Source organism: Castor canadensis, chromosome 14, assembly GCF_047511655.1.
Source record: "Castor canadensis chromosome 14, mCasCan1.hap1v2, whole genome shotgun sequence".
Taxonomy (NCBI): Eukaryota; Metazoa; Chordata; class Mammalia; order Rodentia; family Castoridae; genus Castor; species Castor canadensis.
Genome location: NC_133399.1, coordinates 30069036 through 30141124, shown reverse-complemented (window position 1 = coordinate 30141124; position 72089 = coordinate 30069036). Strand labels below are relative to the sequence as shown.

General features: G+C 35.1%; 2 protein-coding genes and 1 pseudogene across 2 annotated transcripts; 2 read left to right on the top strand and 1 right to left on the bottom strand.

Moving 5' to 3' along the window:
• The first annotated feature begins 18074 nt into the window (after positions 1-18074).
• On the top strand, positions 18075-23134 carry LOC109677977 (olfactory receptor 7E178-like). Its single transcript, XM_020153698.2, has 2 exons — positions 18075-18232; positions 22147-23134. The coding sequence occupies exons 1-2, from the start codon at positions 18075-18077 to the stop codon at positions 23132-23134; spliced, it is 1146 nt and encodes a 381-aa protein (XP_020009287.2).
• A 16076-nt stretch (positions 23135-39210) lies between these two features.
• On the bottom strand, positions 39211-40759 carry LOC141416780 (serine/arginine-rich splicing factor 5-like; annotated as a pseudogene).
• A 6225-nt stretch (positions 40760-46984) lies between these two features.
• On the top strand, positions 46985-47941 carry LOC141416382 (olfactory receptor 7D4-like). The gene has a single exon (XM_074053426.1). It carries the CDS (start codon positions 47003-47005, stop codon positions 47939-47941), a length of 939 nt encoding a protein of 312 aa, XP_073909527.1. The 5' UTR covers positions 46985-47002.
• The last annotated feature ends 24148 nt before the right edge of the window (positions 47942-72089 follow it).

The window sequence follows — 72089 nt, the reverse complement described above, 5'->3', positions numbered from 1 at the left end:
CCTGAAGCTACTAATTTGGGTTTTTTCTCTCCTCATTTTAGTCCGGTTTGCCACGGGTCTATCGATCGTGTTTATTTTTTCAAAGAACCAACTTTTTGTTTCATTAATTCTTTGTATGGTTTTTTTGTTTCTATTTCGTTGATTTCAGCTCTTATTTTTATTATTTCTCTCCTTCTATTTGTTTTAGGATTTGCTTGTTCTTGTTTTTCTAGGAGTTTGAGATGTATCATTAGGTCATTAATTTGTGATCTTTCAGTTTTTTTAATATATGCACTCATGGCTATAAACTTTCCTCTCAGGACTGCCTTAGATGTGTCCCATAGGTTCTGGTAGGTTGTGTTTTCATTTTCATTAACTTCCAGGAACTTTTTAATTTCCTCTTTTATTTCATTGATGATCCATTCTTCATTAAGTAATGAGTTATTTAGTTTCCAGCTTTTTGCATATTTTTTCTCTTTACTTTTGTTGTTGAGTACTATTTTTACTGCATTGTCGTCAGATAGTATGCATGGTGTAATTTCTATTTTCTTATATTTGCTGAGACTTACTTTGTGCCCTAGGATATGATCTATTTTGGAGAAGGTTCCATGGGCTGCTGAGAAGAATGTATATTGTGTAGAGGTTGGATGAAATGTTCTGTAAACATCAACTAGGTCCATTTGATCTATTGCATATTTTAGATCTTGGATTTCTTTATTGATTTTTTGTTTGGATGACATATCTATTGATGATAATGAGGTGTTAAAGTCTCCCACAGGCACTGTGTTGGCGTTTATATATGCTTTTAGGTCTTTCAGGGTATGTTTGATGATATTGGGTGCGTTGACATTGGGTGCATACAGGTTGATAATTATTATTTCCTTTTGGTCTATTTCTCCCTTTATTAGTATGGAATGTCCTTCTTTATCTCATTTGATCAATGTAGGTTTGGAGTCTACTTTGTCAGAGATAACTATTGCTACTCCTGCCTGTTTTGGGGGGCCATGGGCTTGATAAATCTTCTTCCAGCCAGCCTTTCATCCTTAGCCTATGCTTATTTCTGTTGGTGAGAAGGGTCTCCTGTAAGCAACAAATTGTTGGACCTTCCTTTTTAACTCATTTCGTCAAGTGGTGCCTTTTGATGGGTGAATTAATTCCATTAACATTAAGCATTAGTACTGACAGGTATGTGGTGATTCCTGTCATTTAGTTGTCTTAGTAGTTTGAAGGTTTGATTGTGAGTACCTAAGTTGAGGTTACTCTGTATTGTCTTGCTTTTTCTTTTCCTGTAGTTTGGTGCTGCCTGTCTTTTCATGGTTATGTTGGGTTTCACATTCTGTGTGCAGAATCCCTAGAAGAATACTTTGTAGTGGTGGCTATTGTTTTAGTTTCTGCTTATCATGGAAGACTTTTATTGCTCCATCAATTTTGAATGATAGTTTTGCTGGGTAGAGTATCCTGGGGTTGAAGTTATTTTCAATCTGTGCCTGGAAGATCTCACCCCACGCTCTTCTTGCTTTTAATGTTTCTGCTGAGAAGTCTACTGTGATTTTGATGGGTTTACCTTTGTACGTTACTTGTTTTTTCTCGCTTGCAGCCTTCAATAGTCTTTCCATAGTTTCTGAACTTCTTGTTTTAATGATGATATGTCGTGGAGTAGTTCTATTTTGATCTGGTCTGTTTGGTGTCCTGGAGGCCTCTTGCATCTGTATGGTATATCTTTCTCTAGATTTGGGAAATTTTCCATTATTATTTTGTTGAATATATTACGCATTCCCTTTGCTTGCACCTCTTCTCCTTCTTTGATGCCCATGATTCTCAAGTTTGGTCTTTTGATGGAGTCGGTGAGTGCTTGCATTTTCTTTTCACAGGTCTTGAGTTGTTTAATTAATTGTTCTTCGGTTTTTCCTTTAATTACTATTTCATCTTCAAGTTCTGAGATTCTGTCTTCTGTTTGTTCTATTCTGCTGGATTGGCCTTCCGTTTTGTTTTGCAGTTCTGTTTCATTCTTTCTTCTGAGGTTTTTCATATCCTGGCTGTTTTCCTCTTTAATGTTGTCTATTTATTTCCTGAGTTCTTTTATCCATTTATTCATCGTGTTCTCTGTTTCACTTTGGTGTTTACACAGTGCTTCTATGGTTTCCTTTATTTCTTCTTTTGTTTTTGCAAATTCTCTATTTTTGTTGTCTTGGAACTTCTTGAGTGTCTCCTGTCCATTTTGGTTGACCATATCCAGTAGCATCTCTATAAAATTCTCATTGAGTACCTGTAGTATGTCTTTTTTTAAATTATTTTTGTGGGCTTCATTGGGTCCTTTGGCATAGTTTATCTTCATTTTGTTGGAGTCTGGATCTGAGTACCTGTTTTCATTCCCCTCTGATTCCTTTAGTAATTTTTTGCTGTGGGGAAACTGGGTTCCCTGTTTTTCTGTCTTCCCATCATTGTCTTTGGTGTTGTTACTGTCCCTGTACTGTGTGCAATTAACTATTTTCTAGCTTGTAATCATAACAATTGTAATATTTAGAATGGAAGGGTGAGCTGAGATGGAAAGCAAGAAATTAAAGAAATGGGAAAAACAAATACACAGACTGGAGGGAGAAAACAGAACAAGGTATCAAATAAGAAGATTTCAAAGGTATAAACAGGGAGCATTAGTGTACTAATCAACAGTAAGCTGAACAGACATTAGAGCAACAGAGAGAGGATTGAAAATCAAACATAAAAAAAGGTAAGAATAAAAATAAAAAAGAAGTAAATGAAAGTAAAATCTATTTAAAAAATGTATTAAAATAAAATGAAAAATAGAAAATTTATAAAACCAAAAAATCAAAAAAACCAAAAAATGAAAAAACCTCCAAGTTCAAATGCAATGAAGTCTCAGTCTCCAATCCTGGAGATGGTGCCTCAGATGTTGTCCTGTAGTTGTCTCATCAAAGGGGACACATAAAGTAGAACAAAACTACACACACCCACACAAAAAAAGACCCCACCAAGTGTCCCAAGTTCAAATGCAATACAGTTTCAGTAAGTTTTTCAGCTTACAGGTGTAATTCGGTTGTTCTCTCATCAAAGGTACAGAGAAAAAGAAAAAAAAACAGTCTGGAGACAGTTCTGAGAATGGAATCTGCAGCTGTGGCTTGCCTGCCCACTGATGTCAGTCTGCTCTTGCTGGAGGTGTTATTTATGCAGATCTCTTGGGTGAGCTTAGCACTCACCTTGCCCTGCAGGCTTTGTTTGCTCAGATTTCTCCTATGCGGGAGCCTCTGCTACAGGCTTTCCCCTTTCCAAGCACTGGGAAAGGAGACAATGCACCTGCATTCTCAGACTTGCGTGTTTATTTACAGTTCATGTGGGAAGTGGGTCTTCCCCCCTCTCCTGTGCAGTTCTCCTCCCACCTTCGCTTTCACAAGCTTTCCTGCTCCTGATTACTGGGCGTGCTGCTGCTCCTGCCAGCCACCATGTTTGTTTACAGCTCACATGGGAAGTGCTTCTTCCCTCCTCTCCTGTGGAGTTTTCCTCCCTCCACCACTCTCAAAAGCTTCCCTGCTCCTGGTTGCTGGGTGCGCATCCCCGCTCTTGCCAGAGGCTCTCTGGCCCACCAGGCTTGTTTATTTACAGTCCCAGTAAGGATTACCTTCTCTCAATCTTCAGCATTCAAGGCACCCCACCCTCTTTCTCGTGTGTCTTTATTGCTTATTGCTTATTACTCAGTTTCTCTTTTTTTCCCCAGGTGGAGGTCAGTCTGTCCAGGGGGCTATGCTGCTCTGGCCCAGGCTTGTTTGTGAGAGTACCGCAGTACCACAAAGCTCACCTGGTCCACGTCTTCCCATGTCATCTGGGTGCCGGCGAATGGCTGCCCAGGGGCCCTCATGGTTTCTCCGTTTAACATGAAGTGGAGATTCTCTGCACCAGCTGGAGGTGTGGAGGGGTCAAAGTTATGCCTTTTCTTAGTGATTATGCCTGCAAAATGTGTCTCCAGTGTCTCTCCAAGATTTCAATATAGGAGGCTTGCTTTCTGCTTCCTCCCTCTAGTGGCCATCTTGGAATCCTGTACTACTTTATTTTTGGGGGAGAATTGTTTCCATCCCTTTTTCTTCTTCCCATACTTACACTAGGTACTGTTTCTGCCCCTGAACTATGTGTAATTTAGTATTAGCTGAGTTACAATATTATTACTAATAAAACCTAGAGAGAAGGATAAAAAAGAGAAAAAAGGAGAGATAAAAAGAATAGAGAAGAAAGGAAAATTTAAAAAAAGTGGGAGAGATGGTGGGTGATCAAACAGCAGACCAGGCAGCCAAATCCTTAAAGAAGGGAGAAAAAAATCACCACTTCTGGAACAGTAGTATTGCATTCTTTTTTGTTCTTTTACTCCTTTAGCTTCCAGTCCTGTCTGTGTGTGTCTTCTTGTATTGTTGGCCGGAACGTGAGCCTGGTGGTTATCTGTAAAGCCTGTAGAGCTGGGGCCAGGCTCTGCCTGAAGGGTGGAGATCCAGGCAGTATGGAGATCCAGCATGTTCCAGGGGTGGGGGTTCCATGGAGTGTGTATCCAGTCATACCACACGGACCTGGGGCCCAGCAGGGCCTGAGGAGCAGGGGACTTGAGGGGCAGTGGATCCAGCTCAGGGTTGGATTCTGGCACAGCTGAGGAGCGGGGATCCCGGAGGTGTGTGGATCTGGTCATCCCATGTGGAGCTGGGGCCCAGTAGGGCTTGAATGGGCTTGGGGCTTGAGAGGATCTGGCCTGAGGTTGGGGCATGGCATGGTGTGGTTCAAGGAGTAGGGATCCTGGCAGGACTCAGGGATGTGGCCTGGCACAGCCCAAGGGGCGGAGTGCCTGGCCCATGGGAGCAGCAACTCTGCAGGCCTATGGGGCAGGGACTTTTATTAGATCATGGTGTGAAGCCTTCTTCGATCTAAGGGTTTAAAGTGCCATTTTTTGGGCTCTCCCTGGTGCATTACCTCAATCAAGCTTGTCTCCAGCGTTTCAGTAGGGTCTTTAGTTCAGGAGCTCATGAGGTCTGGGACTCTGTCTCAGTCACCATCTTGGATCTGAATATAAAATTTTTAAACCTGTTGAAATCACCATAAAAGAGGACTAAAGAAGAAAGAAGAAAAATAGAAAAGATAAACTAATAGCTATGGTAATATGTATGAACATGGAAATTTCACAAGGAAACTCCCTGTATAGGTATTTTAAACAAAAGAAGTGATTTGTTTTTCTTTTAAAAAATTAGATAACAGGAAGATTGAACAAGTCCTGTCTGGGGAAGTTTGCAAATGGGAAAAGGATACCTGTTAAAACTATTCTAGGAATAGGGAGAGGGGAGATAAAAGAGAATGATGGAGGCGTTTAATTCACGTATGATATATTTGACATATTGTAAGAACTTTTGTATATGCCACCATATACCCTTACCCAGCACAACAATAAAAACAAATAAGTAAAACAAATGACAGTATTCCTTTCTTTTTTTATGCCTGAGTCATTTTCTATCATGTATTTTGGCCATATATACATATGTGAATATCAGGATGGTCACTTGGGTTGATTCTTTATTTTGGGTTTTGTGACTAATTCTCCCTTAACAATGAAAGTAACACACTTTTTACAAACCAATTTCACAAACCTTGTAACACATCTAATTGTGTAATTAGTGTGTCATATGGTTGTTCTAGTTTTACATTTTGTTGAAATACTATGCTATACTCCTTTATGGCTTCCCTAATGTGTATTCCTACTACCCATGCGCTGTGATTTATTTGTCCTAATGCTTACCAACACTGTATCATTCCTCATTATGATAATAGACATGTGTACAGATGTGAGTGATGCATCTTTGTGGTATTAGTTTGAATACTCCTGTTCATGAGTGATGCTGAGCTTTTACTTTTTTATGCACATCACATACATGTTAGGAATTTGCATGTCTTCTTTGATTAATATAAATTTAGATCTAGCCATTATTCATTTCTTTTCAATTTTAAGGGGACTATGTTTATTTTAATTTTATTGGTATACATTAATAACATGAAATAATAGGCTTATTATGACATTTATATATATACTTTTTATTGTACCTTAAACATATTGAGCTTCTATCATCATATCTTGTTGCACTCATCCCTGTCATTTTTACTCCTTCTCATCCTTACAGTCCTCTACTACTTTCATGACTTTTTAAAAAATCTAGATTCATGTATGATACAAAACATGTAGTATTGGTCCCTCTGAGTCTGGATTTCTTCTCAGAACATGATCTCCATTTTTGTTCATTTGTATACAAATACTGTACTTTTGTTCTATATGAATTATTAATATATTCCATGGTTTATACAGGCTAATTCCATGTGCTGTCTATTGTGAACAATGTCACAATGAGGCAAGAGAAAGATTTTAAAAGGACAAAAATAATAAAGAAAGAAATAAAGGAATCCCCATTTTAAGATGATATGATCCTATAAAAATAACATAACATCATGACAAAACTATTTTGGTTCCAAACTTCACTTATGTTCCATATGTGTTGTGGAGGTACAGTTAGAAGTAAAGCTTCTCCATGGGTAAGTCTCACTATCACTGAACACACAGAGATTCTGAGGTCCATGCTGCACCCTGCTCCATGAACTTCCAGCCAACAGCCTGAAATGCCCATCAAACTCATGCCCCTGCACTAGCAGACTCAGGACCCTGCTGTTCCGTGGGTGCAACATACCCACAGAGACCCACTGACTGTTTTTCATATCTTGCAGCAGTCCACCCTATAATAATGTTCTGCTTAGTGCCTGGAAGCCCACTTACCCATACAAAGAGGTACAGGGCCTCTTTCCAGGAGGCACACATCCACTATTTTTGTCCCATCAGCCCCTGACAATGCACAATATTTTAATGTAAAATTTGTGTTTGTCACTGTCAAGATTGTGATGTAGATTTTAAACTCATCTGCCTGTATCTTCTTGTAATACATACTCCAACAGAAGCTTCTCATTCTTGCCACTACCATTTTTTTTCTCAAGCCATATCATCCCCCTTCCCAATCTGTGCCATCATCACAGGACAGCCCTGCATCCTGCATTTCATTCTTTAATAATAAACATTTCTTGTTTTCCACTTTTTTGTAACCCTCCCAAACTCACACTTTCCATCTAACAACAACCACATCTGCTCCCTTGTGCTTAATTTCCCGTTTTACTGTTCATCCACCCACAATCATCTTTCACTATTAATAGTATTATTGGTTAAACAAACTCCCAGATCAATTTTGCAATTTGTTTTGTCCATATATGTTTGTCTGTTTAACCATCTCTATTGTTATTTCCTCTCCCCATTTCAACATCTACTGACTTTTCATCACATCCCAGTCTTCTTAATTATCCCCTTCTAATACTTATGCTACCACCCCTTCCTGTTACACAAACTTCTAACCTCATGCAAAGCGCTAAATCGTTCAGTCTGTCTCTCTCCCATCACTATCACTACTAATTTTAGTCTTTCTGGACCTTGAAGATAAATCCTTGTGCTATTAGATAAGCATGAGACTGGAATAATAGCAATAACGAATCTTCATGAGGAATTACTGCAATTTTAAGGCTGCAGTTTAACTACTGTAGCAGTTTTAATAGGTAAGCCTCCTTGCCTTATTTGAACAAGGTATGAAATATAGCACCCCAAAAGTAAAACACAGAAGGAAACACTATCAAGTCTCTACCCCACCATCTAGAGACAAGAAAACACATCAGATCTCAATCACTGTGCAGTCCTATAAAATCCTTCATAAATCCCAAATGCAGAGGCACAAAGGATTGGAACTCTGAACCAAAACAACCACAGATATATAAATCTCAATGCAGAAATATTAAGCAAAAGACAACAGCTCTCACTGAAAGCCAACTCCACCATAGGAAAATTGAGATAATCCACTGTATTATATCAGATCATAATTGGATAAGATTAGACCTCAACATTAAAAGAAACCATATAAAATATTCAAACACATGGAGACTGAAAAACATTCTGCTGAGTATCTGGCAGGTGAGTGAAGAAATAAAGGAAGAATTCAAAAAGTTCCTAGAATTTAATAAAAATACAAACAACTAGCATCTGTTGTACAGAGAAAACGCCATGGTAAGGGGAATGTTTATAGCTGTAAGTAACTATATTTAAAAAATTCAGAGAGTAATTAACTAAACAACTGAACAATGCACCTTAAGATTCTAGATAAACAAGAAAAAAACAAAGTCCAATATAGTGGACGGAGAGAAACAATAAAGATCAGGGCCAAGATCAATAAGATCAAAACAAAAAAAACCTATATAAAGAATCAATGAAATGAGAAGTTAGTTATTTGAAACTGTTGACAAGATCAGCATACCCTTATACAACGTAGCAAAATGGAGGAGGGAAAAAACCCAAATCAATAAAATCAAAGGTGAAAAGAGGGTCATACCCCCAAATACTAATAAAATTCAGAGGATCGTTGCAGGATACATTCAAAACATATATTCAATAAAATGGAAAATCTATACAAAATAGATAAATTCTTTGATTCATACATCCAACCAAAATTGAATCAAGAAGATAATAATTACATAAATAGACCTTTAATAAACAAAGAGAATGAAGCAATAATAAAGAACCTCCCTACAAAGTAGGAACCAGGACATAATTAATTCATGGCCATATTTCAACAAAACATTAAAGAAGAGCTAATACAATGAGTCATCTATCTTTTCCAGAAAATATAACAGGAAGAAATACTACCAAACTCATTCGATGAAGCCAGCATCACACTTATTCCCAAACCCAATAAAGATGAAACAAAAAAAGAAAATCATAGACCAATATGTTTAAGGGAATATAGATGCAAAGATTCTCAACAAAACACTGGCACACAGAATTCAACAACACTCAAAAAGATCATGCACCATGAATAAGTTGGTTTCTTTCCAGGGATTCAAGGATGGAATCTTGAAAATGAAAATCTATAAATGTACCACAACATATAAACAGAAGCATGGACAAAAAAACATATGATCCTCTCAACAGATGCAGAAAAAGCATTTGACAAAATTCAACACCCTTTTACTGTAAATGCTCTGAAGACAGAAGGAATAGAAGTGATATTTCTCAATATAATAAAGGCTATATGAAAAATGTATGGCCAACATTATACTAAATGGAGAAAAACTAAAACTGCCTCTGCTAAAGTCAGGAACAAGATAAGGATGCGTGTTTCCCCATTCCTTTTCAATATAATTTTTGAATTCCTAGCCAGAGTAATAAGTAAAGAGCAAGAAATATAAAGTATTCAAAAAGGGAAGGAAAAATTCAAAAAATTCCTACTTGCAGATGCCATGATAATAGCTAAACACACTAAAAACTCTACCAAAACACTATTTAAAATCATAATCTCTTTTGATAAAGTAGCCGGACACAGAAATTAATATTCAGAAATCAGTAGTAATCACTCTTCTTATATACCAACAATGAACAGACTCAGAAGTAAATCAGGGAAACAATCCCATTTATAATAGCCTAAAAAAGCACAAAGTATCTTGGCATAAATTAATGAAGGAATCCAAAGACATTTTCAATGAAAACTCTAGAACATGAGGAAGGGAAATCAAAGAAGACATCATAAAATGAAAATATTTCCCATTCTCATGGATTGATACAATCAACAGTGTGAAAAATGGCCATTCTGCTAAAAAGAAGATACATGTTCAGTGCAATTTTTATCAAAATTCCAATGACATTCTTCACAGAGATCATAAAATCAATCCTAATATGGAAACACAGATGACCACAAGTGGCCAAAACATTTCTGAGGAAAATGTCCAATGCTGGAGGCATCACAATATCTGTCTTCAAACTATACTACAGAGCTGTAAAATAAAGACAGCATGTTATTGGTACAACAAAGAGAAGATCAATGGATTAGAATAAAGGACTCAGACCTAAACCCAAACACCTACAGCCAACTTATCTTCAACAAAGGAGCCCAGAGCACATGGTGGAGAAAAGAGAGCCTCTTTAACAAATGTTTCAGGGAAAACAGGATATTCAGATGTATAAGACAGAAACTAGACCCCTGTCTCTTATCCTGTACCAAAATCAACTCAAAGTGGATCAAGACCTTAATATAAGGCTTGAAACTTTAGAACAATGACACAGGGAATGATTGAACAAATAAGACTGCATCAAACTAAAATGCTACTTCACAGCACAAGAAACAGACACTAGAATCAAGAGACTGCCTATAGGATGGGAGAAAATTTTTGCCACCTATTCATCTGATAAGGGACTAATGGGTAATCAAAATACTCAACCCCCAAAATACCAACATCCCAGTGTAGAAATGGGTACATGAATGAAAAAGAGCATCTTCAGTGGAGGAGATACAAATGGCCAGTAAATACATGAAGAAGTTTTCAATTTTGCCAACTATTAAAGAATTGCAAATCAAAACTACACTAAGATTTCATCTCAACCCAATTAGAATGGCCATATTCAAGGGCAATAATCACAAAAAATGCTGGTAAAGATGTAGTGAACCAGGAATCCTTATTCCCTGTTGGTGAGAATGCAAATTTGTGTGATCATTACAGAAACCAGTAAAGAAATTCCTAAAAAAGCTAAAGATAGAACTTCCATATAATCTAGTGATATCACTGATTGGCATCTATCCAAAGGAATTTAAGTTGGAATACAATATCATCACCTATCTAATGTTCATTGTAGCACTATTCATAATAGCCAAGCTATGGAAATAGACCAGATGCCCAACTGATGAATTTATCAAGAAAATGTGGTATATATAACCAATAGAGTTTTTCTCATATGTGAATAATGATATGTGGTTAAAAGGTAAATGGATGCAATTGGAGGACATTGTGTTAAGTGAATTAAAATAGGCTAAGAAAGACAAAGGCCACATGGCTGATTCAAAAGATAAACATATATATGAAACAAGTATGATCATACACAAACTGATATGTGGAATATGTTTCTAATAGTGGAACTACTCCATGGAATTCAAGAAAGAAGGGAAAAGAAAAGAGAATGTTAGAGCATCAACACCACCATCAAACATAGCATTTGTGAAGATAGAAGATATAAGGATATGTATTGAAAGGTTTTGAAAAATGGTGTGGGGAGGTAAAACGGTAAGGAAGAGTAATTGAAGGTGGTGAAGTAACCAAAGTAAAGTATACTCACAGCATGGGATACATTGAGAAAACTCTTTGAACCTTGACCTAAATATTAATAATGAAGACAGGACTGTAAAATATGCACCATTTGTGTGGGAACTGTACTTGTGGGAGAGGAGGGGGTCAATGAAGGAGATTAAGGTGAGGGTATATGCTTGTGGACTTCATATACTTATATTAAACACAATGAAGAAACCTTTTGCAATTGCTTTAAGTGGGGCAGAAGGCAGTTGAGGGAGAGCGAGGATGGGGGTCATTTAACCAACGTATAATATAAGCCTATTTGGAATTGTTTCTATGAATCCCCTTTGTACAGTGAATATATCCTAATTAAGAAATACATAATTAAATGAAAAAAACTTTTTAAAAGTATTGCTGATTTGAACAGATTTGCAAGCATTCTTTAAGAAATAGCATGTTCATGACCCATGAAAAAAATGTTGTTTTCCTTATTCCTAGTCCAGTAATTATTCCCTATTTGAGCCAAATTGAAATGATTATTTCTGTATGATATAAAATTTTTGCTTATTTGTCATGATAGAATAGTTAATAGACAGAATGCAAGGATATTTAGATGGCATATATTACAAAAATGTTTGTGAATTGATAATACTGATTTTGTATGGAGCCAAATACATTAGTAAACTAAGTATGCATCAGTAGTTCAAAGTGAAATTGCCCTCTATCTAAAGAGTACATAGAAATGTAACTTGATATGGAGAGTGACCAGAATTTCGAATAGATTGTCTTAAGTGTAACTGTCAAACTGAATTATGTTATTCCCTCAGGTAATTGACTCTGTCAAATCATTTGAATTTCATACACATACTTCGCATAGAGACTTAGAAATCACAGGCCCATGTGTGGTAGCACTTTTCAGGGTAAACAGGTAATGTGAAATATATTGTTTAGATCTACTTCACATAGATTTTGCTATTTTATGAGCATATAATTGTGGCACAGGGGGAAATGTTGTGATAGTTACAAATTTGTTGGCAATATACCTTAATTAGATTCACCTCTCCATTGTTCTTACTCATTCTCTTTCCTGCCTTCTTAGTGAAATTTCAGCAGTTTCCAATATAGTATTTGCATATATCACTACAAAGTACATCCACTACATTCAATGCCATTCACAATTTCCATATGACATCGGCCATCCACTGGTACCCACTGCCTGGAAAGATCTTCTTTACCTTCCTGTCCTTTTCTTTTTAAGTTTTTATTGATAGTCCAGGGGTGTTTCCCTTTGGAATCTTAGATATGTTCATATCATGCTGCAATCAAATTAATCTCTCTATTACTTAGTCTTTCTCTACCCTGCTGCTCCCCTTTTATCAACAGCTTACAGTGCATTACATTATATCACCTTTATATATAAATGGAATGTTTCCATGGATTTTTCACTATGTAACATTTCTTTCCCTCTCTGTTCTTCCAGTGTCCTAGCAGATTGACTCGCTAATACAATCTCTCTCTTTCTCTAAATTTTATGCATATAAAATCATACATACATATATATATATATATATACATTTAACATGCATCCTACAGGGAAAACATGTGACCTTTCACATTTTAAGCCTGCGTTATTTAACTTTGCATGATATTCTCCAGTTCCATCCATTTACCTGAAAACAAGATAATTTCATTTTTCTTAATTGGCTGAATAATACACCACTGTGTATGTATAGAAACATTGTCTTCATTCTTTACTTATGGGGTCTCTGGAGTATGTCTGTACTTGGCTATTATGAATTGTGCTTCAATAAACATGGATATGCAAGCGTCTTTATCTTTTCTTGGAACTCCTTCAGGTATATGCCTAGGAGTGATTTTGCTAAATTATATGAGAGTTCTATTTCTATTTCTAAATTTTTAAGGAATCTCCATCCCATGTTGCATAGTGATTGTCCATAATGGTTGTACTGCTTTGCATAGTGGTGGGAATTTACATTCCCACCAATGATGTAGAAGTGTTCCTTCTTCCACACACTCTCCTCAGCATTTGTTGTTTGTGTTTTTGGTGGTAACCATTTTGACCGGAGTAAGGTGCCATCTGAATATTGTTTTGACTTCCATTTCCTTTATGGCCAAGAATGGTAAGGGCATTTCTTGTACTTCATTCGAGAATTATGTGTTCAGTTCATTCACCCATTTATTTAGTGGGTTGTTGATTCTTTGCAGGATTAGGGTTTTGGGCTCCCTGTGTTTTGTAATGCACACTTCTCAGGTGCATAGGATATTTTCCCATTCTGTAGACTGTGTCTTCAGTTTGTTGCCTACTCAGTATACTGTGCAGAAGTTTTTAGTTTCATACAGTCCCATTTTTAAATCTTTTCCTTTAATTGCTCATCTATTCAACTTTGCTTCATGAAGGCAGTACCTATGACTTTATGGTCCACTGTGTTCCCTATTTTTCCTGGAATAATTTCATATTTCTGATCTTATATCAATATCTTCAATGCAGTTTGAACTGGTAATAGTACAAGGTGAAAAATGTGATTTAAATTGAATCTTATTCAGGTGGAAATCCACTTTTCCCTCAACTATTCATTGAAGGTATTGTCTTTTCTCCAACTCATACTTTCAGTTCTTTTCTCTAAAATTAAATGGCTGTAACCAACTGGATCTATGTCAGGGTCTTCTACTCTATAACATTGTTCTTTGTCTCTGTTTCTGTGTTAACACTATGCTGTATTTTTACTCTGACTCTGTAATATAGTTTGAAGTCAGGCTTTGTGAGACATCCAGCACAGCTCATTTGGATCAGGATTGCTTTGGTCATTCAAGAAATTTTGTGCTGTCTGAAATTTTGGATTAACTTTTCTTTCTCAGTGAGTTATATCATTGTAGTTTTGACTGGAATTCCACTGAACTTGCTTTCAATAGTGTAGCCATTTTAACAATATTGATTATGCTGTTTCAAGAGCACAGGATGTCCTTTCATCTTCAATGTTTTCATTGACTTTTTGTTTAAGGATTTATAATTTTAATTGTATAGGTGATTCACAGCCTTTGTTAAATTAATTCCTAGGTATTTATTTTTTTAAGCTATTGTGGATGGTATTGTTTTATAGATATGTTTCTCAGAGAGTTCAATATTTGTGCATAGAAATGGTACAGATTTCTGTACCATTCTGTATCTTTCTACTTAGATGAACTTGATTTTGAGATCTAAGAATTTTTTAGTTGAGTTTGTAGGGTGTTTGAGGGGTAATGCCACATCTTCTGCAAATAGGATCTATTTGATTTCTTCCTTCCTTATTTGAATCCCCTATTTTCTTTCACAAGACTTTTTTCTTTGTCTATGAGACATGGTACTAGGTTAAATAACAGTGAGTCAGTGGACACTATTCCATTTTTCCTGATTTTAGTGGAAATGGTTTCAGTTTTTTCCCCATTTAGTCTGATGTTGGCTGTGGATCTGTCATATATAAACTTTATAATTTTGAGAAATATGCTTTCTATTCCTAGAATTTCCAAAACTTTTATCAGGAAAATATGTTGACAGATTTTTCTGAATCTTTTGAGATGTGTGTCTTTGTCCTTGATTCTGTTTATATGTTGTAATATATTTATTGATTGGTGTATGTTGCACCATCCTTTCATCCCTGTACTGAAATCTACTTGGTAACAATGTGTCATCTTTTTAATGTACTATTGGACTCTTTTACCAAGTATTTACAACTTGGCATATTTTACATAAATGAACCAAAATAAAAAATTTAGATAAATATATTCACAAATGTATTTGAGAGCACAAGTTTACACAATTTTAAAGATAATTTAAAATTTTTCCTACAAAAGTCATATTACACACAGTAAAATTATCTACATTTTAAGTATGAAACTCTTTTGTTTCCATTATTTCCTGCATTTGTTTGTTAACAACATTTTGAAATTAAGTTACAGGGTTGGTGACAGAGCAATGAGCTCTGTTCATCATTACATAGCTAAAATAATGGAATTGCAATCCATGTATCATGCAGAATTCACATGAAATCTATTAACTAGCATGAGATGGTGCCAGGCATCTAAGTTACATTTAGATTTTGTGGACTTATAACTGAAGCTAAAATATTCAAATGAAAATGAAAGATTTATGAGCAGTAAATGATATAGATTATTTGTATGCTATTATAGAGCACAGATTCAAGAATTAAAAAGCCAATAATGAGCAGTCCTTTTACTGAGAAAAAATATGGTTGGACAATAACAGAAATTACTGATGAAAATTTATTAAATTTCCAAATAGTTTCTTAACACCTCTTTATTTAATCATTTATATGTGCAATGTTATTATTACCATATATCTGGGTAGTAAGTTAGTAGTATCATATGCTTATGTGAAATTGAGTCCAATTTTAAGGCTGCACAATCCAGACATAGGAGTTATCCACTAAAAATTATTTGAAGTAAAATACAAGTTGATTAAGTATTAATAATGACAAAGGATAGTATCAGGAAACAAAATGATAACAATGAAATAACTGTCACATAATACTGTTTTCTGATTATAAATGATTAACTTTAATTTAATGCTCTAATGTGAGTTTGCATAAACATTTTAATGAGTGGAATTTTTTTTCCATTTTCCTAGAATAAAAAAGCTGTATTTGAATGGTTCCTACATTAGTTTAATGCAATAATCTTCTTTCTAAATGAAGAAAACATGTTTTCCATTCATTTAGGATACAGATAATTCTCTATTTTTTCTAGAACATGGTGCTTGTAGATGCCTTATTTATCTATTATTGTTAGTCTTCTAACTTTGTTCAGTTGAAGTCTCAAAATTAGGAATGTATAGAATGAGATGAATAATTCATAAAACAATAAATGAAAGAGTTCCAAGAAGGCTGGGTTTGTAAAAACTGAGAAACATTTTTGAAAGCTTGTGAATTTCAAGTTTGAGTATTTTATTTGTGTTTAATTTCATTTCAAATAACTAAAGAAAGCTTGGTTTCATGGAATTCATCTAAAATCAATTAGGTGGTAAGACAAGGCAGGACAACTGCTTGTGCCTACAAATAAAAGACCAGCTTGTGTCACATAAAGCAACCAGGTGTGTGTGAACCTATGTATAATATATTTATATCCATTCATATATTGATACAGAAACATATAATTCTGGGTTTCACCTTTTTTGTTATGTATTTACAACTCTTTTTGCAAAGATTTTCTAGCAATACAGCAACACAGAATATAACCCAAGTCTCAGAAATTTAACTCATAGGACTCTCAGACAATACAGGACTATTCATGTATTGTTCTGTTCACAGTGCTTGGAAACCTGTTCCTGAATATGTACCTGGTCAGAGTACTTGATCACAGAGCTTGATAACTTGGATGTCATGTCTCCTTCCCAGTTCTATACTCAAAGTACTTCTTCCTCTCCAAACTGTACTTTGATAACATCTGTCTCCTTATACCATGGTCTCAGAGATGATTATAGACATCTAATCTCATATTAGATCATTTTCTTACATATGTCTTTTTTATTGATTTTCAATGTATGGATGCTATGCTGTTGACTTTCATGGCATGTGGCTTTTGTTGTTCTATTTATAACCCTTTGCATAATAAACCTTGAACTCTTTTTTTAACAAAAATATTTTTTATTCAGTCTTATGGACTCATTGCTGAGTAATTGATTATCTTAAAACATACCTGTTTTAGGGAAAAATCTAATTTCTTCTAACACACATTATTTATATTGACTCTTCTGTTACTTCTATAAATAACAGTTATTTATGTTCTAGATGAAATATTTGGTTTTATTACAATCTCAGGTTTTATAAAGCATACTATAAAATTTCTCCTCCATTCTGAGAATCTGTTCCTCAGTTGAGTGGAGTTATATGTATCTGTATCAATATACATATGTATGTATGATTTTTTATTTTTAAGAACAGGCTTTGCAGTGTACTTTTTGAAGAAATCTTTCCCCAGGAGTAATATACATGGTGGTGACTTCTGTAAAAAATTCTTTTATCTACAGCCTGAAGATCTTCAGAAACCTTTATAGAGTCCTAAGGAAGATTCTCAGTAGAATACTGTACTCTTAGTACCCATGACATCCTTTTAGAATGTAACAAGGAAAAATCAATAAAGGGAAATAGTTACACATGTTAATTTCACGTCCTTGTTTGCAATATTTTTGTATAGTACCTTCTAATGATATTGCCTATTATGTGGCAGTTGCTAGAGTTGAATGAATGCTGAAGGAGGAGTTTTGAAATTGGGCATCAATACATAAAAATTCCATGAATGGATTATGTTGGTGGTTAAACAATGCTGCACATGTTACTTATACCTGAAAACAGTGAACACTGAAGGTGTGAAAACAGTAACTTTATTCTCCTACATATTTTACCATAAGTGATGTAAATAAAATTCAGATGGATGATTTTTACTAAAATAAGTCAAAACTTAATTGGATAATACACTAGAGAATGTTGCCACAGTGAGGAAGAGACTGCTAACCTGAAGCATCTTCATTATCTCATCTTCCTCCTTCTCCAATGTTAGGAAGTCCTTCAAGATCATGAAAATATGGACTAATTTAGCTAATTATCAACTCTGTATATTGATCCTCCTAGGTCATACAATAAATAGTCAATAATTACTGTACTGCCAGACTTGCCATTTGTTGATTTCAGTCCAATGGATTCCATGTGTGTTTTTGCTCCAAGAAACTCTTCGCTGAATCCTTTACAAATACCTGTCCTGAGAAAATGCTGGAGTAGTCATTAGTCATCTATCAGGGAGTTGCTTTGGAATGTACTCTTTTGTCATGGCACAGCAGAGAAACCCTACAACCAGTAAGTCCTGAGAGAGACAGTGGGTAGAGGAAGGCTCAGCAGAAACATTACTTCCAAATCATGAGGAATAATACGACAGTTTTGGTAGCCTGTGGAAGAGAACCAGTGGGCAAAATTGCAGTCATGAGGACTGTAACTTTATGTTGTTGGTTTAATGAGGCAATAAGAAATCTTACTCAAACGTACCTTTCCTTGCACATTGTTTCTACTTCCAATAGGTATGTCACCCATGTTAACAGGAAATACTTCCCTCCAAACTCTGTCCTAAATTTTACAAGGAGATTATGAAGGCAAAGATAAACATGTGGAGGAGGACAATAGTGAATTTAACATTGTAAAGACTTGTTGAAGGCTTCCTAAATGCTATGATCTGTGCTCTGTATTTTAAGAAGTGTAGATACTTCATTTATACATGAGGTTTATTGTTTTGGAGGAAATTAAAGAGTACAATGTATTTATGAAATTTTAACTATGATGTTAAGAAATACAAGCAAAGCAGTGTTTGAAACATGCTGAACATGGACAGAGGTCTTCATTTTGGAGTATCCTGACTGCTTCTTCACTTGACAACTCTACCAGTCATTTCAATAAGTGACAGTCAGTGAAGAGTTCTTGTTTATTATTCTCTTGCTTTTAGAATTCTTTGTAGATCACAGGGAAGTGCTTTTGCTGTTGCAACATAATCCAATACAGCATGGATATTTATGAATAACAAAAATATGACAGGAAACATGGGCACACAGCAACTTAACACAGAAATCTCTCTGAAACATTTGCAGATATTCCCACCTCCTTTTTCTTTTCCAGTGATTCTTGTCCAGTGATTCTCACAAAGACACATAAAATCTATCTTTGTTTTCACAACAAACTTGAAAGTGTTTAAAATGGACCTCATGTGTTCCCACAGTTAAGACTCTTGCAGTGTGGTTACAATTGTTTGGTAAGTTGGTGATAATGAAAAAGATTATTGTATTTCTGAGTGTGGCAAAGCACAACAGTAGTCCCAGCCATAGGGAAAGCTCACAAGTTCAAGTTCTAGGGCTGACCACAAGTTCAAAGGCATTGTACCTTACATAGCAAGAACCCTGACTGAAGAAAAAAATTACATTAGCAAATCAGTCTCTGAAGCTGACTATTTGGTTTTGAACCTATTATATCTCAGATGTTCACTTTGTATTTCTGATGCAAACTATTGTCAACTGAGTTGATTTCTTATTGACATGTTCAGGAAAAGAGGAAAGATACAAAAAGAAAAGAAAGTGTGTAGAAAAGCATTATGACTTGGGAGAAGAAACATTTCAGAATTCACATCATTCAATAATCCAGTGTAAATTGAAAACTGCATTCATCTATAAATTCAGCATTTTTATGGCAATGGATTTTTTGTAAAAAAATAATGTTCGTGAATAGTGGCACACACCAGTACTGTCAGAGAAATGACAGGTGAAAATGGGAGCACTGTCGTTACAGAGAAGCCCCTGAAAATGTTAGCATGACCCTATCTACAAAAACAAGGAAATCATGGTGGTGTAAAGCTGAATCCCAGCTGGTCGGGAAGTGGAGGTAGAAGAATTGTGGTCCCAAACTAGTTGGGGCCAATGTCAGAGACCATATCTGAGCAATAAACTAAAGCAAATTAAGAAATATCTTTTGATCTTTAAGAAGAAAAGTCACTCTAGGTTTGCATCATGGCCCAAGTTTTAGGACACTTGGAAGTGAAAACCCTGAGTTCAAATACCAGTACTACCAAAAACACCCAATAAAATGATAATTTATATATTTACATATCAATAGATATTTAAACGGGTTAAAAGATAAGTAAGTAGAAGAGATGCTAGATCAATGACAGGTAGGTGGACAAATAGATAAAAATAGATAGATGATAGATGTATATATGAATATAAGAGAGATATAGAGAGAGATGATACCTAGATGGACTAATAGATGATAGATGGATAGATAGATGATAGGTAAATAGATGATAGATAGGCACATGATAGATGAGAGAGAGAGAGAGAGAGAGAGAGAGACTACATTTTAAACAACTTTTAGATGATACAAATAGGTGGAGATCAGCATGATTTTCCCCATGCCCATTAAGCAGCTTGATTAAAGTGAGGTGTTAAGACACACAAATTCTGTAGAGAGTGGTATGGCAGTGATATGGGCATAAATATTCATTTCCTGAACTTCATACTAGGGTTCTGTCTGTTTAAATGGAGCAAAATGTTAATATTCTTTATGCATGATTAAATTATCTTTTTGTCTTATCCTAGAGGAGTATGAGAAATAATTTTAGAAATAAGTTTGATAGTTTAGCTTTAGGGCAAATGAAAAATTGGTAATTGATTTCTTATTTGAAACAAAATATTTAGGTGATTACTAGTAAAATTGGACATGTAATACATACTTATATTCAAACAACTATATCCCATTATATGGAAATGTTGTGATATGTAGTGAGGCATAAGAATATGGAAAGGAATGTCATAATAAATTGACAAATTAAATGATACCTGTTACTCAGGTATGTTGTGTATTTTGTTAAAATATTTGGAGTTCAGTGTATTTTTCTCAATCACTCAACACAAGTTGTGAATGTAACTAGTACTTGTCAGTGGAAATAGGTGTTGTGTTGCTTGTTACTTATATGATCGTAGGTACTGTGAGGTAGGCTTTAAATAACTATGAGAGAAAATTCTACCCAGCAAATTCATGACAGTTTGTCTTCAGGGGACATGTGCACAGAGAATGAATCCATGTAGTGATACCAGCAACACAAATTTCACTGGTGAATATTGACTTCAGAATAGTTACATAGTAATGATTAGCTATTATTAAATGGTTACATATTTGTATCATTCAAAGGTGTCAATAATAATACCTTATACTAATGAACCATTTTCTCAGTGTTATTGAACATTCAAAAGCAGTGGTTCTCAAGTATTTTTTATCAACTGATTAAAGAAAACAGGACATATAAGTTCTCTGACTAAATCTGGTATTTGTCTGAGGCTAGTTACCCGGCTATTTTACAATACCCACATTCAAATATGTTTATAAATGAGACTGAGATAAAATGGCACTGTATGAAATTTAGAACTATTTAAAATTTTCTTACCACAAATCTATAATGGAGGCCATTAGGATACCAATGTTAAGATGTGGAAAGTGCTAGCATGGTTATATTTTCTCCTGTACTTTTTTTATTCATATGTGCATACAATGTTTGGGTCATTTCTCCCCCCTTACCCCCTGCCCCTTCCCTTACCCCTCTAAGCCCTAGCTACCAGGTAGAAACTATTTTGCTATTATCTCTAATTTTATTGAAGAGAGAGTATAAGTAATAATAGGAAGGACCAAAGGTTTTTGCTATACAGGGAGTTGACTCACATTGCTTTCCTGTACATGTGTGTTACCTTCTAAGTTAATTCTTCTCAAACTAACCTTTTCTCTAGTTCCTGGTCCCCTTCTCCTATTGGCCTCAGTCACTTTAAAGTATTTGCATTAGTTTCTCTGCATTGAGGGCAACAAATGCTATCTAGTTTTTTGGGTGTCTTACCTATCCTCATACACCCCTTGTGTGCTCTCACTTAATCATGTGATCAAAATCCAATTCCCTTGTTGTGTTTGCCCTTGATCTAATGTCTGCATATGAGAGAGAACATACAATTTTTGGTCTTTTGGGCCAGGCTAACCTCACTCAGAACATCATCCTGTACTGTTTTTGTTCTTCATTTTTCCAAACAAAGAATAAAAATAAAAAATATTTGAAAATTGCTTGACTTACAAAGAAAATTTTCTAACAGTTCAAGGACAAACATTATTCTTGATGTTATTTTAAATGGGTAGGATACATTTTATGATGTTCTGGGAGTTGATACCTTTGTCTTGATTTTAAATTTATCTGTTGAGTATCAATAAACCAGTTGTTCATAGGAGAAGGCAGAAACAGAAAAGAAGAAAGAAGCAGTTCTAGCAAATTCTGGTTTTATCAGAAATGGGAAATATATCTCAAGTTATATGAACATTAGTATGGATACTTTACTTGGGATTTAATGCATCAAAAACTTATAAAGTGTTAAATGAATGCTTATTTGATTTTCCAACACTTTTTCTTTCATCTCAAAAGGTGTCCTGACAATACAAAGCTCCAAAATCTAACCTCTGTATCAGAATTTCATCTCAATGTACTCTCAGAGGATCCAGACCTACAGCAAATCTTTTTTGTGTTGTTCCTTCTTATTTATCTCTTAACAGTGCTTGGGAATCTGCTCATCATCCTGGCCATCAGCTATGTCTCCCACCTCCACACCCCCATGTACTTTTTCCTCTCCAATCTGTCCTTGGCTGACATCTGCTTCATCTCTACCACTGTCCCACACATGATTGTGAATATTCAACTTCACAAAAAAGTTATCTCCTATGTGAGCTGTGTGACACAGATGTCCTTCTTTGGCATTTTTGGATGTATGGATGATCTGCTGCTGACTGTGATGGCCTATGACCGGTATGTGGCCATCTGTCACCCCCTGAAATACTCCATCATCATGAACCCTCAGCGTTGTGCCTTCTTAGTTTTAGTATGTTTCTTGTTTAGCCTGCTGGACACCCAGTTGCACAATTTAATCATCTTAAATTTCCCCTATTTCAAAGATGTTGAAATTTCAAATTTCTTTTGTAACCCCCCTCAACTCCTTAGTCTTGTCTGTTCTGATATATTTACCAGTAACCTACTCATGTATTTCACTGGCACCATATTTGGGTTTCTTCCCATCTCAGGAATTCTTTGTTCTTACTGTGAAATAATTTCCTCCATTCTGAAAATACCATCAACAAGTGGAAAGTATAAAGCCTTCTCCACCTGTGGGTCTCACCTGTTAGTTGTTTGCTTATTTTATGGAACAGGCCTTGGAGTGTGCCTATTTTCAGATGTGTCATCATTCCCCAGGGAAAGTGTGATAGCTTCTGTGATGTACACAGTGGTCACCCCTATGCTGAATCCTTTCATCTACAGCCTGAGGAACAAGGACATTAAAAGTGCCATGAGAATCCTATACAACAGAATCATGCCCAAATTTTCCATTGTGAATATCAGTTGGATAATGCAAAAAAATTAAACATCTGTACTTTAATAAATCCTGCCTCCTTGGTTACATTAGTATGCAGCTGGATGTGTTTAATTCCTCATCATGTTTCATAGTTTTATTGACAGAGCTGAGAGAAGGAAAACTGGCAATTTCTTTTCAAATGTGTGCAGTTTCACTTTGAGGAAGTGAAAGATTTCTGGAGATGATGATGTTTGCACAACAACATGTATGGAATTAATGACATTGATCTGTTTACTATGGTCAAAATCATAATCATTTTGTTATGTTTATTTCACAATAATAAAGTATTGTATAATAAGCATAATAATCATTAGACCAAAGATACAAAAGAAGCAAATAATACACATTAGTTTTTTTGGAGTAAGAAGAAAACCCAACTATTTTAGACATTCATTTTCTTTTCTTCTTCTTCCTCCCCTAATATGAGTTAGTTTTTTGAGACTAACATTGCTTGAACCATCTAGCAACATATTGTCTCTATTTACTGAGTTCAGAGGTCATGTGCAGCCAGCAGTATCATTGATATTTATTAGTTTACAATAGATATTAAGTTATATTTATGTGTGTATATAAACATAGTAAGAGCTATCAGTTTTGCTTTTATATAAATATATGTTGCCTTTTTTAAGAAAAATACCTAAATCTTTTTTATTTCTAATTCCCAACAACCAATACCTTGCTTGGAACAAAGGACACATTAAGAAATTGTTTGTTAAACACTGAATGGGTTCTTCCTCAGTTCAAACAAATGGGACATAATCACCGTGTCTTCCATACACTTGTTGTTTTCCTGCTATCCCATAAAATAATGTCCCATAGAAGTTTAGAACAAGGCATCTTTTGTATCTGTGTCATGCACACCTGAGCTTATAACTCCATTTAGCAACATATATAACATTTAATTATCCAACTGTTACAGTAAACATTTTTGGATAAACAAGCAGAAAGAGAGGTAGAAAATCCAGAAGGTAACCATAGGCTGTTTATTTGGACTAGACACATTTTAAGGTTTTGAAACATTACAGACTGCAGTGCTATCTATACTTGTATTAACCAACACACATGCTATTTCCATAATAAAATTCTTTACTTGAAAAAATGCATAATCAATAATTTCCAAACTTCCTGTAGGTGTACCAAAATCCATGAGAAGGGTGTTGTTCTTCATTTTTCAATTAAGCATTGTGAGCACAGAATTTCAGAAGTGAACACAGACTCTGTAGAAGAGCATGTACTGGTACTGGACTTGATGATTCATTTCCTGATTTCCATGGTAGCACACTTCTCTTCTACTAGAACCAAATGGAAATAATATTCAAACACAGGATAAAATTTCTTGATGATTCTTTATAGAAACACTTTGTTTAATTGACTGATTGCAAGAATATTTTTGAAATAGTATCATCAGCACGAGAGTGTTTATTTGGCAATGATTATTTTCTTTTTGAAAAATGTAGATTATTAATAATAAAATTAATCATGAATCAGCTGTTGAAACTCTAATGACTATTCTCTACCTACATAATATCTCAAAACTTGCACTTTTGTAGTTTAGAGAGAAGTATATGAATTTTGAAATAATAATTTTCCTAATATTAAAATAAAAAAAAACAAAGATATCTGTCCCTTGAAGACAAATCTGATGTTGATGAATCTAATCCACAGACAGACTTAAAATAATATGTGTACATAAGGTAACATATTTAATTTTATAATATTCAATTAGCTTTAGGTATTTAGCTAAGTTTTTATGTAAACTGTTTATGGATGCATAAGTCAATCTTGACCTAAATACTAAGAGAGAAATCTCACAACCAAGTTCCTGATAACACTATTCTTTGGATTTCAGGTGTCCAAGAGAATAGAATCTTGCAGAGATACCCAGAGCTAAAATTTCCTAGGTAATATGCTTCTCAAACAGGAAGCATATTATTTAACATTTATATTTTAATATAAGCAGTGGGTATAATTGAAAGTAATAATATTACAAGATGATAATAATGGGTCATTTTCTACATACCATGAAATAATGTTGAACAGTACTGGTTCTTCACCTAGTTAAAACAGGATTACCAACACCTTCACATGCACATTAAATTTCTCTCCATTGTGCATAGAGTTTCACAGAAAAGCATATTCAAATATGAACCTGAGAAGCACAAGTCTATTCATTTTAAGATTTTTTTAAAACCATGGTTTGGTAAATATATATCAAAACAAAATTCAGATTCAATGACAGGCCAGAAAGAATGCCTCTCATCATGAAAACAACACATGCTAGCAAGGATGCCAGAAAAAGGAAATTTTATACATTGTTGGTGGCAATGTAAATTAGTGCAACCACTATGGAAATCAGGTGTATGTTCCTGAAAAATCTAAGTATATAACTACCATACAATCTTGCTATAGTATTTCTGTGTATATACTTACTGGCATATAAACCAGCTACAAAATTGTAATACCTACACATGCATATAAGCATTGGACTTTTCACCACAGCAAATTTTAGTTTCAGCTGAGGTGCTCATTCAACAGATTAGTGGGTAAGTAAAATATGTTATATATGCATAATGGAGTATTTCATAATCATAAGAATGAAGATACATAATTTTCAGAAAAGTGGATGAAACAGTAGATCATCATGTTAAGTGAAATACAGTACACTTAGACATTCATATATCAACTGTTTCTTCTAATATGCAAAATCAAAATCTAAAAATGGACTAAGGAGCCAATGTGATGTGAAAGAGTAAAGAAACTAAGTTAAAAACATTATGTATTTAAATCTGCATGTGGAAATACATTACCCTACAAAATTTCAGCTATTTTGAATATTAAATTTATAATCTGAGCTGTTTTTAGGAGTCATTAAAAGGTTTGTTTTCCTCCCACAGTTATTATATTTGCAGTAAACATCTCACCCATGAAATTACAAAAAGGTTAATCACACAGTTATGGAAGCATTCAGCAAAAATATGAAGGAGATGATAGGGTGAAGAGGTGGCAGTGACCATGACATCATGAACTATATTTGAGGGATTAGCAGGTATCAGGTTCTGAGCTATGTCTTCTATGTAGTTTGGGCTTCATTTCATTTCATTGATATAGTTTTACACAAGAGTAATTTTCCACTTAAGTTTCCAGAATATGAAGGAAAGCAGCATTTCTATGTAAATGCTGTAAGGTTAAAAGAGTTAAAATGTGTTTGCTTAAATACAGACACAAGCATCCCAACTAGAGTATTCTGACAGATTGTCCTCTTCACAGTGTATCAAGGTATTTCACTTCCCTGATGCTGCAGGAGGCAACACCTCCTAGTCATTGCTTTCCTTCCAGGGGAAATTTATTGTAGACCACAAAGGAGATAATTGAGTGGTACCAGATATTTCAGTATTGTTTTCTCTCTTTCCCCTACTCCAGAGAATTCTGGGGAATATTCACATCCTCTTTTGCGATTTTAATCAGCCAATCAGTCCCAGAAGGAGAAATAATCTCAGGAATTAATTTCATGAGCACAGTTTATGAAAGTACATCAGATATAACTAACCTTTACATTTCTGTACCTCTGCTTAATTCTTTTAGATGGGTGAATTATAGTAAGAAATTGTAATGAACCCATCCCAGAGAGTAATAATTTATGTGTGACTCTATTAGTCTTGTTTATAATTTCTGAGATGTAAATCAGGCTGTTAGTTTCTCAGAGACTCAGTGTTGTCATCTGAGTTGTTACTTAAAAAGACAATTTGCTGAGTAAATAGATAATGGGTGGCCCCTATGTAATTAATATGGAGTAAATGTATAAAATAAGAGGGAAATCTAGCTTAGATATTAATAAATATAAGACTAATCTCCATACCATTCAACTGATATGTCCAGAGACTTGAAGTTACAATTTTCCTACTTCTGTAGTGGGACAGATTACTTTTGTCCTTATATCAGCAAAAATGCTGTACTCAGACAATAATTAAAACATTCATTTCTGATTCTTCAGAGAAAATACCTTAATTCATGGGGAAGACATAAACAATAACAACTTCTGCTAAATATTGAATAGAATTTCCCTTGGTTCATATAAACTGTCCATGGTCAGCATGACTCCAACAACCTAGCTCTTTTCCTAACTGCACATTCACGAATGTCCAGAACAGAGAAAGGAAGTGATAGCTCATGTTTGTGTCTGTATCATAGACAACTAGGGCTTAAAATACATTTAACAACATCTATATTATTCAGTTATTCAAATATCATGGAACAGATAGTCAGGGGCATAAGAAAAGGAGCAGAGACCAAAAAAGGAGTAAGAGAAAGAATAAACTTTACTTTTTAGTTGATTCACATTTTGGAGACAGATAATTTATATATATACATATATATGATTTATATCATATACATATTATATATTATTTACATAGGTATGTATGTGCATATATATATAATATTAAAGAAAACCACTAAACACTGATTGCAAATGGAGGAAGAGGAAGGGGGATTAGAATGTAATACATAAGGTGAAACTGCTGTGCATATAAATGGAATTATTACAATGAAAACTCCTCATGTTCTTAATATATAATAATAAAAATATATTTAAAAACTACTTCCACTATAAAAATAGAATGAGTTGTTTCTCTTTTGGAATTAAATCATCAAAAACATTTATTGAATTTGGCATTCTATCATGACAGCCATAGAATGACAAAACCTCAGCCCATTTATGGAAATAATGGCAAACACACAGTTGAAATTACAGTGAACAGGGAAACGTGAAAGACGTTGTATCTATGATTGGGAGAAAAACACTTTTAACTGATATTCAACATGCCCAGGTCAGAGCAATCAGGAGAATAATAAAAAAAAAAAAAACAAGAACAACCTGTAAACTATCCCTTTTTATAGAGAACAAAATAGAAAAATATATACCACTGCAAACATGTTAGATATAATAAATTCAGGAATTTGGTATGAAATTCATTAGAATAGCAATTACCTAACAATTGTCCAACATGACCTTGAGTTCAATTACCAAACACTGACAAATGAACAAGTAAAGAGAAATGAATTCAGTAAGATATAGTTCACAACCTCATGATACAAAAATCAATAGCATTTCTGTAGGCCAAAAATGAATGAGCTGGAAAAGAATTCAGGAAAACCACCTCACTTAAAATAGCTACAAAACTATACATTACCTCAGAATAAATTTTACAGAACAGGTGAAAGATTTCTACAATGGAGACAATAAAACCTTAGAATGAAATAAAAAAAAAACCCAGAAAATAATGGATAGTCATTCCATGTTCATAGTTAGGAAGTGATAGGAAGAATTAATAGTGTTAAAATGTCCATACAAAGTGCCATGCTGGTGGCTCACCCATAATCCTAGATATTTGAGAGCTGAGCTATGCAGAGGATCATATATGAGGCTGGACTAGGTACATGTTCACGAGAACAAACTGCAAAATAACTAGGGTAAAATAGACTGCATGTATGACTCAATATGTAGATACCTGCTTTGCAAACATAAGTCCCTGAGTTCAAATTCTAGTCAAAGCAAAAAAATCAATAGTATCCAAATGGGTTTATTGCATTAATGCCATAGCAGTCAGTATGGCAGTAATATTTTTCATAAAATTAGCTAGAAACAATCCCAGTTCTAAAATTGATAGGGAACCACAAATCTCCAAATAGCCAAAGAAGCCAAAAGAATATGGCTGTAGGCATCACAATACTTGATTTCAAATTTGACAAAAAGATTATTTTGAGTGCTGTTAACACAAATAATGATAAATATGTTACATTATGGCTAATGACAGTTTCCATGATCTGATCACTACAAATTCCATATGTATTTTAAAATATCTTACTGTGACTTATCAATATGTGAAGTTTATTACGACTGATGAAAATATAATAATATACTGACATGAATCAGTCACCAAGAAAAATTCAACAGATAGGTGATTCAAGAAATAAATCCACATATTTACAGTCATCTGATTTTTGACAAAACACCGAGAACATGTATTGGTAAAGGAGTTTTCCGTAATTAATGATTGTTTTTATATACAAATAGTAAAAGAATAAAATTATTCTGAACTCATACAGAAATTGAAGATTTTCACAATAGTCAAGTTGTACAAGCAACCCGTCCTCCTAAATGAGAAAATGGATAAAGAAAAGGTGATGTTTATAGAAAGGGATTTAAAAAAATGAAACCTCATTGTTGGCAACATGTATGCAGCTAGAGGACATTATGGTAAGTGAAGTAAGCACACATTGACAGATGAATGCTGCATGTTGTCACTTATATGGAGAAGCTAAGAAAACTGGTCTCATGGAAATAGATATAAAGAGTGGTTATCAAAGGATGTGAAGTGTGTGGAGGAGATGGAAATGGATAAGATAGCAGGTACCTGAGAGCTGGATTCAGTTGGATGATTTTGTTTTAAAAGCATAATAAAGGGGGTAGAAATGACCCAAACATTGTATGCATAAATGAATAAAAAAATTTAATGCTAAAAAAAAGCTAAAAAAAATAAAAGCATAATAAAATAGCTAAGATGGAGAATAATTAAATACAAATTTCAAAACAGCTAGGTGGAGAGGTACTGAAATGCTCACAACATAATTGATGATAAATATGTGAGATGATAATTACACCAATTTCCCTGATCTGATCACTAAGATTGCATGCATGTTTTGAAATATCAAAGTGTAACTCATCAATCTGTTCCATTTTTATACAAATATAATAAATTGTGACTTAAACTGGAATCAATTGCTTTAAATGAGCAAACATAACATAAAGAAAATAATTTTTGCACTTATCAATTTATTTATTTACTCTGTTCCTCCAAAACATTGCCCATTTTTAAAGATCAACTTTGTTGAGGGATAGTTTACATAAATGAAAACATGTCCATTTAAAGTTCATAGTTCAATGAATTTTGACAAATATGAGCTCATATTTATACGCAATCTAAAAACAGAACATTTTCATCATTACAAAACATGCCCAATCTTACAAGTACTTCCTTTAAAAAGAAAGATACTGAGCTCTTAAATAGACATTTGTTCTTCATATGTGAATCTTCTGTAAAGATTTCAATATTTTCTACTAAATACAGGTATCACATAACTTAAATTGGATATTTAGTTATGACTAATCACAACATTGAAAATGAATAGTGTTTTAACTTCAAATATACTCGACAGTGACTTGTGCTTACAGAAAATTTTCCAATGATCACATGAAGACAGTAGTGATCAGCAACTATTTTAAGTAAGTATTACCAAAAATAAATAAAATTTGACATTATCTAGGATTGTATTTGCTGATCAAGTAAAATAAACTTTAAAAAATACATTTTTAAGAATATAGATACTTAAATTTTTTACCATTTGTATAAATGAAGAAAATTCAATTTCTTTGGTTAATGATGTGGAAAGACTAGTTATTCACATATGGAATGCCATTAGACACACATAGCACAGCATTTTGTAAAATGTGAAAATTCAATATTGGTAGAAAAAAGTAAAATAACCAACGACATGAGTCAATTTACTGGCTGATTCCTCGTATATATACCACAGCCTCACACAGCAAAAAATTAGGAAAGTGATATCGCATTAAAGGTTAAAACATTAATATTGGAAAAGAAGCAGTATACAAAATACATAGCTAATGTACTGAATGGAGAATATACTTTAATTATGTATCACATATGGTATGTATATATGTTCCAAATACACAAAGTACATAGAACTCAACAACTCAATCATAAGAAAGTAAATAATTCAAGTACAAATAAGGAAAAAACTTGTACAGCCATTTCTCAAAAATAAGACATACAAAAGGCCGAGCAATATATGCAAAAAGCTAAACATTACCAATTATCAGGGTAATGCAAATTAATACTACAATGAAATATCATAGCATTTGTCTGAATGCTATGAAAGAATAGATGAATGATACAGGATGTTGTGAAGAAGAGTTGGAGAAACTGCAGCTGGAGCTCCATTAGTGAAAGTGTAAATTGATGACATTAAGGAAAACAATGTGGAGTTCTCACCAAAAACAAAAGAACTATGATGTTATTCAGCAACCACTCGCCTGCATGTACATCCAAAAGAAATCTTATTAAATACATATAGTGAAGAAACCTCTGTAGATGATGCCTTTGCTCTGTCTAGATGTTAACCAACATTTTGAGGGATATGGCAGATGCAAAATAGATGTCAATATGGACAGATTGTAGAGAAAGAAATGTGTGGGATATGGAGGTGAGAGTCACAGCTGATAACGAAGTTGATGAGTAGGTTCCCAAGTTGATATACAGGTTCTCTGTATATTTTGTACAGAGACAAAATACATGGACAAATACCCAAGAGAGAATGGTCTGCATTGTAGGATCATCTAAAAGTCTCAGGAAAAGAAGTTGTGCTAATCTTATGTGGTTTTCTGATTTAGTTTCTGGGGAAAGATACAAAAGGATGATTCAGTGAACAGTGCAGTGGCACTTCAGGCAGTTATTAATTTATATCATCACTGATATATTCTTTCACCTACATGTAATCTGGGCAATGGCATTGCTTCAACTTGGCAAAGTAGTAGCTCATTTCCTTTTATTGTGTACAATCACACTTGATATAGCAAACATATATCTTCTTTTTTTTCGGTTTTATAATATTTTATTATCAATAACAAACAGCTGCTTTAAAGTGTCTGTACTGCAGCTGTTTAAGGGTGGGTGAGGAAACCCTTGACCCTAACAAGGAAAACTCAAGCATTTATATACAAGGAAATTTAGAGCTCTTTTAAGTGTCCAAAGCTATTAATTAGTTTGAGGCATGAAACTAAATCTGAATTAACATATTTGAACAACCAGGAACTAAAATGCTCAATTTTTTTCTAGTACAAAAAAATTAAATTTGCTTTAGTTATAAAACAGCTCTGTCAATATACACAAACTATATACTTCGACATTCACAAAAATGTGAGCATAAGGCTTATCAAAAGACTTTTAATACAATTAATTGGGGGAATTCCAAGATGGCAGCTAGAGGTAGGAAGCAGAAAGTGACCCTCCTATAGTGAAATCTTGGAGAGACGCTGGAGACACACTTTGCAGGCATAATCACTGAGAAAAGGCATAACTTTGACCCCTCCACACCTCCAGCCGGCGCAGAGAATCTCCACTTCACGTAAAACGGAGAACCGAGGAGGCCCCCGGGGCCGCCAGTGGCCGGCGTCCATACGGCGTGGGAAGACGCGGACCAGGTGAGCTTCACGGTACCGCGGTTCCCCCACAGACAAGCCTGGGCCAGAGCAGCATAGCCCCCTGGACAGACTGACCTCCACCCGGGAAAAAAAGAGAAACTGAGTACTAAGCAATAAGAACAGTTAAGACACGCTGGAAAGAGGGTGGGGCGCCCTGAGCGCTGAAGATTGGGGGAAGGGAAGCCTTCCCGGGACTGTAAATAAACAAGCCGGGCGGGCCGGAGAGGCTCTGGCGGGAGCGGGGCGCGCCCAGCAACCAGGATCGGGGACGCTTGTGAGAGGAGGGAAGACCCACTTCCCACGTGAACTGTAAATAAACACGCAGGCCTGACAACGTGGGGCAGTGGCACCTTTCCCAGTGCTTGGAAAGGGGAAAGCCTGTAGCAGAGGCCGCCGCACAGGAGAACTCTGAGCAAACAAAGCCTGTGGGACCAGGTGAGCGCTAGCTCACCCCAGAGATCTGCATAAATAACGCCGCCAGCTACAGGCTGAGAGCAGCAGGCAGGCAAGCCACAGTTGCAGATACCACACTCAGAACTGCCTCCAGACGCTTTTTTTTCTTTTTCTCCCTACCTTTGATGAGAGAACAACCGAATTACACCTGCAAGCCGAAAAACTTACTGAAACTGTATTGCATTTGAACTGGGGACACTTGGTGGGGCTTTTTTTTTTTTAATCCTCTGTGTGTGTGTGAGTGTAGTTTTGTTCTACTTTATGCATCCCCTTTGATGAGACAACTACAGAACAACATCTGAGGCACCAACTCCAGGACTGGAGATTGAGATGGACATCCAAATTATTAAGACTGAAATTGCATTGCATATAAACTTGGAAGTTTTTTGGTTTTTTTTTTTTTTAATTTTCTATTTTCCATTTTATTTTAATTCATTTTTATAAATAGATATTACTTTCATATACTTATTTTTTATTTTTTTATCTTTGATTTTCAATCCTCTCTCTGTCACTCTATTGTCTGTTCAGCTTACTGACGATTAGTACACTAACACTCCCTGTTTATACCTTTGAAACTCTCTTGTCTGATACCTTGTTCTGCTTTCTCCCTCTTGTCTGTATATTTGTTTTCCCCTTTTCTTTAACTTCTTGCTTTCCATCTCAGCTCACTCTTCCATTCTCAATATTACCATTGTTATTATTACAAGCTAGAAAATACTTAATTACACACAGTACAGGGACAGTAACAACACCAAGGACAATGACAGGAAGACAGAAAAAACAAGGAAACCAGTTTCCCCACAGCAAAAAATTAGTACAGGAACCAGAGGGGAATGAAGAGAACAGAAACTCAGAGCCAGACTCCAACAAAATGAAGATAAACTATGCCAAAGGACCCAATGAAGCCTACAAGAATAATTTAAAAGAAGACATACTACAAGTACTCAATGAGAATTTTATAGAGATGATACTGGATAGGGTCAACCAAAATGTACAGGAGACACTCAAGAAATTCCAAGACAATAAAAATAGAGAATTTGAAAAAGCAAAAGAAGAAATAAAGGAAACCATAGAAGCACTGTATAAACACCAAAGTGAAAGAGAGAACACAATGAATAAATGGATAAATGAACTCAGGACAAAAATAGACAACAATAAAGAAGAAAACAGCCAGGATATGGAAAACCTCAGAAAAAAGAACGAAACAGAACTGCAAAACAAAACGGAAGGCCAATCCAGCAGAATAGAACAAACAGAAGACAGAATCTCAGAACTTGAAGATGAAATGGTAATTAAAGGAAAAACTGAAGAACTATTAATTAAACAACTCAAGACCTGTGAAAAGAAAATGCAAGAACTCACTGACTCCATCAAAAGACCAAACTTGAGAATCATGGGCATCGAAGAAGGAGAAGAGGTGCAAGCGAAGGGAATGCGTAATATATTCAACAAAATAATAACGGAAAATTTCCCAAATCTAGAGAAAGATATTCCCATACAAATGCAAGAGGCCTCCAGGACACCAAACAGACCAGATCAAAATAGAACTACTCCACGACATATCATCATTAAAACAACAAGTTCAGAAACTAAGGAAAGAATATTGAAGGCTGCAAGAGAGAAAAAACAAGTAACATACAAAGGTAAACCCATCAAAATCACAGCAGACTTCTCAACAGAAACATTAAAAGCAAGAAGAGCGTGGGGTGAGATCTTCCGGGCACTGAATGAAAATAACTTCAACCCCAGGATACTCTACCCAGCAAAGCTATCATTCAAAATAGATGGAGCAATAAAAGTCTTCCATGATAAGCAGAAACTAAAACAATATGTGACCACAAAGCCACCATTACAAAAGATTCTTCAAGGGATCCTGCACACAGAAAGTGACACCCAACTTAACCATGAAAAGGCAGGCAGCACCAAACCACAGGATAAGAAAAAGCAAGACAGTAGAGAGTAACATCAAGTTAGGTACACACAATCAAACCTTCAAACAACTAAGATAACTAAATGGCAGGAATCACCACATACCTATCAGTACTAATGCTTAATGTTAATGGACTTAATTCACCCATCAAAAGACACCGTTTGACAAAATGGATTAAAAAAGAAGATCCAACAATTTGTTGCTTACAGGAGACTCATCTCACCGACAGAAATAAGCATATGCTTAGGATGAAAGGCTGGAAGAAGATTTACCAAGCCAATGGCCCCCGAAAACAAGCAGGAGTAGCAATACTTATCTCTGACAAAGTAGACTTCAAACCTACATTGATCAAACGAGATAAAGAAGGACATTCCATACTAATAAAAGGGGAAATAGACCAAAAGGAAATAATAATCATCAATCTGTGCGCACCCAATGTCAACGCACCCAATTTCATCAAACATACCCTGAAAGACCTAAAAGCATATATAAACGCCAACACAGTGGTTGTGGGAGACTTTAACATTCCATAATCATCAATAGATAGGTCATCCAAACAAAAACTCAATAAAGAAATCCAAGATCTAAAATATGCAATAGATCAAGTGGACCTAGTAGATGTCTACAGAACATTTCATCCAACATCTACACAATATACATTCTTCTCAGCAGCCCATGGAACCTTCTCCAAAACAGATCATATCCTAGGGCACAAAGCAAGCCTCAGCAAATATAAGAAAATAGAAATAATACCATGCATACTATCTGACCACAATGCAGTAAAAGTAGAACTCAACAACAAAAGTAAAGACAAAAAACATGCAAACAGCTGGAAACTAAATAACTCATTACTTAATGAAGAATGGATCATCGATGCAATAAAAGAGGAAATTAAAAAGTTCCTAGAAGTCAATGAAAATGAAAACACAACCTACCGGAACCTATGGGACACAGCTAAGGCAGTCTTCAGAGGAAAGTTTGTAGCCATGAGTGCATATATTAGAAAGATTGAAAGATCCCAAATCAATGACCTAATGATACATCTCAAACTCCTAGAAAAACAAGAACAAGGAAATCCCAAAACAAATAGAAGGAGAGAAATAATAAAAATAAGAGCTGAAATCAATGAAATAGAAACCAAAAAAACCATACAAAGAATTAATGAAACAAAAAGTTGGTTCTTTGAAAAAATAAACAAGATCGATAGACCCCTGGCAAACCTGACTAAAATGAGGAGAGAAAAAACCCAAATTAGTAGAATCAGGAATGCAAAAGGGGAGATAACAACAAACACCATGGAAGTCCAGGAAATCATCAGAGACTACTTTGAGAACCTATATTCAAATAAATTTGAAAATCTAAAAGAAATGGATAGATTTCTAGATACATATGATCATCCAAAACTGAACCAAGAGGAAATTAATCACCTGAATAGACCTATAACACAAAATGAAATTGAAGCAGCAATCAAGAATCTCCCCAAAAAGCAAAGTCCAGGACCTGATGGATTCTCTGCTGAATTCTATCAGACCTTTAAAGAAGAACTGATACCAACCCTCCTTAAACTGTTCCACGAAATAGAAAGGGAAGGAAAACTGCCAAACACATTTTATGAAGCCAGTATTACACTTATCCCAAAACCACGCAAAGACACCTCCAAAAAGGAGAACTATAGGCCAATCTCCTTAATGAACATTGATGCAAAAATCCTCAACAAAATAATGGCAAATCGAATTCAGCAACACATCAAAAAGATTATTCACCACGACCAGGTAGGCTTCATCCCAGGGATGCAGGGGTGGTTCAACATACGAAAATCAATAAACGTAATAAACCACATTAACAGAAGCAAAGACAAAAACCACTTGATCATCTCAATAGATGCAGAAAAAGCCTTTGATAAGATCCAACATCATTTCATGATAAAAGCTCTAAGAAAACTAGGAATAGAAGGAAAGTTCCTCAACATTATAAAAGCTATATATGACAAACCTACAGCCAGCATTATACTTAACGGAGAAAAATTAAAACCATTCCCTCTAAAATCAGGAACCAGACAAGGATGCCCACTATCTCCACTCCTATTCAACATAGTACTGGAATTCCTAGCTAGAGCAATTAGGCAAGAAGAAGGAATAAAAGGAATACAAATAGGTAAAGAAACTGTCAAAATATCCCTATTTGCAGACGACATGATCCTATACCTTAAAGACCCAAAAAACTCTACTCAGAAGCTTCTAGACATCATCAATAGCTATAGCAAAGTAGCAGGATATAAAATCAACATAGAAAAATCATTAGCATTTCTATACACTAACAATGAGCAAACGGAAAAAGAATGTATGAAAACAATTCCATTTACAATAGCCTCAAAAAAAATCAAATACCTAGGTGTAAACCTAACAAAAGATGTGAAAGACCTCTACAAGGAAAACTATACACTTCTGAAGAAAGAGATTGAGGAAGACTATAGAAAGTGGAGAGATCTCCCATGCTCATGGATTGGTAGAATCAACATAGTAAAAATGTCAATACTCCCCAAAGTAATCTACATGTTTAATGCAATTCCCATCAAAATTCCAATGACATTCATTAAAGAGATTGAAAAATCTACTGTGAAATTTATATGGAAACACAAGAGGCCACGAATAGCCAAGGCAATACTCAGTCAAAAGAACAATGCAGGAGGTATCACAATACCTGACTTCAAACTATATTACAAAGCAATAACAATAAAAACAGCATGGTACTGGCACAAAAACAGACATGAAGACCAGTGGAACAGAATAGAGGATCCAGATATGAAGCCACACAACTATGAGCAACTTATCTTTGACAAAGGAGCTAAAAATATACGATGGAGAAATAGCAGCCTCTTCAACAAAAACTGCTGGGAAAACTGGTTAGCAGTCTGCAAAAAACTGAAACTAGATCCATGTATATCACCCTATACCAAGATTAACTCAAAATGTATCAAGGATCTTAATATCAGACCCCAAACTCTTAAGTTGATACAAGAAAGAGTAGGAAATACTCTGGAGTTAGTAGGTATAGGTAAGAACTTTCTCAATGAAACCCCAGCAGCATAGCAACTAAGAGATAGCATAGATAAATGGGACCTCATAAAACTAAAAAGCTTCTGTTCATCAAAAGAAATGGTCTCTAAACTGAAGAGAACACCCACAGAGTGGGAGAAAATATTTGCCAATTATACATCAGACAAAGGACTGATAACCAGAATATACAGGGAACTTAAAAAACTAAATTCTCCCAAAACTAATGAACCAATAAAGAAATGGGCATGTGAACTAAACAGAACTTTCTCAAAAGAAGAAATTCAAATGGCCAGAAAACACATGAAAAAATGCTCACCATCTCTAGCAATAAAGGAAATGCAAATTAAAACCACACTAAGATTCCACCTCACCCCTGTTAGAATAGCCATCATCAGCAACACCACCAACAACAGGTGTTGGCGAGGATGCGGGGAAAAAGGAACCCTCTTACACTGTTGGTGGGAATGTAAACTAGTACAACCACTCTGGAAAAAAATTTGGAGGCTACTTAAAAAGCTGGACATCGATCTACCATTTGATCCAGCAATACCACTCTTGGGGATATACCCAAAAGACTGTTACTCCAGAGGCACCTGCACATCCATGTTTATTGCGGCACTATTCACAATAGCCAAGTTATGGAAACAGCCAAGATGCCCCAGCACTGACGAATGGATTAAGAAAATGTGGTATCTATACACAATGGAATTTTATGCAGCCATGAAGAAGAACAAAATGTTATCATTCGCTGGTAAATGGATGGAATTGGAGAACATCATTCTGAGTGAGGTTAGCCTGGCTCAAAAGACCAAAAATCGTATGTTCTCCCTCATATGTGGACATTAGATCAAGGGCAAACACAACAAGGGGATTGGACTATGAGCACATGATAAAAGCGAGAGCACACAAGGGAGGGGTGAGGATAGGTAAGACACCTAAAAAACTAGCTAGCATTTGTTGCCCTTAATGCAGAGAAACTAAAGCAGATACCTTAAAGCAACTGAGGCCAATAGGAAAAGGGGACCAGGAACTAGAGAAAAGGTTAAATCAAAAAGAATTAACCTAGAAGGTAACACCCACACACAGGAAATCAATGTGAGTCAATGCCCTGTATAGCTATCCTTATCTCAACCAGCAAAACCCCTTGTTCCTTCCTGTTATTGCTTATACTCTCTCTACAACAAAATTAGAGATAAGGACAAAATAGTTTCTGCTGGGTATTGAGGGGGGGAGCGGGAGGGGGTGGAGTGGGTGGTAAGGGAGGGGGTGGGGGCAGGGGGGAGAAATGAACCAAGCCTTGTATGCACATATGAATAATAAAAGAAAAATGAGAAAAAAAAATTCAATTAGTTTTCAACATCCCCTTGGTGGTCCACATCTACAAACAAATCCAGCCCAACCCAAACCCCCTCCAAATCCCACTCCCACAGAAAAACACATACTTACCAGAATTTTTAGCAAGTATGGTTTGGGAATTTGTTTTTAAAAAGGTCCCCAGGGCAAGTTATGTACAGTTTAATTGCCACTGTCAACTGATCTGGACCTGGACCAAGACCAGGACCTCTGGCGATCCGCAGATGCTGAAGACTTTGATCTACTTGAAGAACCACGTTTCTGGCTCTTCTCAGGCACAGCAGACCTACTAACAGAACGAGACTTGCTCCGGCTCTGGCTCCTGCTTCTTGATCGGCTATAAGACTTGCGAGTACGAGAATAAGACCGGCTACAAGACCTAGAGGAACTCCTGGTCTGAGATTGAGACCTGCTTTTTGACCTACTGTGCCTTTTGCTGCCTTCAATTAATTTTATTTTCCTCCCATTTATTTCCTTTCCAGAAAGTTTTTCAATAGCATTTTTTAAATCACCGTAAAAGGCAAACTCAACCACCCCTTCATTTAATTTAGGTTGATGTGCATCCACAATGGTTACTTCCCCAGCTTGTCTCATGAAATCTTTGAGATCCTTTATTAATATTTCCCTAGGCTAGTCAAGCAGCAAATCATTAATTGGTCTGAGAAACCTTCATGACATAGGCCCGACTGGCCCTTCGCTACCCACTTGAAGGATACTACCCAATCGATGGAAGCCTTTAATCGCACAGCCCTCCCTATTAGCAGACTACTGGCGATGCAGACATGTTTTACTCTTGTGCAGTTATCAGGGACCACTTTACTGCGATCAGAATTCCAAAGACCAACTAATTTCGTATCTTTCTACTCTTTTCGACCAGGACCTCTTATTCGGAAGTGTTACTGGAAGACCGCTCTCAACTTAGGGATCAGATCAGGTTATCAACACTCTGGGATCGGCTGCAACCCGGCACTTCAAGTAAGTGCACCGATTACGTCTAGACCAGCAAACACAGATCTAGAGGTGGCCAATTGATCACTGTAGGAGCTGACTGGCAAAGTCAACCAGGCCCAACCAAGAGTGACCAAGACAACGATTAGGATAACCTACAGGCACTCCTCCTCATAAGGCCAACGACACAGATAGGCTGCCAGCTGACTCTTGAGGATAAATTCTCAACTATAAGTCGATTTTCTGTTCTCACAGGTGGAGCATTTCTTCTGTCATTTCATGGACCGTGACTACTAAAACGGTCAGAGTAGCATCCTCTACCTCGTCCACCTCCAGACCGAGCCCTAGCATGTTCAATAGTAACCCTTTCACTGCAAAGTTCTTTTCCATCAAGTTCATATACAGCATCGTCCGCATCCCTAGGATCCTCAAATTCCACAAAACCACAGCCTCTTTTCAGATCAATATCTCTGATCCATCCCTACCGCTTGAAAAATCTTTCCACGTCTTTCTCCCTCGCTGCTGGATTTAACTTCCCGATGAACACTCGACAGCCATTCATGATGTCCGGCTAGTATTTCCTCAATCAGCTGCACTCATTAGACTCCATCCTCCGCAAAAGATCAGCCCCCGCCACTTGCGACCTGAGCAGCCATGAAGAAGCCTCGATCCGAGAAGCCTTGTCCTCAAAGCGAGCCACTCACCTACAGGACAGGGTCTTTGGCAGCTGAGACCCAGAGAGTCCCGTAATCTGCGACGGAGTTGTCGGCCTCCGCACAAACCAGCACTCAACTCGTCTATGTCTCTCCATGACTGACGCTTATATCTTCTTTTTTATACCATCAAGTAATTTGTTTTATTCTCTAATCTGAATTTATACACATAAAGTGATTTGTATTTGAAATGGCTATTCCAAAATAATCGAATTTATTTCCTTCTTTTTTCCCCTGGGTTCATGGAAATTGAACACAGGGCCTCACACCTGCTAGAAAAAGGGCTCTACCACTGAAATTATAGCAATAGATTTTCTAACACTGTTTTTTTTAATACAGGACCTCACTATCTTTGCTCAAGCTGGCTTTGAAATCTTGTTCCTCTGCAATAGTGACTAACCATGTATTTGAACCCAACCTTTTTTCTATAATTTTAATCTTCACAGTAATAATGACAGTAAACTCCTACTTCCTCATTTTTTCCATCTAAAATGTGATTATTCTTAAAACCATTGTAGGGTTCATTATAAGCATGCCCGTGGTCACAGCAGGTGTTTTTTAAAATTATAGCTATTATTGGCATCAGTACTGTTATCCTCATTTCTTATATTTTTTTATATGTAACTCTCCTGATGTACAATATAGAGGTACAAGTTTAAAATGTTGTTTTGAGTGACAATTTCTGGAAAAGAATTTTGGAACAACATGCCATATTTGTGAACATGAATTGGTTATTTAACTGAAAATACTTCATTTATATATTAGAAGTAGAAAACGATGACTTGAAAGTAAGATGGAAATATGAGCCTGTTGCTGGTGGTGACTATCATCCTAGATATTTGGGGGACTGAGATCAGGAGGTTCACAGTTCAAGGCCAGGCCAGGCAAATAGTTGGTTAGACCCAATGTCCAAAATAACCAGAGCAAAGTGGACTAGAGGTATGGCTTAAGTGGTAGAGTCCTGCTTTGCAAACATAGAGCCCTGAGTTCAAACTCCAGTCACACCCAGAAACAAAACAAAAACCAAGATTGAAGAACAAGTTTGAATGAAGTGATATTGTAAATATTCTGAGGTGGTTCTTGTGATGTAATAAACATTTCATAAATGTTATCTTCTGTTCTAGTCATCTCCATAAGCTTGTTTTTGATGGTTACCATTTATCTATGTCTCCTTAAACTGTGGTAGCCATCATTGATGGAATTATGAACATGATACATACAAGAGGTTCAGTAACATCTTTTGACTCAAAAATAAAGCATTTCTACATAACGAGTATTTCTATTGCTCCTTCCTTTAGGACATTCCTGGCAAGTGAAATTTTTGAGGCAGAAAAATAGTTATGTCATATACAAACTTAATAGATACTTCATTAAAATAAAGTACAAGTCAAATGTCATTGTATGTGCTCATTGTGTGTGCTTTTGTGTGGGTAGGTATTATGTAAAATCAGGAGAACTAATACCAATAGATATATTTAATGGAAGAAATGATGCTATTCAAAATTTACAAAATTAGTAATCACTATAAAATTTACATTTCAAAAATATTTTTCTGTAATGAAAAATGGTCAATATTATGAATATGTAGCATTTTTAATTCATTAAGTACAAAAATCATGCTTTAGCAATTAATCTGTGAATGTGGGTAGGAAAGTATTCTCTGAAGTCATAAATATGAACTGAGAGAAAAAGGATGGGTTACTGATAATCAGAGGAGATAAAGAAAGAAGAAACATTCTAGATTAAGAGGCAGAATGTGCTGTCAGTAAACTTGCATTAGGAGTACATTTGAGATGCCAATGTGATGGAAAGCAGAAAATGACCATCAAGTGAAGAGAGTATATTTGGTGGAGACACTTTTAGAATTCCTTAAGTCTCTGTGATATTGTAGATTTATGTTTACTTGTGGCAATTAAGATTTTCATTCAAGAGATTGATATGGTGCCTGTCACATAGCAGATTATGAGAAAATAAAAAATGCTGTATTTGTAACAAATATTTAGCCCCAAATTCCTACTGTATAGAGTACAAATTTTGAACTTTATCACATATCAGAATGTAGAACTCAAATTGAGAAGAAAAATGGTAATATATGTTCCTATCTATTTCAAAAGAATAACACATGAAAAAGGAATAGCAATTCTATTGATAGTATCATATTATTTATGAATGTATGCACATGTATATGCATTGTATGACCTTTTTTCATGACATAGCACATCTGGGTGTATACCTAAAGAAATCAGATTTGATATTCAATAGAAATACCTACCCAACTATGTTTATTGTGGCACTATTAATGATAACCAATTCATGAAATCATCTGAGAGGTCTATCAACAGATGAATTGATAATAAATGTAGTAGATACACAATGTAGTATTATTCAGCTATAAAGAAATATAACATGTCACTTCCAGGAAAAATGGACAGAACTGTAGAATGTCATGCTCAGTGAGATAATTCAGGCTCAGAAACATAAATATCATGTTTTTTTCATATGTAAAATCTGTTTAAAACAATACAAGAAAGCAGAAAGGTCACTCCTGTGAGAAAGGGAAAGCAAATGGGAGTTGGTTAGGTGGACAAAAGAGTCCTTTTGGGGTCAATATGATAAAAGCCCAAGGTTTCCAATAAAAGTTATTATAACAAACTCACTATTTCTATAATTAATTAAAAAATAAATAGTGTTAATTTTCTGTATAACAATTAGGTTCCAAATGGTCTATCATATCACCAATAATTCTTTAAGTGAAATGCCATAGATAGATGATATCTGGGTTTTCTGCCTTACTGAATTTAGTACTCTTTAGTACGTGTGACTGTTAATTAAAACAAAAAGAAGTAAATTCCCCTCAGAAATCTCTCTTCCTATTGCTGCAAATTTCAGTGAAAATTTCCCATTGTTCAATCTTCTTTTTGCCTCTGGGGAACAAAAATATTTGGAGAGCAGAAATACTGTAGAACTATTTATTTAATTGGCATTCCCTGTTCATTAAACAATTAATACACAAGAAACTTAAAATGTCCCTGTTGTCCATCCTGAGGAAATCTTTGAATTCACCGTGTGTGACAACGCCATGCAACTTCCTTTGCACAGATTGTGTTGAATACACAGTGTCATTTAAAACCAGGAGAGCAATTCCGCATGTCCTGATTAAGGCAGTTGTGATTAAGAAGGAAAAAAAGGTGTACAGAAGTGTGTTCTTGGGTTTAACTCTAGAAATGTAGGAGTGGGAATATCCACCTATGCTTAGTGTACTTAGTCCCTACACCAAGGAGGAAATTCAGATCCACTGAGTCCACTCTTTTTCTGCTCTTGTTTTGTTTTCATCCCTCACACTTTGATATATAGAATTGCTTTCCAATGAGTTATTTTCTAAAGAAATTTCAAATCCCCACCACTCTTTCTCATAAACTGTATCCTTTTGTTCAAATTGTTGCAGAAAATTATCTATTTATTTATTAGCTGTTCACCAAAATTTGAGTTATATTTCATACCTATTATACTAGCATGTTTGATTTACTGATAGCCTTATTTATTTTGTAACATGGTTATTACTTCCACAACAGTAACTGTCTCTAATTATTTAGGAGGTGCTATGCTCAGGAAAATTTCCTCTGCTCCTATTCATGCTTCCTTTAAGTGTTCAGAAAACATATTATATGATTGAAGACAAAAAAGACTTCATTGCCATGTTCATGGTTTTATTTTATACTGTGTGTTAAATTGTATAGTGCGAGGAATCTCATCATGACATTTCTAAACCTTTGTTTTCCATTGTGATTTTGTTCATGCTGTATATTCATTGACTTATTTTGTGGTGAAATATGATACTTAACATCTTTAAGTGGGCTTCCATTCTTCTAAGTGGTATATCTTGTATATCATACATTTTTCTTATTATAGTTATGAACACATCTTATTTAATTTTATATCAGGTTTGTTTTGAATTGATGGACATGCTGAGTATGACAATGAATTTTTGATATAGACTAGATACATTGGTCTCAGTCCTTACTATACATTCAGCATTTTCATTTTTCAGCACTTAAAATGTGATCAGTATCCATGTAAGTATATGGAAAGGCTAATAATAAAACAAACTTAAAACATCAAGCACAAAAATGAATTTGAATCTACCAATATGAGAGTGAGAGTAAATTTAGTGTAGACTACAGGAAGTTCTACCTTATGCATCAAAGATTGTGTACATTCTAACCTCTTAACCTGCACTGTCTCCATCACACAGTTCTCTCAAATGCTCTCCTGTACCATCTCATCATCTGTAGAGCAGCTGCATAGTCTATTCTCTCAGCCTAGAATGTTTCTTCATTCTCTACTGACTCATAATGACCAATTCTTCCTCTTTAGGCTTAATAATTTCTATTTTAGAGAAGCCTTTCCTATTCTCTTTCCTGCAAAATTTGGTTACTCAATGATGTTTTCCTGTCTTTAATCAACTTCTATTTGGTAGGCATAAACAATGTTAACCCTTTTTTTTTGAACCTTGCAGATTGGATACATTTATTTTCCAAACATATTTTTCCTTTTAACCTTTTTATTTGTCTATATTAAATATGCAAATAAAGGGCTTCACTGTGACAAACTCACAGATACATATAATATATGTTATACATATTCTACCCCCAAGTAACCAGCTTTTATCTTCCCCTAGTCATCTTCTTCTTTGCAAATACTTCCCAACATAATTTCAAGCCTATTTTAGGCAGGAACTTTACCACTTGAGCCACTCTGCCAGCCCTAATTTCAAGCATTTTTGAAATATAAGTTGTATATATGAAAGAAAGCATGATATTTTTCTTTCTGAGTCTGCATATTTCATTTAACCTGATGATCTCTAGTCCTATTCGCTTTCCTACAGATCATGTTATCTCTTTCTTTGTTACAGCTGAATAATACTAATTTTATACATAATATTTTCATTAGTCACATGTACACTTGATTTTCAATAACAAGATGTTTTTCTTTATAGAGGCCTAGAACAATTTAATTGATTAAATCAAACATATATTTTTCCATTAACTCACAGGATTTTAACACAATACATATCCATTAAAGAGAACTGATACATGAGGCACATTCTCCCATGTGTAGGTGTTGTCTCTAATTTTATTGATGGGCTGGTATTCCTCCCCTAATCTATGTAGCACCAATTACTTTTGTTGATGTTGAAAGAATACATCCTAAAGGCATTATAGGAAAGAGAGACATGTATTTTTTACAATTATAACTATTCCATTTTTGAAGCATGACACAGTTCAAGTAGATATTATTAAATGTAGCCATGTGAGACATATATAGTTCATTTTCAGAACAAAATTCACATCTATGACAAGTCTACTGTGGTTTTCAGGAATTGTATTGGAACCATTATAATATTCATTTTGATTATTATATTCAATTCTATTTTGTATGGAATAATTATTGCTACTATTATAAATGTAAAAAATTTGTAACAGAGATAAGTTGCATAATTTTCTCAAGGTGATACAAATAAGATGGTTAGCTAAAATTTTTATTACTGGAAGTCTTCACAAAGACTTTCATGCTTTAATTGTGCTTCATTCTATAATTTTGGGGTGTTACTCACCTAAATTATAAAGAAGAAGAAGAACAAAAAGAGAGCTGTCACTTACTGAGAATTGTACTGTACATAAAGGCAGTTTAAGCCTCAGGAAGGCAGTAGTAATAATTATATTCATAAGGAAATTGAAGAAAATCATAGGAATAAAGATTGAAATATAAATCTATCACTATTGTAGAACTACTATGGACATAAAGAAATAGGGGGACTATCTAGACAAACCATGAATTATCTGCAAATATTCCAAAAGAGTCAGAAGACATTAGTTTATGTCTATAAAGGAAGAAGGGATTAAAACAAGTCACTGTGTATGCAACAAGAGAGACTGATGCTAAATGAGAGGTCTGAAAAGTTATAAACATTTAAAAGTGAAATGAACTATCTATCTCAGGGCAATGTGAGCCTCTGTCATGGGAAGAATCATGAAGGGTAACTACATCCATCCAAGGGTAATAGTGTGAAGTGATAAAGACCAGAATCCTAGATGAATGATTTTGACAATTTTTTCTTGTGTTATAAGGAAAAAATCTAGTGAAATGGAAGGAGAAAACCACACATCAGTATCACGATTCCTCCTCCTGGGCCTCTCAGAAAATTCTGAACTAGACATATTTGTTTTTGGACTGTTCTTGTTCATGTACTTGGTCGCAGTACCTGGGAACCTACTCATCATACTTGCTACCTGCTATGATTCCAGTCTCCACACCCCCATGTACTTCTTCCTTTCAAACTTGTCATTTGTTGATATCTGTTTCATCACCACCACAGTCCCAAAGATGCTGGCGAACATCCAGGAACAAAACAAAGATATTTCCTACAGTGGGTGTCTCACTCAGGTATACCTTTTAATAAATTTTGCTGGAATGGAAAATTTCCTGTTATCTGTGATGGCATTTGACCGTTTTGTGGCCATCTGTCATCCCCTTAATTACTTGGTAATCATGAACCCTCACTTCTGTGGCCTTCTGGTTGTGATGTCTTGGATCATTATTTTCTGGATCTCCCTGCTTCATATTCTACTAATTAATCGATTGACTTTCACTGTGGACACAGAAATCCCACATTTCTTTTGTGAATTAGCTCAGGTACTGAAGGTAGCCACTTGTGATACCTATGTCAATAAGATCTACATGTATATATCAGCAGCCTTGTTGGGTGTGTTTCCTGTGATTGGGATCCTCTTCTCCTACTCTCAGATTGTCTCTTCTTTATTGAGTATGTCTTCCATTGTGAGCAAGTATAAAGCATTCTCCACCTGTGGGTCTCACCTCTGTGTGGTCTGGTTGTTCTATGGAACAGGTCTTAGTGTTTACCTCAGTTCTGCTGTGACACTTTCATCCCAGAGAAGCATGAGTGTCTCAGTGATGTACACTGTGGTCACTCCCATGCTGAATCCCTTCATCTATAGCCTCAGAAACAAAGATGTGAAGGAGGCCCTGAGAAAACTAAGGAGAGCACTGTGCTGTCCTTCATAGATTTCTGACCTCAAAACTATGTGGCCATTGTGGTCCCTTAGGCAGATGCAGTGAATTTACATGTCCTGTCTTTTTTCTATGCTAATAGACACACTTCTCCCTTCTATTGCCAAAGCAGCTATGAATTTCCTTCTCCTTGTTTGTATTTGTTTCTTCCTTGTCCATTAACTTGTTAATCAATTTGGAATTTCCCTTCCAAACAGATGGTTCTTAATAGTCTGAATTTTGTGAATATCTGGATGCATTCTTGAGATTTTTAAACTTAACCTTCATTACATTTATTATATTATTATATGAGATCTTCTAAATGAACCTATTGTACCTTAAGGATTTTCCCTTAAAATGGAAAATTCTGTTTTGTTTTGAGGAGTAAATGAAATGAAATCATTCAACAGTCATTGAAATATTTGAGCCATAGCATTAGTCTGCTCATAGCTTAGCATGTGTGATTATATTTAATCCTGAGCAAGTTGATTTAAGGTCTTTTCTCTTGCTTATTGTATTTCTGAATGGAAGAGACTGAGATGACATGGGTATGATCAATAATCTGGAACTTACATGGAGTCACATTCTTGTATTTGACAGCCAACTTTTACAATAAAGGTGATTGAATTTTCAACATGAAAGGTCAATCTAACTTTGAATGCTGGCTTGCTCTCATGATTCCTAGTGACATTATGCTAGGTGAATCTCTGAAATATTGCTTCCTTCTAAATATTTGATTTTCATATCTGATCTACTTCTCCCTTACCTGTTAAAGTCCTTGCTCTTCCTTTATTTTCTCATGGTTTCCTTGTCTTCATCAGCTGGTTTTTTTTTGTTGTTGTTGTTATTATTGATTTTGATTTTTTTTCAGTATTGTGGTTTGAAACTATAATTATCCCACATTTGCCTCCTGAATAGCTGAGATTATAGGCATGAACCTACATTCATTTAAACTTTTTTTATTGGTTAACGTTAGCTATTCTATTCTTTAATAAAGTGGAGTAATATTTCACTATAAGTATACAGCAAAAGTTCCTCATTCATTTATCCAATGATGTATATTTTGGAAATCTTTGTTTTGGCTGCCTTAAAAATTGATGCAATGGAGAAGATGGCACATTTATTTAGGTAAATTTATGTTAGACATACTGTTTCAAATAATGAAAGACTTCATATAGGATGGTCGTCCCACAACATCATTTTCTGTAACAAATTATATTTTTCAATGTTTGTAAGTTTATTCCATGATGTTTAAACTCTGATGATAGTGCCTGAATATCTACAAGAACACTTCTTCATCATTAAGCAGCACAGCTATACCATTTTGAAATATTTGGTTAAATATAGAGTGGTGAGATAATTTGGTCATATGATAATTGTACATTTAATTGTTCAAGGAATTGCCAAACTATTTTTGAACAACCCTCATTTTTATTATAGTCTTAACTAATTTAATTGTATAATTTAAAAGATTATTCTAATGGTATCCATCAATATTTTCATTAAAAAAAGCTTAAAGTTTTTAATACATTTCCAATATTTGTAAATTAATTTTTTCAATTTTATATAAAAGTGTAGCATCCTTTAGCTGATAAAGTATTTCATACTAGGCCTTTGATGTGTATATCTTTATGACTGGCTATCTTTTCAGTGCCTGTTGCCATTTATGGATCTTTGTACAAATATCTGTGTAAAATTATTGTTTACTTTCTAATACAGTGCATTCTGGTTTTTCTGACCTGTAAATGTTATTTTTATATTTGAAAACTTGTACCTTATTAGAATTTATTTTAACATATTCCCATTCTTTATAATTGCTATTTATTTTAAATATGTAATTCATTGTTGTTAACTGTACTCATCATGATTTATAGTAGATCACAACATATTCCACTTGTCCTATTGAAATTTGTACATTTTGGGCACCTGCTAATTCTTCACTTCAAAGCATCTGGTGTTCACTATTTTACATTCTGTTTCTATGAGTTTTACCTCCATAGATCTACATAAGTGAGATCAAGCATTGTTTGACTTACAATGCCTGGCTCATTTCAATAAATATACATGCAGACATTTTTGGTAACATTTTTTCCTTTTTTAGTTGAATATATATATATAGAAAGAGACTATTTATTCTTGTGATAAAAACAGGCTGTTGATTCTACACCTTGCCTATTGTGAATAATGTTATCACAACAATCACAATGGACATATATCTAGTATTCCTATTTCATTTCACTTAGCTATGCATGACAAGGTAGTGACGTTGCTGGATCATATATTAGTTCTAATTTAAATTTTGGAAGAAACTTGATACTGTTCTTGAAAAAACTATACTAATTTATATCACACCAGTAGTGTTCAATGTCCCCTTCATCTCATCTTCATTAAAGCTTATTTTGTGTTTTCATTGTCCCCTTTCTGACAAGTATAATGTGTGACATCATTGTGGTATTACTGTAGATTATTTTCATGATTAGTGATGCTGAGATAGTTAAAATATACCTATGAGCATTATATGCTTTCTTTTGCGAAATATGTATTCACTTCATTTGCCCATTTAATGAATTTGCTTTTCTGTTGGTTTTGACTTATTCAGGTTATTTATATTCTGGAGAGATACCCCTTATCCAATATATGCTTTCCAAAAGTATCCTTCTATTGAATACTTTGTAAATTGCTTCTTTTCCAATATGTAAGCTCATTTGTTTGAGAAAATCCAATAATTTATGTATTTTTATTGTTTATGCCTCTGAACATTTAATTCTATTAAAATTTATCTTTGGATTTTTCCAATGCATCTTTCTATTGCTTCAAGAGTTGAGGTCTTACTTTCAAGTCTATAGTCCACTTTGAGTTTCCTTTTGTGTACGCTGGGTCATTAAAGTCTTGTTTTCATTCTCCTCATGGATATCTATTTTTCTCAATCTACAGCTTTATAAATAAGCTACACCTTCCTTCCAACTGGTGTTGTTGACATATTTGCCAAAAAAACAATTGAACAAGCAAAATCTTACCTATAATATAAAGGAGAGATAGTAGTGCTGAACATTATGAGCATTGAAACTCAGAAATTATAATCCATGGTTAGTTTACTCCATTGGCAAAAGGACTGCATACTTCCAGCTCTGTTTTATTTCCCTAGCTTTCTGAGGCCTGTCTTTCACCATTTCCTAATAGTAGAAAATCTCATATCTATGTAAACTAGGTAAATGGTAGTGGTATTCTTTGATATCAAACTTTGTATCTGAATCTCTGTAACATTTCAGATATCATTTTTTCATGAGCTCATTCACATTTTAAAGAAATGTCATTAACACATTCACAGTCACATATTATATACACATATAAGGGCATATATATGTATATGCATATTAATTTGTATATATATATATATATACAAAAGAGAAAAAAATTGGAATATATTTCCTCTATGATCTAACATAAGCAAAATACTCTGTTTCAACACTTCTAATCAGCATAATACTGGATGTCTATATTAGAGAAATCAGGAGAAAGAAAGACCTGAAAACTGAAAAGACCATAAATGTCAGTTGGAATGGATAAATTAGACACTTACTGAAAAAGTATACACAAATTCAATGCATAATAATTTAAAATCTTATGTGTGCAGAGACTTAACAATTAGCTCATTTTTAAGCACTTGAATAACGTGTAAAATCCAGAGTTCAATTGTCACACATGGAAAATGAATGAACAGAAATTAACTCAGTAAAAACATGGTGTACAATATCAATATATAAATATCTATGCGACTATAATGATTGAGATTTAAAAAATCAGGAAAACAACATCAGTTAAATTAGCTACAAAATTCTATAATACTAGGAGTAAACTTAACCCATCAGGGGAATTACTTTTATAATGAATGATGAAACACTTGAAAAATTGAAAACGAAGCACAGAAAAATTTTTTAAATGCACCTCATGGTCATAGACTGGAAATATCAATAATGTTAACATGTTCATACAAGACAAAATGATGTACAGATTCAATGCAATACCCATCTAATTCATCAATAACATTATTCATAAAAAGAAATGAATATCACACCAATCCTAAAATTGATAAGGAACCACTAAATATTCAAAGAGCAAAAGAGGTGAAAAGATATGCATACAGATATTTGCCAAAATTCAACTTTTTTCCATTAAATTATATTTATTTATTTATTTATTATTTACTTCATTGGTATTTATTTATTTATTTTCTTTTATTATTCATATGTGCATACAAGGCTTGGGTCATTTCTCCCCCCTGCCCCACCCCCTCACTTGCCACCCACTCCGCCCCTCCCTTTCCCCCCACCCCCTCAATACCCAGCTGAAACTATTTTGTCCTTATTTCTAATTTTGTTGTACAGAGAGTATAAGCAATAATAGGAAGGAAAAAGGGTTTTTGCTGGTTGAGATAAGGATAGCTATACAGGGCATTGACTCACATTGATTTCCTGTGTGTGTGTGTTACCTTCTCGGTTAATTCTTTTTGATCTAACCTTTTCTGTAGTTCCTGATGCCCTTTTCCTATTGGCCTCAGTTGCTTTTAAGGTATCTGCTTTAGTTTCTCTGCTTTAGGGGCAACAAACGCTAGCTAATTTTTTAGGTGTCTTACCTATCCTCACCCCTCCCTTGAGTGCTCTCACTTTTATCATGTGCTCAAAGTCCAATCCCCTTGTAGTGTTAGCCCTTGATCTAATGTCCACATATGAGGGAGAACATACGATTTTTGGTCTTTTGGGCCAGGCTAACCTCCCTCAGAATGATGTTCTCCAATTCCATCCATTTACCAACGAATGATAAAATTTCGTTCTTCTTCATGGCTGCATAAAATTCCACTGTGTATAGATACCACATTTTCTTCATCCATTCGTCAGTGGTGGGGCATCTTGGCTGTTTCCATAACTTGGTTATTGTGAATAGGGCCACAATAAACATGGGTGTGCAGGTGCCTCTGGAGTAACCTGTGTCACAGTCTTTTGGGTATATCCCCAAGAGTGGTATTGCTGGATCAAATGATAGATCAATGTCTAGCTTTTTAAGTAGCCTCCAAATTATTTTCCAGAGTGGTTGTACTAGTTTACATTCCCACCAACAGTGTAAGAGGGTTCCTTTTTCCCCACATCCTCACCAACACCTGTTGTTGGTGGTGTTGCTGATGATGGCTATTCTAACAGGGGTGAGGTGGAATCTTAGTGTGGTTTTAATTAGCATTTCCTTTATTGTTAGAGATGGTGAGCATTTTTTCATGTGTTTTTTGGCCATTTGAATTTCTTCTTTTGAGAAAGTTCTGTTTAGTTCACTTGCCCATTTCTTTATTGGTTCATTAGTTTTAGGAGAATTTAGTTTTTTAAGTTCCCTATATGTTCTGGTTATCAGTCCTTTGTTTGATGTATAGTTGGCAAATATTTTCTCCCACTTTGTGGGTGTTCTCTTCAGTTTAGAGACCATTTGTTTTATGAACAGAAGTTTTATAGCTTTATGAGGTCCCATTTATCTATGCTGTCTCTTAGTTGCTGTGCTGCTGGGGTTTCATTGAGAAAGTTCTTACCTATACCTACTTACTCCAGAGTATTTCCTACTCTTTCCTGTATCAACTTTAGAGTTTGTGGTCTGATATTAAGATCCTTGATCCATTTTGAGTTAATCTTGGTATAAGGTGATATACATGGATCTAGTTTCAGTTTTTTGCAGGCTGCTAACCAGTTTTCCCAGCAGTTTTTGTTGAAGAGGCTGCTATTTCTGCATCATATATTTTTAGCTCCTTTGTCAAAGACAAGTTGGTTATAGTAGTGTGGCTTCATATTTGGGTCCTCTATTCTGTTCCACTGGTCTTCATGTCTGTTTTTGTGCCAGTATCATGCTGTTTTTATTGTTATTTCTTTGTAATATAGTTTGAAGTCAGGTATTGTGATACATCTTGAATTGTTCTTTTGACTGAGTATTGCCTTGGCTATTCGTGGCCTCTTGTGTTTCCATATAAGTTTCATGGTAGATTTTCGATCTCTTTAATGAATGTCATTGGAATTTTGATGGGAATTGCATTAAACATGTAGATTACTTTTGGGAGTATCAACATTTTTACTATGTTGATTCTACCAGTCCATGAACATGGGAGATCTCTCCAGTTTCTATAGTCTTCCTCAATCTCTTTCTTCAGAAGTGTATAGTTTTCCTTGTAGAGGTCTTTCACATCTTTTGTTAGGTTTACACCTAGGTATGTGATTTTTTTTTGAGGCTATTGTAAGTGGAATTGTTTTCATACATTCTTTTTCCGTTTGCTCATTGTTAGTGTATAGAAATGCTAATGATTTTTCTATGTTGATTTTATATCCTGCTACCTTGCTATAGCTATTGATGGTGTCTAGAAGCTTCTGAGTAGAGTTTTTTGGGTCTTTCAGGTATAGGATCATGTTGTCTGCAAATAGGGATATTTTGACAGTTTCTTTACCTATTTGTATTCCTTTTATTCCTTCTTCTTGCCTAATTGCTCTGGCTAGGAATTCCAGTACTATGTAGAATAGGAGTGGAGATAGTGGGCATCCTTGTCTGGTTCCTGACTTTAGCGGGAATGGTTTCAGCTGTTTGCATGTTTTTTGTCTTTACTTTGTTGTTGAGTTCTACTTTTACTGCACTGTGATCAGATAGTATGCACGGTATAAGTTCTATTTTCTTGTATTTGCTGACGCTTGCTTTGTGCCCTAGGATATGATCTATTTTGGAGAATGTTTCATGGGCTGCTGAGAAGAATGTATATTGTGTAGAGGTTGGATGAAATGTTCTATAGACCTCTACTAGGTCCATTTGATCTATTGCATATTTTAGATCTTGGATTTCTTTATTGATATTTTGTTTGGATGACCATCTATTGATGATAATGGGGTGGTAAAGTCTCCCACAACCACTGTTTTGGCATTTATATATGCTTTTAGGTCTTTCATGGTATGTTTGATGAAATTGGGTGCGTTGACATTGGGTGCATACAGATTGATGATTATTATTTCCTTTTCGTCTATTTCCCCTTTTGTTAGTATGGAATGTCCTTCTTTATCTTGTTTGATTCATGTAGGCTTGAAGTCTACTTTGTCAGAGATAAGTATTGCTACTCCTGCCTGTTTTCGGGGGCCATTGTCTTGGTAAATTTCTTCCAGCCTTTCATCCTTAGCCTATGCTTATTTCTGTCAGTGAGATGGGTCTCCTGTAAGGAACAAATTGTTGGATCTTCCTTTTTAATCCATTTCATCAAACAGTGCCTTTTGATGGGTGAATTAAGTCCGTTAACATTAAGTGTTAGTACTGATAAGTATGTGGTGTTTTCTGTCATTTTGTTGTTTGTGTGTACCTAAGTTGAGGTTACTCTCTACTGTCTTGCTTTTTCTTTTCCTGTAGTTTGGTGCTGCCTGTCTTTTCATGGTTATGTTGAATTTCACTTTCTGTGCGCAAAATCCCTTGCAGAATCTTTTGTAGTGGTGGCTTTGTGGTCACATATTGTTTTAGTTTCTACTTATCATGGAAGACTTTTATTGCTCCATCTATTTTGAATGATAGTTTTGCTGGGTAGAGTATCCTGGTGTGAAGTTATTTTCATTCAGTGCCCAGAAGATATCACCCCATGCTCTTCTGGCTTTTAATGTTTCTGTTGAGAAGTCAGCTGTGATTTTGATGGGTTTACCTTTGTATGTTACTTGTTTTTTCTCTCTTACAGCCTTCAATATTCTTTCCCTAGTTTCTGAACTTGTTTTAATGATGCTATGTCGTGGAGTAGTTCTATTTTGATCTGGTCTGTTTGGTGTCCTGGAGGCCTCTTGCATCTGTATGGGAATATCTTTCTTTAGATTTGGGAAATTTTCCATTATTAATTTGTTGAATATATTCTGCATTCCCTTTGCTTGCACCTCTTCTCCTTCTTCGATGCCCATGACTCTCAAATTTGATCTTTTGATGCTGTCAGTGAGTTCTTGCATTTTCTTTTCACAGGTCTTGAGTTGTTTAATTAATAGTTCTCCAGTTTTTGCTTTAATTACCATTTCATCTTCAAGTTCTGAGATTCTGTCTTCTGTTTGTTCTATTCTGCTGGGTTGGCCTTCCCTTTTGTTTTGCAGTTCTGTTTCGTTCTTTTTTCTGAGGTTTTCCATATCCTGGCAGTTTTCTTCTTTATTGTTGTCTGTTTTTGTCCTGAGTTCATTTATCCATTTATTCATTGTGTTCTCTCTTTCACTTTGGTGTTTATACAGTGCTTCTATGGTTTCCTTTATTTCTTCTTTTACTTTTTCAAATTCTCTATTTTTCTTGTCTTGGAATTTCTTGAGTGTCTCCTGAACATTTTGGTTGACCCTATCCAGTATCATCTCTTTAAAATTCTCATTGAGTACTTGCATTATGTCTTCTTTTAAATTATTCTTGTGGGCTTCATTGGGTCCTTTGGCATGGTTTATCTTCATTTTGTTGGAGTCTGGATCTGAGTACCTGTTTTCTTCATTCCCCTCTGGTTCCTGTACTAATTTTTTGCTGTGGGGAAACTGGTTTCCCTGTTTTTGCTGTCTTCCCGTCATTGTCTTTCGTGTTGTTTCTGTCCCTGTACTGTGTGCAATTAAGTATTTTCTAGCTTGTTATAATAACAATGGTAATATTTAGAATGAAGGGTGAGCTGAGATGGAAAACAAGAAGTTAAAGAAAAGGGGAAAACAAATACACAGACAAGAGGGAGAAAGCAGAACAAGGTTTCAGACAGGAAAGTTTCAGAGGTATAAACAGGGAGTGTTAGTGTACTAATTGACAGTAAGCTGAACAGACATTAGAGGGACAGAGGTAGGATTGAAAATCAAAAAAAAAAAAATTAAGGTAGGAATAAAAATGAAAATTAAGTAAATGAAAGAAATATCTATATATTAAAAATGAATTAATATAAAATTGAAAATAGAAAATTAAAAAACAAAAACAAAAACAAAAAACCCTCCAAGTTCAAATGCAATGAAATTTCCATCTTAATAATTTGGGTGTCTGTCTCAGTCTCCAGTCCTGGAGATGGTGCCTCAGATGTTGTTTTGTAGTTGTCTTATCAAAAGGGACTCACAAAGTAGAACAAAACCACACACACACACACACACACACACACACACACAAAACCCATCTAGTGTCCCGAGTTCAAATGCAATACAGTTTCAGTAACTTTTTCCACTTGCAGGTGTAATTTGGTTGTTCTCTCATCAAAGATAGGGAGAAAAAGAACAACAAGAGTCTGGAGACGGTTCTGAGAATGGTATCTGCAGCTGTGTCTTGCCTTCCCGCTGCTGTCATCCTGATGTTGCTGGAGGCATTGTTTATGCAGATCTCTGGGGTGAGCTTAGCACTCACCTGGCCCCGCAGGCTTTGTTCAGAGTTCTCCTGTGTGGGAACCTCTGCTATAGGCTTTCCCCTTTCCAAGCACTGGGAAAGGTGACACTGCACCCACATTGTCAGACCTGTGTGTTTATTTACAGTTCATGTGGGAGGTGGGTCTTCCCCCTCTCCTGTGATGTTTTCCTCCCACCGCCACTTTCACAAGCTTTCCTGCTTCTGCTTACTGTTCGGTGCTGCTCCTCCTGCCAGCCGCCATGTTTGTTTACAGTTCACGTGGGAAGTGGGTCTTCCCTCCTCTCCTGTGGAGTTTTCCTCCCTCCGCTACTCTCACAAGCTTCCCCGCTCCTGATTACTGGGCACGCACCCCACCCCCTCTCCTGCCAGAGGCTCTCCAGCCCACCCAGCTTGTTTATTTACAGTTTATTTACAGTCCTGGGCACCCCACCTCTTTCCAGCATGTCTTTATTGCTCTTATTGCTTATTACTCAGTTTCTCTTTTTTCCCCCGGTGGAGGTCAGTCTGTCCAGGGGGCTATGCTGCTCTGGCCCAGGCTTGTCTGTGGGAGTACCGCGGTACCGCAAAGCTCACTTGTTCCACGTCTTTCCAACCTGTCTGTGTGCCGGTGACTGGTGGCCTGGGGGCCCTCCTTGTTTCTCCATTTAATGTGAAGTGGAGATTCTCTGTGCCGGCTGGAGTTGTGAATGGGTCAAATTATGCCTTTTCTCAATGATTATGCCTGCAAAGTGTGTCTCCGGTGTCTCTCCAAGATTTCACTATAGGAGGCTCGCTTTCTACTTCCTCCCTCTAGTCGCCATCTTGGAATCACCACCAAAATTGAAATTTTAATGCATGAAAAAAAAAGTTAATGATGCAAGTATGATAATAGACACAAGAAGAGTGGAATATCATAGAGTATCAGAAAGTAAATTCCCAAATTTGTGATTAATTTTTTTGAACAAAGATATTAGCAATATACAATACAGAAAAGACAATCTCTTTGGATAATGTTACATAGAGTCAGGATATTAACATTTAGAATGAAATTAGACACTCATTGAAAAAGTATACACAAAATCAACATGTAATAGTTTAACATCTTATGTGTACAATGTGAAAATGTAAGATTACCAGAAGAATAATTAAAAAATTCAGTAACATTAGTTAAGCTAATGATTCCTGGAATATAAACCCATAGGTTCAGAAATAAAGCAGGAAAATAATACTGCACTAAATTTCAAATCTTCCAAATGGTAAAAGCAGCCATCTGCATAGTACATGGACAATATGCTGAAGGAAGAATATATTTTAAATATTTTTATTAGCTTGTAAATCATGTAGAGGGGAGTTTCATTGTGGCATATCCATATATGATTTCAATGTACCTTGGTATGGTTTGCACACAATATCATTCTCTGTCATGCTCCTGTCCCCTTGTTAAAATAATTTTCTTTTTTTCTATACTGGGACTTGAACTCAGGGCCTACACTTGGAGCCATGCCACCAAGCCCTTTTCTGTGAAGGGTATTTCCAAGATAGTGTATCACAAACTCTGTCCTGGCTGGCTTTGAGCTGCAATCTTCCTGATCTGTGTCTCTTGAGTAGCTAGAATTCAGGCATGAGCCATAGGTACCCAGCTATTTTGATAGGGTTCAGTGTTCTTCTTTCATATATGTAAATATTAAGTACATTGACCATGTTAGTGTCCTTTACTTCTCATTTGTACTTGCCCTCCCTCTAATAACTTCCCCTAACAGAATCTCCTTTGTAATTTTGTCCTTCATTGTTTAACTGCATGTTCATTCTTAAAAAGATTTTCCATAATTTTTTATCTATGAATATATTATACTTTAATCAATGTAACCCCTTCTATTACTCTTCTTTACCTTTTCCCCATGTCCTATTATTCAACAGCTTTCAATGTGTTTAAATCATACAAAATATATGCTATATGATATGTATATATGCTCCATATACTCAAAATATATTGAGCTCTGAAAACTTCCTAGTAAAAAAAATCTCAGCAGGGGAGGGAAGGTGGCCCAAAAAATTAATACAGATGTTAAAATGATAAAATAAATAAAAAAGAATAAAGTGACTCAAGTATAAATAGGACAAGTACCCATACAAGCAATTTTCAAAATAACACATACAAATCTCTACGCTGTATGTTAAAAGAAAAAAAGCTTAATTATCAGAATAATGCAAATAGCACCTATTAGAATTGTTATGAAACAAATAATATATCATATTGTATATTGTAGGGATTTGGAAATTCTTGACCATAGTGTAAGTTGGTGCAGTTATTTGCAAAGATACTGAGGAGTTTTCACCAACAGTTAAAGAAGTATGTTATAATTCAGCATCACTCTACTTCGTAAATATTGAAAAGATATGAAGTCAGTATGTCAGGAAATATGGGCATCCCCATTATCTCTAGGATTAGTCACAATAGTCAAGATGTATAAAGTATGTGTTTATCATCAAATTAATTCATGAATAAAATCACATATATACTTAGTATAACACTATGCATGCATAAAATAAGGAGATCTTATTTAGTCCAACATGTATGAATCTGACATTCTAAGAGAAATAAGTCAAGAATTGAAAAACAAACACCACTAGAACTCACACATACAAAGATAGCAAAACTCATGGATGTGTAGATTAAAATGGTGACATCTGGAGGCTGCAGATTAGGGAATTGGATAAATATTGGTCAAAGGACTCTAAACTTCTGTTATATATGAGAAATAATTTCAAAAGATCTATTGCACATCCTGACCAATATAATTGATAAAACATATGTATACTTGAAATAAATGAAATCATACAGATTATGGCAATATTTTTAAAACATTTGAAAAGGAAAACATATCCAGAATGTAGAACTACATCTTACAGGTCAGAAGCAAGGAAACATTATGAATGTTGAATAGGAAAAGTTTTAAAAGAGTAAATTAAGGAGTTGGTAAAAAGAAGAAAATAGGAAAAGGAAAATCCCAGGCAAGAGAAAAGTTATATACATTTTTAGAAAAGAGAAAATGTGAAGATATTGAAACCCACATAATTTGCTTTGGGGATGCATGTCCATTCATTTCTGAGCTCATTAAATCTTCAAGGAAGAAAAGCTGCTCTGGTGAGAAGCCTCTCCACAGCCACTATTACACGTTTGTTCCTAGTCTGTAGATGAAGGGTTTCAGGATGGGGCTGATTCTGGTATACATCACTGGGGTGATAGTGATTTCCTTGGAAGAATTGATTGAGCAACATTGAAATACACCCCAAAGCTTGTTCCATAGAGCATGCAGAGAGGTGAAAATTACAGATATAAAAACCTTTATATTGGCTTTCAGTGGAAGGTATCCTTGTTAAGAGGAGATACTCAGAGAGTAATAGAAAAGGATTCCCTTAGTAAAAATACAACCAACAGGTCAATTGACACAGGAAAAGAACATTATTGGTGAGGGTATCAGAGATAGCTACGTTGACAACCTCACCTTCTTCACAGATGTGGTTTTCAGTGCTTGTAGAGAAGTTTGGTCACATCACCAGTAGAGCAAGAATCAGGGAGACAGAGAACATGATAATCCAACATATCAGAACCATGAGGGTACAGACATAAGGGTTCATAATGGATGTGTTTACTACAAATCATGTATAGGTCATTAGAGTTAGTAGTGAATTATCCACTCCAACAAATGTAATATATATATATATAGATAGATAGATAGATAGATAGATAGATATCAAAGCAAACTTTGTAGGATGTGCTGTTATTCTGTAACTAGGTGTTCACCAGCATTTTTTGAGATTGTGGTAGAAGTAATGAAGATGTCAAAAAAGGGCAGACAAAACAGGAATAAATACATTGGTATGTGGAAGTGAGAGTCAGACTTCTCACTTCTCATTCATACTGCAAAGAAAATGGACTGTAATTCAGTACAATGTGAAAGTATCAGGAGGAGACATATGGTTTTGTGATTCCATATAACTATAATATTTTTTGAAGAAGGAGGTAAAAACAAGATTCAGAGAACAGCTCAGTGGAATTGAAAGCAGTTACCAATTTCCAATGTCACCCTTGGATGGATTCCACACCTGTCTGTAATCCAGTCAATAACATGGGTTCACTTAGGTAAAGTGGGAACTCATTTCCTTTTAAATGCATATAATCATTCACATCTAACAGAGCAAACATCTCTTCTCCCTTTTAAATATCAATGCATTTGTTGTATTTTCCCATCTAAATTTCTGGACAGAATCAAATTTTTATTTGATATGACCTTTCTAAAACACTTCAAGGTATTTCCTGTTACTTTTCTCTTGGTCCTGGGGATTAAAAAGAGGACTATACATGCCAGACAAGCACTCTATCTCTCAAACTACAAACTTGTACCTTTGGTGTTATATTGTATTTGTGATATAGTCTCATGATGAATTTGACATCTTTATCATCTGCAGTAGTGACTAGCCGTGCAGTTTTAACACAAGTGATCTTCATTTTATGACTTAAACCTTCATGGTGAAGTGACAATTAACTCTAAGTGTCTAATTTTATCCTTTACAAAATGTGATTATTACTGATAACATTGTAAATTTTTCTACAACCTTGCCATTTTTCTCAGCATAATTCTCAATAAATTATAGTTACTTTCATCATTGTTATAACTATTATTCTCATTTCTTATTGTAGTTATTTTTTATACTTATTTTGGAGATTATGTACAGTATACAGCTTGAAGTACAGTATACAACTGTTATTTACAAATTGGGTTTAGACTTAAATTTCAAAGAAAATAATTTTGGGGCACCAACATACTATCTCTGTAACTTTTAATAATTCATTTAGGCTCACTTAATGACAAATATTTCATTTGTACCTGAGAAATAGTAAATTTTGATTTGAATGAGTTGATGTCATAATCTTTTTCCAGTTGTTCTCATTATGTAATAGACATTTTGTAGAAGTGATCTTTTATTCTAAACCTCTCCATGAATCTGTTTTTTAAATAATTGTTTTTACTTTTATTTAGTAAAAATAAACTGGCAAAGTCATTTCTTGTCTAGAATGTTTTAGTCATATCAATATTAAATATATAATGCAAGTTCTTTATAATAACAAAAAATGAACTTCCTAAAGAAGAACAAGTTTTTGAAGATGAATTTAAATGACAATAATCTTCACTAATTTAAGTATGTTCATATCATACATCTGTTTTTAATGACTACTATTTATCCCTCTTCATTTCATCTGTGGTAATCATTATTGGTGGAATTCTGCACATTTCAGCACAATGGATTGGTTACCTCATTTAACTTCCATGAAACATCTATCAATATCTGGACTTGTATTGATCTTTTAAAAACTTTTTACTGTTGTGCTGTGGAGGGGTATTTTGTGGCATTTACAAAAATTCTTATAATATTTCAAACATAACATAATTGAATACTCCTGTTCCAATATTCTTCCCCCATTCCTGCAATAGTTTTAAAAGATATCATTTTTCCATGTACATATAAGTATACACTGTATTTGCAATATATTCACCCTCCTCAGCATTTCCCACCTCCTCTCCCTCCCACTTGTACCAGGTCCACCCGAAAGGATCTACTTTATTCTCCTGTTTTCCATTTTACTTATAATAAAAGAAGAAGAAAAAAATAAGATTTTTTTGTTGTTTAAGATAACTACTTGGAGAGTTTCCCTGTGGCACTTCCCTGTTTATATGAATTGTAGCCCAATTTGGATCATTCCCTCTATTTTTTTTCATTTTAACTAAATTTCTTTCAACCAGTTTATAAATTCTATATTCATTTTTGTATAGAGAGGGTATTAACCATATTCACATTCTTAACTTCCATATTTGACCTCTTGGCTGTTTCCACAGCTTAGCTATTGTGCATAATGCTTCAATAAATATTGGTGGCAGATACCTTTGTTGCAACCTGACTTACATTCCTATGGATATATCCCTTTGAGTGGAGGAGGAAAAGAGCCTAATGGGGGTGAATGTGACAGAATTACAAAGTTTGCAATATGAAAATATCATAATGAAACTCATTATTTTGTGCAATTAATAAAAAAGAAAAAACAAAGTGTTCATTTCCTCAATAACATTTAAGATGCCAAATAATACATGATATCTCCAAAATCCATTAAAGTAGAAGTTATAGAGTGATGGCATCTGTGCTTTCTTACCTGTGGGAATAACTATTGAAACTATTCTAACAATGGTGTGAGAACAGGAATAAAGGAGAATGGTGGAGGGTGTGAATTCACATATGATGTATTTGATAGATTGTAAGAACTTTTGTAAATGCTAAATGTACCCCCACACAGAACAACAACACCAAAATCTTGTGACTGATAAATCATACAAAAATAAATTCACTTTGGAAGAAATAAATCTATCTCTTCCTACTACTGCTTAAACACACATGAACTTGATAGAAAATTTTCCACTTGGCAATATTCTTTGACTCCTGGCAGCAAAAACATTTAGAGCATGGAAAGACAGTAGATCATTTATTTAATTAGGAGCCCTGATAACTCAGCCACTAACATGCTAGAAATGCTAAAATTTTCCTGTTACCCTTCCCAATAATTCCCTGATTCTACTATTCATTACAAGACAAACAGGTTCCCTTGAGACAGATTGTCACAGATAGTACATGGAGAACAGAGCTTGACATTTACAGCCATCACAGAGATTTGACATGTGCAGGGGAAGGTAGGTGGTCTAAAGAGGAAAAAAAGAGGACTACTGTTGATTACTAGAAGTCCTACTATGAATCACAGATTGTGTCTATTTAGCTCTCTCACCTTGCTATCGATCATGCTGCCTTCTCAAATATTACCATGTCTAGAACAACTGCATACTCTATTTTCTCACTATAAATATTTCTTCTTTATTCTATACTGACTCATAGTCCCAACCTTTCTCTCTCAGCTCAAGAAATTCTATTTTAGGGAAGCAACCTCTACCAACTTTCCCACCAAAAAGATTACTTAATGATGTTTTGCTGTTATTAATTTCTTTTCAATAAGCATTAATAATACTAATCCTTTTTACTATGTACTTTATAAACATTTTTATTCCAAACTCACATTTGTCTTTTTTAACCATGTTATTAGTCTGTTGATTGTACAAAGTGATGACGTTCCTTGTGAAATGTTTATATGAGCATACATATTCAAACCTGATATAACTAGCTCTGATCTCTCTTTGAATCTTCCCTAGTCACCTTCTTCTTGCCAAATAGTCCCTCTATGAAGTTCATGTCTTTTCAAAATAGATGGCACATATGAAAGGAAACATGTGATATTTGTCTTTCTGACTGCATATTTCATCTAACCTGATGATGTCTTACTCCATCCATTTTCTTGCAAATGACATGATTTCCTTCTTCCCTATGACTATATAATGCTCATTTTTATGCATACAACATTTTCACTAATGTACATGTCTGTTTAGCATTCTATACTTTAAGATGATTTGTTTTATAGAAGCCTTGAGTTATCAATTCAATTAAACATATTTCCATTAACTAACATGATTTTAATCCATTACATATCCATTAAAGAGTCTTAAAACATGAGCACACCCTCCCATATACCCTTATATTTGATGTCAGTAATGACATCTTATTGTTCTCACCCCATATCTATGTAGCTCACAATATTTTTGTTTCTATTTGGAGAATTCAACTTGAAGAAATTCTCATAAAGAAGATGTAGTAGAGAGATTTCATTGATGGGAATTACTGGATGTCAATCACAAGAGGTAAGAGACCTATTCTATTTACAATGATGAGAATTCCATTTTTGATAGATGTCACGATTCAAATGGATGTTGTTAAATTTAGCCATGTAATAGAGATGTAGTTGTAGTTCATAACAAAATTTCACATTTATATACATCCATCGTGTGTCTCAGGACCATACTAGAATAATTATATCATGCACATTAATTTCTCTATTCAATTATCTTGACTCATAAATATTTATCATTCATACTAAAATAGTAAAACACGTGTAGCAAAGAGAGTTTTAATAACTTTAACAGGGTCAATCAATCATAGAGTACTGTACCAAAATTACTCCTGGAAGTCTCAGCCAATTTCTAAATCAGGATATATTCTATAATTTTGGAAAGTTATATACTTAATTTTAAGGAATGAAAGCAATAACAATAATAATGATGATGATGATAGCTAGCAATTATTGATAATACTACAAAAGGAGAGTTTATCTTTAAAAGATAATAGCAAAAATTACATTTATAGGGCAATCAAGACACAACACTAGAAGTTTGAGCTCTAGGAACAAAGATTGTTTGTCTTGCAAATCTATGCTACGACATAACTGTAGGGATATTAGACAACATAAATATGGGATTATCAAGGAAAAGGAGAAATTTTCTTTAAATATTCTGAAAGGGCTAGAAGAAATCAGTTTATGTTTACAAATAAAGAGGGGAATAAAACAAGCATATGTGTATAAAACAAAAGAGACTTCTAAATTACACAATGTTTAAAAAACTTAAAAATATTTAGAACTGAAAGGAATTGTCTCTTCAATGTCATGGTAAAGACCATTGAGGATAAATGACATCAATCCAGGGATGATAGTGTGAAGTTAAAACTACCTGAAAGAGGATCCAATGGCAACTAGGGTACAGAAGACAATGTGAGCTCCATAAATCATAAACTTTGCTGAGACTCTGCAGCCATACTTGGTGGAAATAAAGCACCAAGGAGAATCAAAACTTTGACAACCTAAACCCCAGCCTGTAGAAAGCTTCTCCATGACGTGTTTCACTGAGAAAACAGGTGGGTAGACACTGGTGACAGCCACCAACTCCAAACTTACTTGGGAGACATTTGGTAGACCAAACCGGTGAGTGGCAAGTGTCATGTGGTGTTCCCCCGTCACCCCTGGGAAGAACCAGCATAGCCCCCTGGGAGGACTGATCACCCCACAAAAAAGAAAGAAAGAAAGAAAGAAAGAAAGAAAGAAAGAAAGAAAGAAAGAAAGAAAGAAAGAAAGAAAGGAAAAAGAAAATAAACTAAACAATAAACAATGAACTGAAAACTAGCAAATAGCATAGGGGGAAGAAACACTGAAAGCACACCAGAGAAGGAGGGAGGACCAAGGAGCTAATCTCTACACAAACTTTCAGTAAACAAGCAGCTGGAAAGGCAGGAAGTCTGAGAGTACCTGAAGTAGGGCAGGTAGTGGACCACGAAACTCATCTCCTGAAGCAATGAGCATTACCCAAAATCAAACAGCTTGCAAAATTGAAAACAAACAGTGAGCCATCACAACACTCTGACAGCAGGGGTCCATCTGAGTGATCACTTACCTTGCCCCAGAGAAATGGATGAGCCAAAGAAACAAGCCCTCCAGAAAACAAGCACAGAGAAAAGCCACCTCCACAGCAGAACTGCTGATAGACTACAGAGCTGATCTCTTGAACCTGGGCAAAGCATGCAAACTTAAACTGCCATACCTCACTTAGGATGGAGCTGATCAAGCAGCTGCTGCTGAGAGACAGAAGAGAAAAAAAACAAACCAAAAAAAAACTGCCCACCAACTGGTGAGACTACGACAGAGCTTCAGCTTCAATACCAACACCAGGACTGGATGATGAAGGAGTAACACCAGAACTTAAACTAAGACTGAAATTCTATTGCTCCTAAACCTGGAGGGTATTTTTGTTTGTTTTGTTTCATGTTTGTTTGTTTATATCTCCCCATTTATATCTTTGGGGTTATGTTTGTTGTTGTTTTAAGATTTCTTGCTGTGAATTAGTTAATACTAAATCACACCCAGACCATGGTCAGAAATAGCACACACAAACATAGCAAAAACCCAATACAGACACAAAACAAAATTACATGAAGGGAAAGAAAACAGGTGACTGAAATCACCAACTAGCATATCAAGAGCATAACTCCAGAGTACCAAGAGTAGCGATGGGAGGATGAAAAATGGATGGAAACCATTCTCCCCTCAAAAGTAAATTAGTACAGGATTCAGAGGGAAATGAAGGAAACATACCCAGATACAGAGTCCAACATAACAAAGATAAACTATGCCAAAGAACCCAATAAAGCCCACAAAAACACCCACAAAGAAGAAATCCTGCAAGTGACCACTGAGAATTTCATGGAGATGTTATTAGACATGGTCAACCAAAATGTACAAGAGGCACTCAAGAAATTCCAATAGAACAAAAAAAAAGAATGTGAGAAAACACAAAAACAAATAAATGAAATCATAAGAGCCTTAAATAAAAACCAAAATGAAACAGAAAATACCATAAATAGATAGATGAATTTAGAACAAAAAATTGACAACATTAAAAAGAAAGTGACCCATAATATGGAAAACCTCAGAAAAAGAATGAAACAGAAATACATAACAAAATGGAAGGTCATTCCAGCAGAATACAACAAACAAAAGACAGAATTGCAGAACTTGAAGATGAAATGGTAAATAAAGGAAAAACCAAATAGTCAAAGCACTCAGGACCTGTGAAGAGAATATGCAAGAACTCACTGATTTCATTAAAAGATCAAGCCTGAGAATCATGGCCTGAAAGGAGAAGAGGCTCAAGCAAAAGGCATGTGTAATATATTCCAAAAAATAATAACAGAAAATTTCCCAAATCTAGAGAAAACTATGCCCATCCAGGTACAGGAAGCCTCCAGACCACCAAACTGATGTGATCAAAATAGAACTACCCCATGACATAATATTATTAAAGCAAGAAGCTCAGAGACTAGAGAAAGAATGTTGAAAGCTGTAGGAGAGAAAAAACAAATAACATACAAAGGTAAACCAATCAAAATCACAGCAGATTTCTCCATAGAAACCTTCAATTAAAGAAGAGCATGGAGTGAGGTCTTCTGGGCACTATATGAAAATCACTACAATCCTAGGACACTCTGCCCAGCAAAACTATCATTCAAAATAAATGGAACAATAAAAGTATTCCATGATAAGCAGAAACTAAAACAATGTATGACTACCAAGTCATGACTACAAAAGATTTTCCAAGAAATTCTGCATACAGAAAGTGAAAGCAAACAAAACCATAAAAGGGCAGGCAATACAATATTACAGGAAAAGAAAAAGCAAGAAAGTAGCGAGTAACATTGGTTCAGCTCCACACAACAAACCCTTAAACAGCAAAGAAAACTACATAACAGGGATCACCACATACCTATCAATATTAGCACTAAACATTAATAGACTTAATTCCCCCATCAAAAGACACTGATTAGCAAAATGGATTAAAAAGGAAGAACTGACGATATGCTGCCCACAGGAGATGCACCTCATTGACAAAAACAAGCATTGTCTCAGAGTGAAAGGCTGGGAGAAGATCTCCCAAGACAGGCCGATCTGTAACAAGCAGGCATAGCTATACTTATCTCAGACAAAGTAGACTTCAAACTGATATTACAAACAAGATAAAGAAGGACACTATATATTAATAAAAGTAGAAATACACCAAAAAGGAAATAACAATTATCAACCTATACACACCCAATGTCAATGCACTCAATTTCATCAAACATACTCTGAAGGACCTAAAACCATATATAAACTCCAACACAGTGATAGTGGGAGAACTTAATACCACCTTATCACCAATAGATAGGTTATTCAAACAAGAAAATAAATAAAGAAATCCTAGAATTACATCAAACCATGGACCATATGGTTCTAGCTGATGTCTACAGAATATTTCACTCAACTGCTGCACAATATACATTCTTCTCAGCAGCCCATGGAACCTTTTCCAAAATTGATCCTATCTTAGGGCACAAAGCAAGCCTCAGCAAATATAAGAAAACAGAAATAATCCCATGCATTCTATCTGACCACAATGCATTAAAACTAGAAATCAATGACAAAACAGCAGTAAAAAATGCAAACAATTGTATTCTGAACAACACAATGAAGAATGGGTCATTGGTGAAATAAAAGAGGAAATTAACAGGTTCATGGAAGTTAAAGAAAATGAAAACACAACCTACCAGAACCTATGGGACATAGCAAAGTCTGTCCTAAGAGGGGAGTATATAGCCATGAGTTCATACATTAAAATGCCAGAAAGATCTCAAATCAAAGATTTAATACTACAGCTCAAATTCCTAGAAAACCAAGAACAAGCAAACCCCAAAACAAGCAGAAGGAGAAAAATAATTAAAATAAGGGCTGAAATCAATGAAATAGAAAAAAAATACAAACAATCAATGAGACAAAAACCTGGTCCTTTGAAAAATAATAAGTTCAACAGACCCCAGGCAAACCTTACTAAAATAAGGAGAGAAAAACCTCAAATCAGTAAAATCAGAAATGAAAAAGGCGAGAGCACACAATGGAGGTATGAGGATAGGTAAGAAACCCAAAAAACATGATAGTATTTGATGTCCTCAATGCAAAGGAAATAATACAGAAACTTTAAAGCAACAGAGGCATTTAGGACAAGGGGACAAGGAACTAGAGAAAAGGTCAGTTTGAGAAGAAACAACTTAGAATGTAACACATATGTACATGAAAGCAATGTGAGGAATCTCCCTGTATTGTTATCCTTATCTCAACTAGCAAGAACCTTTTGTCCTTCATATTATTGTTTATACTCTCCCTTCAACAAAACTAGAGATAAGGGCAGACTAGTTTCTGCTTGGAAGTGAAGGGGTATGGGGAAGAGAAAGGGGATGAGGGGAAAGGGAGGTGTTGGGGGATAGGGAGGAGGAATGACCCAAATATTGTATGCACATATGAATAAATGAAAAAAAATGCAAAAGGGGAGAGTACAACAAAAACCACAGAAATCAAGGAAACCATCAGAAGCTATTTTGAGAGCATATATTCTAGTAAATTTGAAAATCTTGAAGAAATGGATAGATTTCTAGATACTTATGATCATCCAAAACTGAAACAAGAGGACATTAATCATCTGAATAGATCTATAACACAAAATGAAATTGAAGCAGCAATTAAGAGTCCCCCAAAAAAGAGAAGTCCAGAACCTGATGGATTCACTGCTGAATTCTATCAGATGTCTAAACAAGAACTAATACCAACCTGCCTTAAACTGTTCCATGAAATGGAAAAGGAAGGAAGATTGCCTAATTGTTTTGTGAAGACAATAATACTCTCACACCAAAACCAGACAAAGACACCTCGAAAAAGGAGAACGGTACTCGAATTTCCTTTAATGAACATTGATGCAAAAATCTTCAATAAAATAATGGCAAACCAAATCCAACAACACATCAGAAAGATTATATACAACGACCAAGTCAACTTCATCCCAAGGATGCAGGGGTGGTTCAACATATACAAATCTATAAATGTAATACAGCACATTAATATAAGCAAGAACAAAACCACTTGGTCATCTCAATAGATACAAAAAAAGCCTTTGACAAGATCCAACACCACTTCATGAGAAAAGATCTAAGGAAACTAGGAATAGAAAGAATGCACCTCAACAGTGTAAAGGCTATATATGATAAACCTACAGCCAACAACATAATTAACTGTGAAAAACTGAAACTATTTCCCCTAAAATCAGTAACAAAACAAGGGTGCCCACTATCCCCACCCATTTTCAACATAGTACTGGAATTTCTAGCCAGAGCAATTAGGCAAAAAGAAGAAATAAAAGGTATACAAATAGGTAAAGAAACTATCAAAATATCCCTATTTGCAGATGATATGTTCCTATACTTTAAAGACCCAAAAAACTCTACCCCAAAACTCTTAGACACCATCAACTGGTATAGCAAAGTGGCAGGATACAAAATCAACTTACAAAAATTATTACCTTTCCTATATACCAACAATGAACATACTGTGAAGGAATACATGGAAACAATTCTGTTCACTAAAGACTCAAAAAAATCAAATACCTAGGAGTAAATTTAACAAAAGATTTGAATGACCTCTACAAGGAGAATTAAAACCCCTGAAGAAAGAGATCAAGAAAGATTACAGAAGATGGAAAGATCTCCCATGTTCATGGATCAGTAGAATCAACACAGTAAAAATGGCTATACTACCAAAAGCAATCTACATGTTTAATGCAATTCCCATCAATACCCCAATGACTTTCATCACAGAGACTGAGAAATTTACCCTAAAGTTCATTTGCAAACACAAGAGACTGCAAATATCCAAGGCAATACTCAGTAAATAGAGCAATGCTGGAGATATCACAATACCTGACTTCAAACTATATTACAAAGCAATAGCAAAAAAAAAAAAAAAAAGCATGGTACTGGCAAAAAATCAGACATGAAGAACAGTGGAACAGAATACAGGACCCGGATATGAATCCACAAAACTATACCCAGCTCATTTTTGACAAAGAAGCCAAAAATATATGATGGAGAAAAGACAGCCTCTTCAACAAACTCTGCTTGGAAAAGTGGTTATTGATCTGCAAGAAACTAAAACTAGATCCATGTCTATCACTCTGTATTAGTATCAACTCAAAATGGATTAAGGAACTTAACATCAGTCCTGAAATTCTAAAGTTATTACAGGAAAGAGCAGGAAACACTCTGGAACTAATAGGAATGGGCAAGGACTCCCTTAATAGAACCCCAGCAGCCCAGAAACTAAGACAAAGAATGGACAAATGGGACTTCATAAGATTAAAAGCCTTCTGCACAAAAAAGAAATGCTGTATAAACTGAAGAGACCACCCACAAAGTGGGAGAATATATTTGCTAGCTATACATCAGACAAGGGACTGATAACCGAAATATACAGGGA

Excerpts from the sequence above, each read along its gene's own strand:
- LOC141416382 (XM_074053426.1), top strand. The coding sequence starts at position 47,003 with ATGGAAGGAGAAAACCACACATCAGTATCACGATTCCTCCTCCTGGGC.
- LOC109677977 (XM_020153698.2), top strand. The coding sequence starts at position 18,075 with ATGAGGAATAATACGACAGTTTTGGTAGCCTGTGGAAGAGAACCAGTG. Across the intron at positions 18,233-22,146 it reads ATTGTTTCTACTTCCAATAG|GTGTCCTGACAATACAAAGC; the intron begins GTATGTCACCCA and ends TCATCTCAAAAG.